General features: G+C 34.1%; 3 protein-coding genes across 5 annotated transcripts; 2 read left to right on the top strand and 1 right to left on the bottom strand.

Moving 5' to 3' along the window:
- The first annotated feature begins 3714 nt into the window (after positions 1 to 3714).
- LOC114306944 (uncharacterized) lies at positions 3715 to 13541 on the top strand. 2 transcript variants are annotated; one of them, XM_028252276.2, is made up of 23 exons: positions 3715 to 3948; positions 4073 to 4964; positions 5419 to 5484; positions 5613 to 5817; positions 5957 to 6065; positions 7257 to 7355; positions 7497 to 7589; positions 7710 to 7802; positions 7922 to 8014; positions 8100 to 8192; positions 8303 to 8384; positions 8461 to 8520; positions 8596 to 8648; positions 8735 to 8901; positions 9405 to 9618; positions 9807 to 9864; positions 10525 to 10581; positions 10707 to 10952; positions 12083 to 12147; positions 12318 to 12374; positions 12532 to 12625; positions 12937 to 13077; positions 13171 to 13541. In XM_028252276.2, exons 2-23 carry the CDS (start codon positions 4125 to 4127, stop codon positions 13297 to 13299), a joined length of 3114 nt encoding a protein of 1037 aa, XP_028108077.2. In that variant the 5' UTR covers positions 3715 to 3948; positions 4073 to 4124; the 3' UTR covers positions 13300 to 13541. The 2 variants fall into 2 exon arrangements, with proteins under 2 accessions (XP_028108077.2, XP_028108076.2); XM_028252275.2 differs by having other exon boundaries at positions 3718 to 3948; positions 5419 to 5567; positions 5660 to 5817.
- Positions 13542 to 23384: 9843 nt separating this feature from the next.
- LOC114306947 (putative pectinesterase 14) lies at positions 23385 to 30962 on the top strand. Of its 2 annotated transcripts, none has more exons than XM_028252280.2 (5): positions 23385 to 23894; positions 24458 to 24629; positions 25163 to 25369; positions 29504 to 29761; positions 30641 to 30962. In XM_028252280.2, the coding sequence occupies exons 1-5, from the start codon at positions 23464 to 23466 to the stop codon at positions 30728 to 30730; spliced, it is 1158 nt and encodes a 385-aa protein (XP_028108081.2). In that variant the 5' UTR covers positions 23385 to 23463; the 3' UTR covers positions 30731 to 30962. The 2 variants fall into 2 exon arrangements, with proteins under 2 accessions (XP_028108081.2, XP_028108080.2); XM_028252279.2 differs by having other exon boundaries at positions 23394 to 23894; positions 29504 to 29754.
- Positions 30839 to 36686, bottom strand: LOC114306946 (UDP-glycosyltransferase 73D1). The gene is made up of 3 exons (XM_028252278.2): positions 36010 to 36686; positions 35475 to 35662; positions 30839 to 31955 (listed from the first exon to the last, which is right to left on the bottom strand). Exons 1-3 carry the CDS (start codon positions 36542 to 36544, stop codon positions 31209 to 31211), a joined length of 1470 nt encoding a protein of 489 aa, XP_028108079.1. The 5' UTR covers positions 36545 to 36686; the 3' UTR covers positions 30839 to 31208.
- Positions 36687 to 60948: the final 24262 nt, after the last annotated feature.

The following is a 60948-nucleotide window of genomic DNA, read 5'->3' as shown; positions in this document are numbered from 1 at the left end:
CGGTGAGCTACCTGGCGGTGCATTGCCGAAAAATCCCTCCGACGGTCAAGTTAGCACACACTTCAAAGAGAGTGGGAGAGAGAGGAGTAGAGTGTAAGGGTTTCTCTCACCAAATGATGTTCCATCCCCAGCATGGGAGGCGTAGTCATGCTTATATATTTTCTGCACTCAGCTCTGCGCCCATTAGTCTGTCGACACGTGGAGCTGCTCTCCTATCTGTCAGCACGAATCTAGCTAACACCACCTAATCAAACCGCCAGACAACATTAGCGAGAACATGGCAGTCCGGCGACATCACCTCGACCTCCTCCGACCGTGTTACATAACGAGTCTGAGGGCGCTGCTCGTCGAGCTCCATCACACCAGAGCTCGATAGCATTCCGGTAAGACCGAGTTCCAGACCGGTTAAGCCGGTCTTCAGAAGACCTTCTCGCCGAGCTAAATGTGCGAACCACGATACCTGGGGTTAGCAGACGATCATCTCGACCAAATTAGCTCGGCCGAAACACAGGGCTTGGGCCTCGACTGAGCAGGACCAACTCTTAGAGAAGCCCAAGTTAGCTCGGCCTAAGCATGTGACCTGGGCCTCGACCGAGCAAAACCGACTCTGGATAGGCCTAAGTTAGCTCAGCCCTCTTTTTGTCCGGCATCTACCACGGCCCAAAAGCCAGATTATAAATCTCCCTCTCAATATAATATCTATAATTGAGGGAGAAAAAAACTTGCATCCAACCACCACCATGTTGCCATATGAGTAATTGTTTCTATCAACATTTATTTAATTTATCAAATCCAATTAAAGCAAGAAAATTTGACGACACAATGATATTGCTCATGGTAATTCCACTCCAACTACTAATTTTAATGTGGCAGCCTCAATGGTAATAAAAGATAAGTTATGAAGTTTTACTTGAATTGCTAATTTTAATACGACAACCTCAATGGTATTGGAAAGCTTCGCTTGAACTGCTAATTTCATCATGGTAGCCTTTTGACAGTAACAAATGACAAGTCTAACGTAATAAATGGTAAGTTAGAAAGTTCCACTTGAATTACTAATTTCAATGTGGCAGCTTCAATGGTAATAAATGGTAAGTTGGAAAGTTTCACTCGAAGCTTTACATATGATGAGGCAATTAGCATACGACAGATGTAAGTTGAGACAATTAGCACATGACTTTATATATGAAGGCTATAAAATTTTCAATAAAAAATTTAATTGAACATTAGGGTATTATTTCAAAGAATTATTATTGCAGTGTTTGTTGTCAAGCAAATAAAGTTGCTCATTTGTTGGCCCATCGAGTTAGTCGAGAGGTGTTCATGTTTGGATGGAAGATGTAAGTTAAGACATATTTTTTAGTAGTCACTTCAAATACTTATACTTTTGTGATTTCCTGATATAATATCTACAATTAAATGGAAAAAAAAACTTGTATCCACCCACCAGAGTGTTGCCATATGAGTAATTTTTTCTACCAACATTTATTTAATGTATCAAATCCAATAAAAGCATCAAACTTGGCAACACAATGATATTACTTCCACTCCAACTACTAATTTCAATGTGGGAACCTCAATGGTAATAAAAGGCAAGTTAGAAAGTTCTACTTGAACTGCTAATTTTAACATGACAATTCAATTGTAACAAATGATAAGTAGGAAAGCTCCGCTTGAATTGCTAATTTCAATATTACAGTCTCTCAACTGTAAAAAATTACAAGTTTAACTGTAATAAATATCAAGTTAGAAAGCTCTACTCGAATTGCTAATTTCAACATAGTAGCTTCAACGGTAACAAATAGCAATTTAGAAAGCTCCACTCGAAACTTTATATGTGATGTGGTAATTGGCATGTGGCAACCTCAACAGTAACAAATGGCAAGTTTGAAAGCTTCACTCGAAGCTTTATATATAATGTGGCAATTAGCACACAACAACCTCAACGATGACAAATGACAAGTTAGAAAGCTCCACTCAAAGCTTTATATATATGATGTAGCAATTTGGTTAACACGTGGTACAATTTTTTTTAATCATTTTATTATCAAATTAGTTGTTTGAGTTTACAAGAGTAACAAATTTAGTACACAAAATTTATTTTTTTTAATAATTTTTTCTTCATTTTATTATCTATAAATTTGGAATTGGATAGTATAGAAAACCATGTTAAAGTAGAAATTAATAAAAACTTGGAATTTTGTTTAACAAGTTAATTGAATAGCATATTTTGTAAGAAATAAGATACGATTCAAATGGACCAAACTTCTCTTAAAAAGAAATTTATTTAAAAATGAAGAAAATATACTTATACTTTTGTAATTTCTAGGTATAATGTCTAGAATAAAAAGTTGTATCGAACCACCACAATATTTTGGTATGAGTAATTGTTTCTATCAATATTTATTCAATGCATCAAATACAATTGAAGCAACAAAATTTGGCAACATATAACATAACTCATAATAGCTTCATTTGAACTATCAATTTCAATGTGACAATCTCAACGATAACAAGTGGCCTCGTTTGGAAACTCTCATTTTTAGTCGAAAAGTCAAAAAATTATTAAATTAGTCAAAAAATCAACAATCTATACCAAAAAGTCAAAGATTCTCTTTTCTCTCTACTTCTTGCATATCTTTTTGTAAAAAGTCAAAAAGTCATCCTAAACATACTAATTTTTTTTAGCTCATATTTTAGCCAAATAATTAAAAAGTTACTAAATTAACCTATTCCTAAACGAAACCTTAATATATGATGTGGCAGTAAACATACTGTTTCATACTGATGAAAGATTGGCATGACTTACACGTGGTGCCATTTTTTTTTTATTATTTTATTATCAAATTAGTTGTTTGAGTTTACAAGAGTAACAAAATCAGTGCACAAAATTGATTTTTTATTTTTATTTATTTTTACTATTACTTATTTTTTTCCCAACAATTTTGCCTTCTTCATTTTATTATCTATAAATCTGGAGCTGAATAGTGTAAAAAACCATGTTTAAGAAATAATTAATAAAAACTAGGAATTTTGTTTAAGAAATTGATTGACTAGCATTTGTTTTATAAAAAAATATTATTTAAATGGGCACAAATCTCTTTTAAAACGAATTTTTTTTAATTAATCAAATAAAATAGTTTAAGAAATATTAAAATAAAAAATTTGACAAAACGACAGTGTGCTATTTTTAAATATGTTAAATTTAAAAATACTAATTTGCCCCTCAAAAAAGTTTTTATATACAAAAGTTTGAAAATTTGAATGAAGATTCTCTCAATTTAAAATAAATAAATTTTATTTTATACTTAGGTCTCGTTTGGGAACAAGTTAATTTAGTAACTTTTTAACTATTTGATTAAAATATGAGCAAAAAAAATTAATGTGTTTGAAATGACTTTTTGACTTTTTATGAAAATATGTGTAAAAAGTAGAGAGAAAAGAAAATTTTTGACTTTTTTGTATGAGTTGTTGACTTTTTGATTTTTTTAATGACTTTTTGATTAAAAAAGTCACTTACCCCTTAATCAATAAAAGAAAAATAAATTATTTGTTGAGTAGAAGATGATTTAAAAGTTGAAAGGGTTGTCTTAAAATAAGGAAATAATAGTATATGAGAGACCAATAGCATATGTTTTATTTGCACCCAATTAATTTATAATAAAAATAAAATTATTATTTATTTATAAAATATTATATATATATATATTATTTACAAAATCCCTTCGCCATACAGCTATTCCCTCCTCTCTTCACAGCTGCCAGTCGAGTTGGCCTTCGTCTTCTCTTTCCTTTTTCCGTTTCAATTCTCTCCCAAAACCCTAATCTCTCTCTCTCTCTCTCTCTCTCTCGATCGAATCGTTCACAGACATGCTTCAACCTTTCCACACCAATTCAAACTCATCGAATCCTCTTTCGAACGATCCATTTCTCAACATCTAACCACAGGTCTCTCTCTCTCTCTCTCTATATATATATATATATGTATGTATGTATAAAGACGTGAAATTTAGGGATTTAATAATAATCTAGTACAGTTCTTGAATCGATAGAGTTTTCTTTGTTGTTACAGGTATATAGCTCGATTTGTGTATGTCTTGTGGTTTGGATTCTGCATATAGAACATGAAGCGCGAGTTAGCTTTCGTATTACAGACACAGTGTGAGCTCGCTGGTTCGCTGGGTCGAACCCGAGCGTCGAAGGTTCACACTTGGAGTGTGGATTTGAATGGAGTGAGTGAGGATAGAAGCAGCAAAAGATTTAAGGGTTCTGTAGTAAAAGATTCGGATTCGAGTGGTGAGATTGATGGATCTCAATCTCGAGATCAGATTCAAGAGACGGTAAGGGTATATAGGAGAACCAGAAGGTTTAAGAATGCTGATTCAGGGGTTGAACAGAAGGTGAGTCTGGTTGAAAGACTCGAAACTGTAATTGAGGACAAAACTAAGTGCAATTTGGTAATGTGTGAAGACGAGAACAAGGGTGAGTTCGCTGAGGCTTTAAGTAAGGAAGAGTTAAGGGTTGGTAGTGAAAATCCTACTGTCAATGAAGGAGGCTCTGAGGCTGTTCCCATGGCGGTTCATGAGAATGTTGAGGCAAGGAATGATGAGAACAATGGGTCAAGTAATGATGCAACTAATGAAGTGAGGAATGACTTGAATAATGAGGTAATATGTGATGTGTTGGTTGAAGGATTTACAGAGACAGCATTGAACTCAAAATCAGAGGTGGAGGTGGTGAAGTGTTCGGGATTGGTGGCTGCTGATGGTGGTGAGAACGAAACAGTTACGAATGTTGGGGTGAATGAAAGTGGCAGTGTTAATGCTTTGGGGACTCCAACAAAGAAGTTGGAACTGAAAATGTCGAAGAAGATTGCATTGGGGAGGACGCCTAAAACGGTGAAGGAGCTTTTTGCTACTGGTTTGCTTGAGGGGTATTCTGTTTTTTACAATGGTGGTGACAAGGTAGACTTGCTAATTTATTTCTTTACTTTTCAGGGCATTTCTGGGCATCCCAGCAGAGTTGATTGTTATATTTGAATTGCATATAGAATCATATATATGTACATGTCTGTATATGTGTGTAATCATGTGTGCATTTTGTTTGGTACACCCATTTTCATCAGTGATAGTGGATGAATAGAACCAGGACATTCACTGGAACTTAAATTTACACTTCATGCTTGATTTTGTACTTCTTAAGGGGGAAAGGAGGTCTTTCTTGAAATGTAGAACTCACAATCAGTTATTATGATTCTTCCGATTTTGTTTGGAGTTTCACCTCACTTCCAAATTCTATACAAATTATGATCGGCCCATTCAGTTTCAATTTCATTCACAAACATACCCTTCTTGTTATTATTAGCAGTCAAAATTTCCAATTCCAACTTCAGACAAAAAAATTGTATTTTAATCGCAGGGATTTCGAGGAATGATTAAGGATGTTGGGATCTTGTGCTTTTGTCGTTTGTGCAATGGATCCAGAGTGAGTATTGTTATTTTGATTATTTCGATGCCACTTTACCAGTTTGCCAACTTTTGCAGTTTGCTAACCAGTTTCTCTCACGAGTATGTATTAAAAATTTTGAATCTTTATTGCTTTCCTACATGTAGGTTGTTAATCCCTGTCAATTTGAGATACATGCTTGTAAATCATACAGACGTGCGGCACAGTATATATGCCTTGAGAATGGGAAAAGCCTCCTCCAGGTATTGAAGGCTTGCAGGAACTCTCCTGTGGATACATTGGAGGAAACGATTCAGAGTTTCATTGGTCCATTGGCTGTAAAGGAATCTATCATTTGTCAAAATTGCAATGGTGAGTTTTGCTCTTTTTAACTCTTATCTCTTAACATGTTTGGAAGCAAGTGCTAATTTTTATTTTTATTTTTAAATATATATATATATATCTTTGGCTGTAAGTGAGTTTATTAGATGCCTTTCTTTGTTGATTTAAGGGTCCTTTCTTGCAACAATTGCTGAGAAGGTGGAGCAACTTTGCCAGTCATGTGTGGGTTTGAAGAGCTTGGAAGCCACCCCAAGTCATGCAACTGATACCAATGATAGGTATGCTTTGCTTAGCAGTTATTTCTCATGTTTCTATTACTTATGTCTCGATCTTGACTTCATTGTTTTCAATCACAGTACTTTGTACGTCTCCTTTGCTTTTTGCTAATTTAGATATTAAACAATTGATGGTTATTTGTTTCAATTTAAGATTTATATGATGGAGTATGTTAGTGAACTCTTTGAGGAATTGAAAAATACTTGATATGGTTTGAAAGCTTGTGATGCTACAAGGCATCAAATTTTGCTGTCAAAAGAAAGCATCTTCATAAATGAGATATCCATGCATATGTAGGGTGTCACAAACAAGTTTGAAAGCATTGAGAAAAATTTGAAGCATCTATTCCATTCTCTATTTGTCTTTAATTTTATTGGTAATTTGTACATGCTTGTGAATTTATAGCTTATGGGAGTTGGGCTTTTGAGGGCAGTGTGTGAAGTTTAGAGTATTTTTCAAATGAGACCTTCCAAAACCCTAAGCCTAATCCTTTTTACTCTTTTAGTCTAAATTTAAACCCTAATCCTAATTAATCCACTATTGTGGCCCTCAGAACTTTGATCTCCCCTTTGTGTCAAGCTGCTGCTTTCAGTTTCATGCTGTAAGTGCCTTAAACTGCCTTAAATCTGAAGCTATACAAGCCTAAGTCCTTCCTTAGATCAACAATTACGCTTTAATACCTACTGTCGCAGCTTTAGTAACCTTTATTTCGTATTTTGAACACAAAATTTCAGAATGTTGCTTCATTCAATTTCATACCCAAATCACCTTAAATCTCAAAAAATGCAAGCCCAAAACCTTCCTTGTATTCTATTTTTACCTTCTTGGGCATAAATCCTAAAGTTTAAAGTGCTGGCCTCCTGATTCAATGTTGGCATCGGTATTGTAGTATACCTAAAAACCAGTTAATCAACTCATCTGCTTCTAGGATGGATTTGGGAGATCATATTTGGGGAATTGTCGGATTAGGAAGGATGAAGCATACCTGACTCAAGTTTGGGTGGGTTTGGTATTATGAATCTCACCCTGCCATATTTTGCCCCAGTTATACTTTTAATATACTTAACCTTACTATCTTACGGATTGCTGAAGTTGCCCTTGATATATAAAGAGGTTAGGGTTGCAGTAATATTTTGTTTTCCCATAGTATGTGGTAAGAATTAAAGTGTATGCTTTCATTTGGGTTTTTTCAGATCTTTCAAATTAGCCTTGGCTTTAAGAAAGTCCACTAGAAGTGCTAAAGCAGGCATTTCATCACAAGATAGAAGTGAAGGGAGGGTAACAAAAAAGAGGTACCTCTTTTTGTTAATTTCATTTCTTTAAGCGAGATTCCCTTCACTGTGTGTGTGCAAGCTTAAATACTTGGAATTTATGACTGGATATTCTCTTTCCCTCTTTTCTCTCTTTTGATGCTTCCAGCTGGGTTATTTCAGGTCGTTAAAACCGGCTTTGGCTCCAAAGTCCTCTGGAAGTGCTTCTGTGCATATTTTTTCTGGAAAAAGGAGTCAAGGGAGGATAGCTCAAAAGTTGGTCTCTTTCCTAGTTCATTTTTCATGGACTAGGATTTTTTTATACTATAATATAGAATTATAGCGAGATATTATTATTTATATATTGATATGCTGCTTTTGTCTGGGTTATTTCAGTTCTTCAAGATCACCTTTGGTTTCAAAGTCCACTGCAAGTGCTTCTTTGCTTATTTCATCAAAAAGTAACAGTCAGAGGAAGAAAACAATAAAGTTGGTGTCTTTTGTGGTTTATTTTCTTTTCCTTTAAGTGAGATTCCCTTATATAATGGAATCTATTTATTGAAATTCAATAAATTTTTTCAAAGAGGCTTTTATGCGTGTCATTTCAGGTCTTCAAAACCAGTATCAGCTCGAAAGTCAAATGGAAGTGCTTCAGTGCGCATTTCATCACAAAATAAGAGTCTACCAAATAATACAAAAAAGTGGGTATTTGTTTTTATTTAATTTCATGTCCAGTGACTATGTACTCTCTCTCTGTCTTTAAATGATTTCATCTGGATGTACCAGGTCATCAAAAGCTGTTTTGATTGCAAGGCCCTCTAAAAGTGCTTCTCCTAGTATATCTTCACAAAAGAAGAGCAAATGGAAGATAACAAAAAAGTTCGTATATAATTATGTATGGTTGGGGTAGCATTCTTCTAGCTTAGCTTGTTCTTCAACGTATGATTCGAGAAATAATTTCTGTTGGTCTTGTGATGTCTTTTATCTAGAGATCTGCGGTTGCATAAGTTGGTTTTTGAGGATAATGGATTACCAGATGGAACTGAAGTAGCGTACTATTCTCAAGGGCAGGTTGTTGATGTAAAGTTTAGATGTTTTATCTGTTTAATAATTTTGATCATATGAAGTAATCACTTCTTATTAACAGAAATTGCTTGAGGGTTTTAAAAGGGGCCTGGGAATATTATGTCGTTGCTGCAACTCGGAGGTATTTTTCTTCCTACACTCAGACCTTCTAAAAATTCTATTAAGAGTTTTCATATTCATTACAATGAATGAGCAGGTCAGCCCCTCACAGTTTGAAGTTCATGCTGGTTGGGCCTCACGTAAAAAGCCGTGAGTCATTTCTTCCCTGTTGTAAAATCATAGTGGTTTGTCTATTTTTAAAAATTATTTTTAAATGCTGTCTATGTTACCCACAGCTATCAATACATTTACACTTCAAATGGGGTGTCTCTGCATGAATTTGCAATATCTCTATTGAAAGGTCGTAAACATTCTGCCAAGGACAACGATGACCTATGCACCATCTGTGCTGATGGTGGGAATCTATTGCTTTGTGATGTATGCCCAAGGGCGTTCCATATAGGTGAAATTCAAATTCCTACAAAGAATGATACTTGTTACTAGCTTTTTCATCAGCTTTGTTGCTCTTATTGTGTATCTTACATGAATATCATTTTGAATTTCTATATTGGTGTGTAAGCTAAAAGCAAGACACTGAAGTACATAACTAGCGGAGCAAACTGAGCCTTTTTTTAAAACATTAAATTTAAATTTCGTTCATTAATTGATATCTGTGAACCCTCTAGTTAGAATTAAGAGGAGCAAATAAACTAACTTCTGAAATCACAAATCAGAGTAGTGGGATTCATGTAAACGGTAACACTCTAAAGGTACTATGTAGAAAATGCCAGACTTCTGACATCTTGTGCCTGAATTTAAGAATTGTGCAATAAAATGCCATTCCTGTTTGCTTCTTTTGCTTGATTTTTAGACTGCTTTCCTGTACTGTACTAGTTGCCTTTCTGAATTGGTTCGGTGGTGGTCAACGTGAGTGATTTTGATGTACATTCTCACTGACCTATGCAGAATGTGCATCACTGTCGAGCATTCCTCGTGGTAAATGGTATTGTAAATATTGCCAGAACATGTTCCAAAGGGAGAAGTTTGTGGAGCATAATGCTAATGCTGTAGCAGCCGGAAGAGTTTCAGGAGTTGATCTTATTGAACAGATAACCAAGCGCTGCATTCGAATTGTCAAAAATCCAGAAGATGCTGAGGTCATTGCATGTGTTTTGTGCAGGTACTGGTTACGCTATGCAAAATTAATTATCAATCCTTAGATTTTCTTCATGATTTTTATTGCTGTTCATTCTGAGTCTGACATTGTGCTTATATTAAACTTTACCTTTAGTTAATATCATCCTTTTTTTTTGTCCTTCATTTGTTCGTTTATCTAGAGGTTGATGTTTTTCAATCTGCTTTATGCAGAGGTTATCAGTTTAGAAAATCTGGATTTGGTCCACACACAGTAATAGTTTGTGATCAGGTACTCTCTGTTCTTTATGTTGGTTCCTTATTTTTTATTTTTTATTTTTTTTAAACTCATCCGAGTTACAAAGTGATTTGAATCATAGTTGTCAAATTGTGAATTGAAATTTCCTTTTTGTTGAATTGTGAATCAATTTGGGTTGCAAACCGTAAAGATTCTGTTTTAATTTTTGATACACAAAAATATATCTAAACAAATAGATATTAAAGATATACTATAAATACGATATAAATAAACAAATTGCTTCTTTTAAATGATGCACGTGGGTGTAATAGGGAAGATGCTTGTGTCTATGGCAAGATATGTGTGTACAATCCCTGATATGATCTATGATCCAATATTACATTATTAATTATGCCACAGTTTTTAATAATCTAAGAAGCACAAACACTTCAATGGAGGAGGCGTGTCATGTTGGACATAACACTCTGTGAACAGTCCTAAAAGCGTGTCCGACATTCTGATGCAATTCCTGCATTCATCGATTCACTCCTTAGATATGCTTCAATTGCTTGGTGTATCAAACTGAATCGTGCAATATGTATTGTGAATCGTACAATTCTGATAATAGAGATTTGAACGTAGAATGCCTTTCTATGAATCTTCTTGTGCTTATACTGACTAACTAGTACATGCTATTATTCATTTGCTTCCCAGTGTGAGAAGGAATATCATGTTGGCTGCTTGAAGAAACATAAAATGGATGATCTAAAGGTGTGCACATACGTTGTTTTTCATTGTTTGCACCTACTTTACTTTGTATGAGAAATTCCATTTGTTTGCACAGAACACCTGCTACTTCATTTCTAGATCAAAATTTGAAGCCACTTATGCAACAGGAATTGCCAGAAGGGAAGTGGTTCTGCTGCATGGTTTGTAGGAGGATCTATTCTGCTTTGCAGAATTTGCTCGTTCGTGGAGAAGAGAAGATCCCGGATTCTCTTTTGGATGTCATAAAGAAGAAGCATGAGGAAAAAGTTTCTGATACTGTCACTGATTTTGATGTGAGATGGAGGATTCTCAGTGGTACAATTGCTTCTCCTGAAACTAGATTGTTGCTCTCGAAAGCTGTTGCCATCTTCCATGTAAGTACTGTTCGTGCTGTACTTTGATACCGAATTTGTCCAGTGATTTAGTGCTTGCTTGCAATTGGTGTGAACATAATTTGGTAGTATTTTGGTTGTGATTGAAAAACTATATCTTATAATTCTGTCTCTTTTAATTAATTTTAATAGACATGGATGCATGTTTTTATGGATTGACATGTCTCTGTGATTATGTGAGACCATTTCAATTTTAAAATGTTTTTTTTTATATTATTATTTCTATAGTTTGTCACAGAATGTAAATTTTTTATTTTTTTTGGGTGTAGCTTTTGTGCTTCATATAAAATTGGAACTTACGAAGGTTTGATTTGTTGTATAGGGATATGGTTTTGGTTTCAGTTTTTGTGTAAATGGTGGTGTTCCCTCAGCACCATTTTACCCCTTTTTTATTTTTTTTTTAACCTGTCAAAGAATTAAAGATGCATAGTCATTGTCTGTCATTCAAGGAATATTACAGATAGAAACATAAGTTACTGTGACTTAATAATGCCTCCTAAAAGTTGTATTGCGAACATCTAGTTGTTTGCCCTCTGTGTGGTGCTCATGCTTTCTTAATTGATAGGCAGGCTAATTTGATTGACATAGAGCTTATTCATTTTGATGCCCTGAGTCTACTCTAAGCATATTTCTAGAAGTTCAGCCCTGAGTCTACTCTAAGCATATTCATTTTGATGCACTGGCTCCAACTTGACTGATTTGTACAAAGAAATCCCTGGTCTATTCTCTTTGCATTCATAGGGATTATAACAATGAGTTAATGAAGTATTGTTTGGAACAACGACTTCACGTGTCTTGTAAGAAACATTTAATTCATATAAAGATATGTATAATTAAGTTGTGTAAAAAAAAAAAGGATTAATTATTGAAAAATGGAAAATATAGAAAGTGGTTTTCAGTTTGCTTAGAAAAATAAAAAATAAAAAGGCTTCAGCAAATCTTTACTTAATTTTTACGAGTTCAAGTGACGTGCTTGCTATGTGCATTTGGTAATCTGTTAGTGTGGTTGTTGACTAGAGTTTAAGCTGAAAAACAATATAATGGTTGCTATACTGCTTTAAGGTATCTAATGTTGAAACAATTGTTAATACTTGCCCATGCTTATTTTTCAGGATTGCTTTGACCCTATAGTTGACTCAGCAACTGGCCGTGATTTTATCCCATCTATGGTTTATGGGTAACCATCGTATCTTTGGGCCTGTCATACCTTTTTACTTTTCTCCATTTTTTTCTTATTTTTTTTTGTCCTTTTTTTTTTCTTCCCTTTCTTGCTGATGTATTTCCATTCTTGTCTTCTCTCTGTCTCTCCTCTCTGTTTTTGTGTTTGTATGTATCTGTCTCTTGTAGAAGGAACATAAGGGGCCAAGATTTTGCAGGAATGTATTGTGCAGTATTAACCATAAAGTAAGAATTTTTCCAACAAAAATGTGCTTTTTTTTGGTGATTCCATTCCAGGTTACCTCACCTAAGAAAGGAATTAAAAGAAGTATTTTTATTTTGATGAATCCATGCATTTTTGCTCCGAGGTTGTCAGTAACAGGATTCTTTCCTTATCATGCAGTTCATCAGTTGTGTCAGCTGGAATCTTCAGAGTTTTTGGACAGGAAATTGCAGAGCTCCCTTTAGTTGCAACAAGTAATGGTAACCAAGGCAAGGTGAGGTTAATATGTGCTTTCTCTTGCATGCATGTGTATGCCATTTTCTTAACTCCTGCCACTGAACTCTGTTAATGCCAAAATTCAGCAGGGCAAAAGGGATTGATTTGAGGGGATATCAGTGTTTTTTCTACTTAATTCAAATATAAACCACCACGCATATATTGTGAATCAGCAGAAACCTAATGAATCATTTGGGTTAAAGATTTTCAGGGAAAAAAAAAAAACTCAAACATTCATCTTTCACCATAGTTTGTATTTCTTCTTTATTGGATTCCAATATATTTTCTGAAAATCCGATATTTGAACAGGGCTACTTCCAGATATTGTTTTCGTGCATTGAGAAACTCCTTGCGTTCTTGAACGTGAAGAGCTTGGTGCTCCCTGCTGCTGAAGAAGCAGAATCTATATGGACACAGAAATTCAGTTTTGAAAAAATGTCCCCAGAACAAGTATGAATGTGTTATAATCTGCTTGTTTTTACTACCACAAATTTGAACCTTTCTTGACATTAATATTCTCGAATGTCCCTTGTTGATCTGCAGCTTAGTGACCACAGAAAAACCTGTTGGCAAATGTTGACCTTCCAAGGAACGGCTATGCTACAAAAAAGGGTTCCCCAGTGTCGAATTATTCAGCAAGATGGTGTTGATGTACCTATGGAGTCCAGTTGAGTGCTGCGAAGCAGTTTTGTTGTTGGCTTTGTCTTCTTTTTGTACATTGGATGTGTATTTTGGTGGAATATTAGTTATTTTCAGTATTAGTTGTTTCCTTTATAAACAAAACATTGGAATTAAGATGTCAATAGTAGATGAAATAGAGTTACAATAGAGTTTACTAAAGATACAACAAAACCATAGAGGGCTTGTGATTTTGTAAAGATAGTGATATTAAATGCATTTTATTTGTTTTTTAATTTTTACGGAGAACAAGCAAATCTCAGTTCAGTAGTATGGATTGGTTTTGAATGATGTCTTGTTTGCCAAATTCCTTTTATCATGCAATATAATTTCTTTTCAAAACCCTTTAAAATGAGCCAATTTTTCTATTTTCCGTTTTGGGGACGTTGTTTTGCATAATAGTCCTTTTAATTTATTTTTGAGAAATTCCACTATACAACTTTTGAAAGGGGTATAATGCATGCACTCCTAATTATACAATTTTCTTTTTTAGTAATAATTAATTTTGTTCTTTAATTATGACAATCTTTTAGTTATAATTTATCAGATCTTTAATTATGTTTCATATGGTGTTTGGTTATATATATATATATACATATATAGTTAGAATTTAGAAAATATAAAATTATATTATTATTATTTTTTTTTAGTTATAAGGTGTATAGGTGTGTACCATGGTCTCTCTTTATTTTTTTTTGTATTTTTTGCAAGGGTCATTTTTTTGATAAATCCTCTTTCTAATTATTTTATTCCATCTAACTCATATTTTTTTTAGTATTCTATTAAGTCGTGTTTAATGTAATATGACCAAATCATCATTTCTAATTTTTTGCACATGTTTCTATTTGAAATTAATAGTACATAATAATAGTCTCTCATTTTATGGAGAAAATATCTCCATCATTTTAAAGAGAAAATCTTTACCTTATTCTATGGAGAAAATTTCTCCTTTATTCTAAAGAGAAAATCTCTCCTCATTCCATAGAGAAAATCTCAAATTATGAATTTTGAACCTTTTTATAATTTGAAAATTTGAAAAACAATGCTACAAAAAATCTAAATGAAAATCAAAATATAATGTGAATGTTTACAATAAACAATAAACATACAACTAACTTTTGAAAAAATAAAACACATTAAAATATAATGTGAATGTTCACAATAAACAACAAACATACAACTAGCATTCGAAAAAACGAAATTCATACTAAAATACAATGTGAATGTTCACAAGTTATAATTAATATATAACTAGCCTTAAAAAAAAAAAAAAACTCATACTAATGTAAACATTTACACTGCAACATGAAAATATAAAACAAAATTGAAAAAGCAAAAATTGACTATTTCGATTGTTCAATGATAACAAAAATAATTGTTCATCTAACAAGCGTAGTAAAAAAAATAACAAAATAAAATTACCTTTTGAAAAAACTTCAAAAAAAAAAAAAAAAAAACTAATATCAAAATACAATATGAATGTTCATAATTTACAATTAACATACAATTAAGCTTAGAAAAACTAAATTCATACCAATGTAAACATTCACACTGTAACATTAAACAAAATTGAAAGTGAAAAAAAATGACTATTTCAATTGTTTAATGGTAACAAAAAATGATTGTTCAAACAATAAGTATAACAACAAATAACTAATAATATGTGAACATTCATATCTTGCAAAATATATAACTATGTTCATATCTATATTCCAATACTTATTTCTCAGATTTTCAAATAACGTGAAATGTAAACATTCATATTGATTGACAAAAAAATAGAAACAATGGTAATAATAGAATTAGAAATCCAAAAAAAACGCGATCACTTTAAAAAAAAAAAAAAAAAATCACCCGCATCCTCATCCTCATCCTCAACTTCATCATCATCTTTATATTATCACTATTATTAACAATCTATGCAATTTCACCATTTCACCAATCCAAATAAAATCAAACCCACATTTGAAGAATATGTTTGTAATAAAATTGACTGGACATAAATAGAGCTTCGACTTACAACAATGGAGGAACATAGAGTTTCGAACATAGAGCAATAATGGACTAACACAGAATTTCGAACACAAAGTGACAATGAAGGAACACAAAGTTTCACTGCAACAATAGAGGAATATAATATTATTTCACCATCATGTATAAATTAGAATTTCTAAATCCTACCAAATAGAGAGTTTCGAAACTCTAGCACAATGAAATAATACTATAAATTTGAATGAAACTAATCAAAAAGAAAACGTGAATAATGGTAACTACCAAAATAGAGATAGCAACAAAAAGAAAATGTGTATATCATTTTTCTATATAATGTATATCAATAATAGACATAAGAATATAATAATCTAACAAACAATATAAATTAGAAAAAAAAAGACCTCATAAAATAAAATTATAAATATATGGGACTAAGTTATAATTTTATTTGATAAATTTATTTAATTATAACCCTTCTAAATAAGATTTATCAATAAAAACTCTTTTTATTTACAAATATAACGCTGTTATCACCCATCTTATGTCTCTGGTGATCTCATACAATAAAGACATAGGTAAGGTTCTTCTTAGATTGCATGTAGAGGGATCTCGCCCCGTCCTGTATGAATTTTTTTCCGCCCCAGTTAAGAAGTGGGACGTGGGCGGATTTTACTTTTCCCATCCCGTTTCATTAGAATCCTGTCCTAATTACATTTATTAAATATATTTATATATACATAATATATATATATATATATATAATATTTATTTTTTATTATAATAAAATTAAAATATCAAAATATTATACTTAATATTGATTTTTATTCATTTATTTTCTATCTTATATGATATAATTTTCATTAAGTATAAATTATTATTCATACTATATTATTTATAATTTTTGTTAATATTTTTATTTTTTAACTTACAAAATTAACTCGACTCCTGCTCTGCACCCATCCCGCTTTCGTCATCCTCCGATTTGTCAAACCCCCGATATGATATGGGGGAATAGATTTCTATAAACCCACCCAAACCCAACCCGTGACATCCTTCAATTTAAATATATGAATTTCAATACAATATTTAAAATTTAGAATTCAATTATAAATTTGGGAGATTTGAATTGATAGATTTGAAATAACTTGCTGACTATAATTATTTGTAATAAATGATTTTAATTGCATAACTTTTGAACAAAATACACCTTTATTTATATTGAATTCTTTAGTTTTAACTTGCACAAATGACTCAATAGTTATAGTTAAGGGATTAAATATGAGACCAATACTATGAGATAACATATGCTTGACTTTACCTTAGCAATGTTCTCCCAAACCTTTTATATTATAATCGAATTGGGTTAAATACAATCATATCTTTAGTGTAGAGTAATGTCATATTCAACTCTCATAGAGTGTAAATAGACTCGAACCACTTATTTAAAATTTAGTTATAAGGTCTTTATTAGATTTATTTTTTTAACAAATAGGTCAATTTACCGTAAATTATCAACTTTATCATTAATAATCAACCACCCTACAATTTTATGAAATTGATGTTGAAATCTCTTCATTGCAAGTACTTCATTCCGAAATGAGCCCTCAATTCAACATCATCATTTCTCAATGCCATAATCCCACTTGTTAATATAATATTGTTAATTTGTCAATGATATAGCTGTCTAACTTTCTTGATTGATAATTGTATAGCTGGCTTTCTGCTTTCGGTCGTAATGGATTGGTATCCAATGTACATTGCTTCTCTCTATAAAGAGAGAGTTCCTTTCTCTTGTAATAATATAACACATAATACAGAAACACTCTTTGCTCTCTAGCTTCTTTTTCAAATTAATCTTTCATGGTATCAGAGCGCATAAACCTGTTCGAAATTTTCTCCTGAGTCCAACGGCACCAAGCCCGTTCTCAGAAAAGCCAACACGCGCCCACACGCGCCGCCCTTAGCCTCGGCGCGTCAACACGACCGCCACCACTCTCACACGCGCTCACACGCGCCAACTCCTGTCGCTCACTTCCGCCACGCGCTCACACGCGCCCACACGTCCGCGGCTCCCATACGCCGCGCCTGCTACCGTACGCGTACCGTGCGCCGCTTTGCTATTGTGCACCCGCGTGCGCCAAACCAGCTCCCGTGCGCCGCGCCTGCGCTGTCTGCTAACGTGCGCCGTTGCCTTCCTGCTAACGTGCTCCTCCCTGCACTCTGCTAACGTGCGCCGCTGACATCATTGCTGACATCATCTCTGTCCAGCATACCTTTCCTTGCTATTTTCGACCTTCCGGACTCACTGGTACACTCTGTTTTACCAAATTTTGCACCTACGGATCTATTTCTATTACTTTAACCCTACTCAACTAGTATTATGGATCGTCATGATGCCTCCCATCCCATTTCCGTCATTTTAAATGGTTCAAACTATGTTCTGTGGGCCCAAGCTATGTCCTCTTTCCTCAAAGGCAAGAAGCTCTGGCGAATTGTCACCGGGGATGTAGCTAAACCAGTAAAAGACAGTGCCAGTGCCACTACTGAAACTCCTGTTCATACTGCTACTTATGAAGACCAACTTGAGGAATGGGACAGTAAGAATTACCAAATCATTACCTGGTTTCGTAATACCTCTATTACCTCTATCAGTCTTCAATTTGGCCGCTTTCAGCTTGACTCTGTAACTACTCCTGCGAAAGACATCTGGGATTTTTTGAAAGAACGATACCAGACTACTGGTCTTGCTCATCAATATCAACTTCAGAACCAACTTCACCGCATGCGCCAAGAATCCACTCAGTCCATTAATGACTTCCTTTCGCAAATATACTCTGTTTGGGATCAGCTTGCTCTTTCCGAACCAGCATGGCATGACCCCGAAGATGCCGTTTTATTTACTATCCATCGCAACCAGCAAAGGTTGGTGCAATTTCTCATGGCTCTTACCTCATCTTTTGAGCCCGTACGTGCCTCTCTGCTTCATCGCCATCCATTGCCCACTCTTGAACAAGCAATTTCTGAGTTGCTCTCCGAGGAGACTCGTCTCGGTACTCTTCAAACTCATCATGTGGACTCTGTTCTTGCCACTCCTCCGTCCCGGCCATCCTTTCCCCAGCGGACTACTGCTTGCCTCTACTGTCAGAATCGGGGCCTGCCTTCAACCCATCTCCTGGTCCATTGCCCAGTCAGATCCTGCCGCTACTGCAACAAACTTGGTCCTGGCCATCTGCAACAGGATTGTTTTCGCAATCCCTCTCGCTCATCCTCCAATAGCCACTCCTCTCGCGGTGGCTCTTCCCGGGGAAACTTTCACCGTTCCGGCAATCAGTCTCATCACACTGCTGCTGCTGCTTCCGGGAATCAGTCTCATCACACTGACACTGCCACCTCTGCCGGGTTCTCTGAGTCACCTACTCCATCTACCCCTCGCTTTTCTCCAACAGATGTAGAGGCCATGCTCAAACAGCTTCTCTCCCCATCTGGTACACCTCCTCCTACTGCTTTGTCTGTCATTTCAGGTAACTCTTCTTGGTATTTTGACTCTGCCTGTTGTAATCATATGACCTCCAGTTCTACTATTTTTTCTTCCTTATCTTCCTCTCCCCCTATTCCCTCAATACATACTGCTGATGGTTCTCTCATGTCTGTTCGTCATGTTGGTACTGTTTCCACCTCTTCTTTATCCATACCTCACGTTTATCATATCCCTGCTCTTACCTTAAACCTTATTTCCATTGGTCAATTATGTGAACTTGGTCTAACTGTCACATTTTCTGCTACTGATTGTTTGGTACAGGACCCTCAGACAGGGCAGACTATTGGGATCGGCCGTAAGCATGGACGTCTCTATGAACTCATTCACCTTCATGTTCCTGCCTCTCCTCAAATTGCTGCTCCTACATCTACTTCATCATTATCTCCCTTTCATCTTTGGCATTGTCGCTTAGGGCATATTTCTGTTAATCGCTTAAGGTCTTTGGTTTCTAGTGGACAGTTGGGTCATGTAATTCCCGATAATTTCGATTGTATACCCTGTCAACTGGCCAAACAACCTGCTTTATCATTTAATAAAAGTACTTCTGTTTCTCTTGCACCTTTTGATCTTATACATTCGGACATTTGGGGACCCTCACCTACTACTACTATGGGGGGATCCCGCTATTTTGTTGTTTTTATTGATGATTTTTCCCGGTTTACTTGGCTTTTTCTCATGAAACATAGGTCTGAATTGAAACACATTTATTATCGTTTTGCACAAATGGTCCACACCCAATTCTCCAAAACCATCAAAATTTTTCGCTCTGACAATGCTATGGAATATCGGGATTCAGATTTCCTTTCCTTTCTTCAGCATCATGGTACATTGCCTCATCGTTCCTGTGCTGGCACATCCCAGCAAAATGGCCGCGCTGAACGGAAACATAGGCACATTCTTGACACTACTCGCGCTCTCCTTCTCTCTTCTTCCTGCCCTGAAAACTTTTGGGGCGAAGCTGCCCTCACTGCTGTTTACACTATCAACTGTTCTCCTACACCTGTCATCCATAATCAAACTCCCTTTGAACGTCTGCATGGCACTCCCCCTCCATACGCCAATCTCCGGGTTTTTGGTTCTGCCTGCTTTGTTCTACTTCAATCCCATGAACACACCAAACTTGAACCTCGCTCTCGTCTTTGTTGCTTTCTTGGGTATGGCATTGAACATAAAGGCTTCCGCTGTTGGGATCCTCTCTCTAAACGTCTTCGTATCTCCCGCCATGTCGTTTTCTGGGAACACCAAATGTTTTCCTCGTTATCCTCTTTTCACTTACCCGGCCTTTCCACTACTGCACTATTTACTGATCCTTCCATCGATCTTTTCTCTGCTGATTTTGATACAGGTTCCTCCTCCATCGAGACGCCCGTGCTCACCTCTGATCCTGTCCAGTCTGCTCTCCCTGAAGGTCTACCTCTTGCAACCACACCTCCTTCTCCACCGGCTCTTCCTCCCACCGATCCTCCTCCGGGTCGACCACGCCGGGTAACTCAACCTCCTATCCATCTTCGTGATTATATTGTTGGATCTGCTGCCTTCTCTACTTATGAACCTACCTCCTATCGTGAGGCTTGTACTAATCCTCTTTGGCAGCAAGCTATGACTGATGAACTTCATGCCTTGGATAAAGCTCATACTTGGGATCTTGTTGATCTTCCTCCTGGCAAGACTGCAATTGGCTGCAAATGGGTTTACAAAATCAAAACACATTCTGATGGCTCTATTGAACGCTACAAAGCTCGTCTTGTTGCCAAGGGCTTCAACCAAGAATATGGCATTGATTATGAGGAGACATTCTCTCCTGTTGCTCGGCTTACATCTGTTCGCAGTTTACTTGCTGTTGCTACTGCTCGCCACTGGGGGCTCTTTCAGATGGATGTCAAAAATGCTTTCCTCAATGGTCATCTCCTTGAGGAGGTCTACATGCAACCTCCACCAGGGTCCACTTTTCAACCTCATCAGGTTTGCAAACTACAGCGTGCTCTCTATGGTCTCAAGCAAGCACCTCGTGCTTGGTTTGCTACGTTCAGTTCTACCATTCTTGACTTCGGATTCACCTCTAGTTCCTATGACTCTGCTCTCTTTATACGGACTACTGCTCATGGTACTACTCTTCTTCTTCTGTATGTGGATGATATGATTATCACTGGTAATGATACAGCTGGTATTCTCCACCTCAAACAATTTCTCCACCAACAATTTGAGATGAAGGACCTTGGTACTCTTAACTACTTCTTAGGCCTTGAAGTCTCTCATGATTCTACTGGTTCCTATTTGTCCCAGGCCAAATATGCATCCGATCTTCTGGCTCGTGCTGGTATTACTGATTGCAAAACTGCCTCTACTCCGATTGATCCTCAGATTCGTCTCACTCCTCTCGATGGCACTCTTCTCTCTGATGCTACTCTTTATCGCCAGCTCGTCGGCAGTCTTGTCTATCTCACAGTCACTCGTCCTGACATTGCCTATGCTGTTCACATTGTCAGTCAGTACATGTCGGCTCCTCGCACTCCCCACTATACTGCTCTACTCCGTATCCTTCGCTACCTCAAAGGCACTCTGTTCCATGGTCTTCACTTCTCGGCTTCTTCCTCTCTTGACCTACGTGCCTTTTCCGATGCTGATTGGGCTGGGGATCCTACGGATCGACGCTCCACCACGGGATTCTGCTTCTTCTTAGGGGATTCTCTTCTTGCTTGGCGTAGCAAAAAACAATCTCTCACTGCCCGCTCTAGCACCGAAGCTGAATACCGAGCTCTTGCTGATACTACTCAGGAACTTCTCTGGCTTCGCTGGCTCCTTGCTGATATGGGAGTTTCTTCATCTACTCCTACTCCTCTCTACTGTGACAATCGGAGTGCTATTCAGATTGCTCACAATGATGTTTTTCATGATCGCACCAAACATATTGAGATTGATTGTCATTTCATTCGCCAGCATGTTACTTGTGGAACTGTTCATCTTCTTCCTATTGCTTCAGTCGATCAACCCGCTGATATCTTCACTAAGGCTCATCCTCCTGGCCGCTTTACTGATCTTGTTTCCAAACTCAACTTGGTAGATGCTTTCCCTCCTTGAGTTTGCGGGGGGCTGTTAATATAATATTGTTAATTTGTCAATGATATAGCTGTCTAACTTTCTTGATTGATAATTGTATAGCTGGCTTTCTGCTTTCGGTCGTAATGGATTGGTATCCAATGTACATTGCTTCTCTCTATAAAGAGAGAGTTCCTTTCTCTTGTAATAATATAACACATAATACAGAAACACTCTTTGCTCTCTAGCTTCTTTTTCAAATTAATCTTTCACCACTTACCCGTCCCACACCGCCCCATCCTCCCTTACAAAAGTCAAAGTTCCATCGTTAGGAATATAAAAAAAATTAATTTATTAATTTATTGATTTATTTGAGTTATATATATATATATATATTTTTAATTTTTTTATGCTTTTTTAAAAAAAATCAATAAACTAGTTTTGTTCTTACTTTTCAAAATGAGCCTTAAAAATATTATATGCATTGTTATTTATCTGATGAACTCAATTAAAATCTAGCGAAAAAATTTATAAAATGTTAATTTTTTCTATTAAGTGATCTTTTTTCTATTAAGTGATTGAAAGATCGGAAATAACCAACGTAATATGTTTGTTATTTTATATTTTCTTAATAATATCATGTAAATAATGAGATATAGTATTTCAAAATTAACTAATAATATTGTATTTTTTTTTTAAAATTTTTAATGATAAAGTCAAGACCAAAATCTCTCAAACTTAGCGTGTGTGTCTTCCAATCTCCTCCCAAACTCAAAGTGGAAACAGTAATCATCTTAGCACGCAGACACATCATCGATCACTCTTTTGAGTCCCCATGCTTTTCTTACCTCCTACGCCAATCATCACTCTTCACCATTAAAAAACCTCTCTCACTCCAATATATATATGTTTTTTTTTTTTTTATAATTTTTTATTTTTATAAATAAAACATTAAAATACATATTTATATCGATAGTAAAAATCTAAAATCTCCATATATTTGATATTTAAATGAAAAATGGCCGGTCTCTAAAATATTACAACCAAATTGACTTAAATGAGAACGATTGTATGGAGATGTTTGTTACAACTAAAATGACATGTTTATATAACTAATATTAGTTTAGAAATTTGTATCAGATTATTTGCTATAATTTTTATTTTTTTAACTTATTAGTCATAAATAGTTTAAATAAGTTTAAAAAAAAATGATTATCTAGATTCTAGAAGCTGGGAGAGAGGTGTTTTTAACATTTGTTTTCTAATTATCAACTTTTAATTTATAATATGCTTTTAACATTTTTTTTTGATTATCAACTTTTAATTTATAATAAACTGCACTAAACATGGCCTATATGCTAGTTATTGATTTATTTAAGAATCAATCAGCTACGACTCAATTTTTGACACATCAATAAATTTAAAAGTGATATTTTAAAAGTGTTTGATATTAATTTATTTAAATATATTTAAAACATATCTATGAAATTCCTATATATTTAACCAGATCGTCCTACCCCTCAACTTATTTTAACCCATGACAACACTATAACACTAAAGCAATCACACCAGTAGTGTGTGTGCCTTAAACCATGAATATAAACAAAACGCTTTTCATTTGGCTCTCTGCCATTGCCATTGCTATTCTTTCCATCATCTTACTCTTACCTTCTTCCCCAACCACCACCACCACCACCACCAACACCACCATTGCCAACTTTCCTCAAACCTACCTTGAACTTGATTTTCTGAGAAGTGTTGTTGAGCAAAGTGGCATAGACAACATTCTCTCCGTCGTAGACAGGCTTGGCCGCCGAGCGCACCGCCATCGGAGGAGGCGAAAGGTCACATGTGATGACTCCAAATGGAAGTCTAGTCTTGTTTCAAATTACAATGTGTGGCTTGTTTTGACTGTTGATTTGAAGGGTTGCGGGAATTTCAACAGTGTGCAGAAGGCAGTGGATGCTGCTCCTGATTTAAGACCTTCTCGGACACTCATCTTGATCGATTCTGGCATTTACAGGTCATTACTATGCCATAGCTAGAGAAGTTTTTGACACACTCTCATTTCATTGTGAATCTTACAATGGTCTGTGTTTTGTTTATATATTTATTTTTGAAAAATTTCGTACTAATTGGATTGGAGGTCCACCTTCATGAGTTGTGGGCTCGTTTCTGATCTAGCTTGATCATTTAAATTGCTTATTTTTTAATAAAAAACCACTATATAGATTATTCGTATAAAAAATAGAATTGATTGGATGTCAATAACCATTTAATTAGCTCACAGTTATTTAAAAATTATTTATTATCTCATATGCTGTATTGATTTAATGAATTCTACCTCTTAGTTATCAGTACTGTGATGACAAATAAGTTTTGATACATGGTCACTAAAGTCACTCGACCAAATTGAAGTCACTTCTAGAAGTGTTAGACAATTACATGATCGATAAGCTCCTCTGAAGTGTACAAAATTTAATCACATAACTCTCTCGATCCTGTTCTAGTTCTATGATCGGATTCTATGCATTATCAGAGTTTGTCCGACATGATAAATGAGGTTACAATTCATGGTGAGTGCAGGGAGAAAGTAACAGTGCCAGCTAACAAGGCCAATTTGATATTTCAAGGACTGGGTTATCTCAACACTGCCATTTCCTGGAATGACACTGCAAATTCCACTGGAGGAACTGTATACAGTGCCACAGTTTCCATCTTTGCTCCCAACTTCATTGCTTACAACATCAGCTTTCAGGTAACACTTTCTTTCTCTTTTTTTTTTTTTTGGGTAAATTACACTTCACTCTTTTACTAAAATTTTACTTGGTCATTTTACTTTCAATTGTAACAGTCACTTTAAATCAAATTTCAATCTCATACTTCCTTCTATCTACTGTTTATAAACCTAACGGAAATTGAAAATGGAGGGACTAAAGTAAGAGTTTCGTAAAAATGTGGGATTAAAGCGAGATTTTAAGTGTAACATTGTTAATGAGACAATAAAAATGTCACACATTTTAAATGACAAGTGTCGTTAACCTGGTTAATGATTAGACGGATAAAAATGTGATATTATAACTTGACTTAAAGTGTATGAATTAAAAATGTTACAATTAAAAAAGAATGGATTAAACTGAGATTTGATAAGTACACAGGTACTTGAGTGTAATTAACTCTTGTTTTTGTAAATGTTTCATTTCAAATTGAAGTTCTGTGCTGATCAATACTTGTAAACTGATACATTAATAATGAGGATGTTTTTGTGAATTTTGTTTTGAAAAATAAAAGAATACAGCGCCGCCGCCATACCCAGGAGCGATAGGAGCTCAGGCAGTGGCACTGAGGATAGCAAGTGATGAAGCTGCTTTTTATGGGTGTGGGTTTTATGGAGCACAAGACACCCTCAATGATGATCGTGGAAGACATTATTTCAAGGAGTGTTTCATCCAAGGTTCTATTGATTTCATCTTTGGAAATGGTAGATCACTTTATGAGGTATTTACACAATCATCCCCATCAAATATGCTTTGTATTCTGTTTGTGATAAAATAAAAAATAAAAAAAAGAAGGGCACATTGATAAGAAAACAATGTTTCATAAGTTATTTCCAAAAATTATTTTTCAAAAGAAAGCACTTTTATATTGGTTTTTGGATTTTGGAAAGTGGGTTTTACATAAAAGGGAAAATGATGATTTATTTCAAATTTTACATTGTTTTTGTTTTAAAAAATATAAAAATAAACAAAAAAATAAATTTTGAAAACAATATCAAACATGATTACATGCATTCACGTTTTGTGATGACGAAGCATCATATTTGTTCAAATCATTACAATATATCTGAGAAATGACATTTCGGTACTATTGACATAAGATATTCAGTGCAATTTGTTAGGACCAGCTCCACGCATACAATAAATCATAGTTCACAAATGATACCGACCTCCTTCTTCTTCTTCTTCTTCCTTTTTTTTTTTTTTTTTTTTTTACTCTTACAATTTTATAGACACATGTCAATCAGAGATAAAAAGAAAAAAAATATATAAAATAAAAAATTAATCAATAACAATATACTGGGGGTGATAGAAGTTCCCAAAAAGAGTTCCATCCTTTTTTTCCATCATAGTTAAAGCTTTCAAATTAATATGTCAGCATAGTAGGACTATCTCTGGTAAAAATAATGAAGATATTGACATATAACATCTCGGTTGGACTTGGTCATCACGATTTTTTTAAGAGCTTAGTTTTTAAGAAGTCATTGGTTGAATTCTCCTTATAGGTAAGGCTGTGAATTAACAGAGCGGTTCGTAAACAAATTCAAGTTTAACTCAGTAAAAGCTCGTTTGAATTTGATTCGTTAATTTTTATTTTTTTTTGCATTCGAGCTCAAGCTCCTTAAATTTTTAATAAACAAGTTTAAATTTTTTAAAGTTCGGTTCATTAGATGACTCGTTTAATATTTATTATTTATGTATTAAATAATGTAAAAATATGTATAAAAAAATAAGATAAATATGTTATTCATATATTTAAAAAATATAAATGTATATAATAGTTAACTATAGATAATATATTTATATAATAGTGGTGGTAGATATTATTATTTTGGTAAAATATTAACCTTTTTTTTTAATAGTATGTTTATATATATATATATATATATATTATATAATCAAAATTTTAATTGTAACTTTAGTCTCATAGAGTGAAGTACTAATAAATCTCAAAATATGATCTTGCAAACCATTTAGTCATTTTTTTTTTCTTCTTATGAACCCAAAGGTCCCATTAAAGTAAAAATTACATAAAAGGATAGTCATTTACATGTTTGAGTTTAATTTTTTAGGGATAAAAGTGGGTTTATCAAAATATAAAATTACACATTTAGGCAATTCGCACTATAGAAGTTTTGGATTTTTCCTCATTCTGGAACAAATCTCACATTATGAACAAAAACGTAACACTCTATAGTATACTTTTCCTAAATGTAATAATGTAATACTAAAAAAAAAATTCCTTAACGTATTTTTTCCAAACGTAACGCTTCAATGTAACATAAAAAAAAAACTCTTTAGTATATTTTTTTCAAATGTAACACTCCAATCCGTGTAATTCCAAATGTAACATTCCAATGTAACACACACAAAAATACAAAAACACTCATTACTATATATATTTTTTTTCAAACGTAACACTCACAGATTGAAATTATACATTTGCCCAAAAGTTATTGAGGAATATTTAAACTCCTTTTGGAATGGTTTGAAGAATCTTACATCTTTTTTTTTAGTGTTACATCAAAGTGTTACATTTAGGAAAAATACACTAAGAATTTTTGTGTGTTTTATTAAAGTGTTACATTAAGGAGTTTTATTATAGGGTTGCACTAAGGAGTTTTTTTGGAGTAATATATTAGATAGTGTAACGTTTGAAAAAAGTAACACTAATATTTTTTTTTTTTTTTTGGTGTTACATTAGAGTGTTGCACTATTTTTTTTTATTTTTTTTTTTATTTTTTTTTTTTTTGTGTTACATTAGAATGTTGGAGTTTTTATGGAGTGTTACATTTGGAAAAAAAATACATTAAAGAGTTTTTTTTTTTTTGGTTACATTAGGGTCTTACACTAATTTTTTTTTTTTGAATGGTACATTTGAGTGTTACATTAGAGTATTACAGTTTAAAAGCATACATTTAGACAAAACTTACTAAATAGTTGGACGAATTACAGTAACAGTTCTTATAGTTTGGGGCTCGTATCATTCGGTTCCTGATTTTTCAATTGGACACATTTAACCCTGAATTTTGAATCTTATTTCAAATAAGGACAATTGAAGATATCATTACTTAATTTTAAGGGCAAAATCGTCAATTTGGTAAAATATAAACTAATTTGACAAAAATAAATTCAAAATTTTTTTTAAAATTTTTAAAGAATTATTTCTACCCACCAAGAATAAAATTATGTAAAATTGATAAATATTTTAGACATTTATTTATTTATTTATTTTCACCAAATTAATTTTTATTATGTGTTTGGATGATAATCATGTAATGAGTGATTGTTAAGATTTTAATGTGTAATCGGTATATTTAATATATGAAATATTTTTATTTTGGATTTTTTTGATTTAATGAATTGGTTAAATGATATCAAAGTTGTCGTCATCTTTGACTTTCGAAAAAATAGAAACTAATTTAATGAAAATAAAAATAACCACCCATTACATGATCATCATCCAAATACAAAATAAAAATTAATTTGGTAAAAATAAATAAATAAATAAATGTCTAAAAGATTATCAATTTTACATAATTTTATCTTTAGTAGGTAGAAATAATTTTTAAAAATTCAAAAATATTTTTTTGACATTTAATTTTCAAATTAATTTATTTTATCAAATTGATGATTTTGCCTTTGAAATTAAGTAATGGTTTCTTCAATTGTCCTTATTTGGAACAAGATTCAAAATTCAGGATTAAATGTGTCACAATTAAAAAGTCAGAGACCAAAGTGACACAACTCTCAAACTATAGAGACCATTAGAGCAATTTGCTCTAAATAGTTTTTATACTGCTTTGAAAATGTTTGAAAAATCTCACATTCTTTGGAATGTTTGAAGACTCTCATATTTCAAGTCATTGTTGTGCTTATTTTGAAATGTTTTCAAAATAAAAAAGATTTTCATATAAAAATTAATCCAAATTTGATTCTCATTGTGTACTTTACCTTTGTAGCACAAAAGAAAAAAAAAAAAAAAACATAATAGAAATAAGGATATAACTGTAAATCTAATTTTTAAATAATATATTAAATCTTCATTTTCAAAATCAATGGGACTAATTGGTCTATAAGAAAATCCTTAGGACCAAATAGATTACAATTCCTCAAGATGAGATTTATATGTAAATTTTTCTTATGTTTACGGAGTTTTTTTTTATTTTTTTTGTGGTTAAAAAGAAATATGTGGTAATTTTACTCAACATCTTAAAAGGCTAAGTTGAAAATCAATGCTTATTTCCTTCAATTTTTTTAAAAAATTATTAAGACTTTTTGTCTACGTGATGCTAAGATTTCTTATTTTCAACTCCCTAATAAAGATAATTACTTATTCCATTCCAAAATATTAGTCTCTTATTTCATTTTTTATTATTTCAAAATATTAGTTCAAAATATTAGTCTATTTTAAAAAATTAAGGACCAAAACAATATAAATTTTTTATTTTGTCATTCTTTTAAATTCATTAACAATACAAAAAGTACAATTATAACAATTGATATTCTCCAAAAATGTACTATCAAAGGGTAATTTTGAAAAATTAATTTTTTTAAAGTGTAATAATTATATTACCTAAAAAAATTAAATTCCCTAAAAGGAACTATTATTTTGAAACGAAGAGAGTATTATTGCCATACCCACGAATTTTTTTGCGACATTATTATTGATTAAAGCTATCATATGAATAATGTCACGTAATATTCCAAAATAACTGCATAATTACCTGACATTTCTTGTGATTTACGTCTCAAAACTTAATTGATGACCAACAAACTTTAACATCACTCATCGTCAAAACTTATAATTGACTATTGATTATTATATTAACAAGTTTAATGTTGTTGTGGGCAGGATTGCACAATAAGTTCCATAGCAATAGAAGTGTCAGTAGGGATAAGTGGAGCAATCACAGCACAAGGGAGGAACTCAATGAATGAGAACACGGGCTTCTCCTTTGTGAATTGTAGCATTGGTGGAAGTGGGAGGATTTGGCTTGGGAGAGCTTGGGGTGCATATGCCTCTGTAGTCTTCTCTAAAACCTACATGTCAGAGGTTGTTGCTTTGGATGGATGGAATGATTGGAGAGACCCCTCTAGAGACCAGTCTGTGGTTGATCCTAATTGCTATTTCTTCCTCTTCTCTGTTTCATGGATCTTTCTCAACATGCATCCAATAATAAATATTTGTGTATATAGAATTTATTTATATTTAAAAAAGAAAATGATTGTCATATCAAAACTTAAGATGAAGGGTCGGATATTAGAGTATTTTTTGATAAGACTTAACTAATAAAGAATTGTCCCATTAGTCGGTTTTGGACCTACTTTATGGCCCAAAACATTAGTGCTCATTTAGGGATGGGATCCTTCATGCCCAAAAAATATTAGTCCCTTGTTTCTTGTGTTTTGAGTCGCATGATATGATTTTATTTAAATTAAAATTACTTAAATGCAAGATTGTGTAGATGTAAGTGCATGAAATGGGGATAAGAACATTTCAGAGACAGAGGATCCCAATCCAAAAAATAACTGTAGGTACAAATACATGATAGATGTGGTGGACAATTACGAAGGAGCTAAAAAAATCAATAAGAGGGGAACAATAGGGGAAAAGAAAGCGTGATATACTCGATAGGAGGAGAATAATATGAAAAAAGAAAGTTGCATCATGTAATAGTGAGACTTGAATCTCGACATGACATCTAGTATCATCCACTAAACCAATGCTTAGTTTTAAATTAGTGAAATTTAATCAGTGATAAATATCATTTTTTTTTAATAATAAGAGATGCATGAAACTAATGAAATATCTCTGAGAGCCCAAGTGAGATTAGCTATTTTCCATTTCAAGGACACATTATATCTAGAAATGAATCAAATTATGAGATGGATGTGAAATATAGACCTTTATACATTTTCATCCCAACTTTATTACTAGTTTTATTTTGATTATTAAAGTTTTGTTTGTTAAAATGATTTTGTTTTGCAGGACTGTGTACTTTGGGGAGTATGGGTGTTTGGGACCTGGAGCAAACTACACAGGCAGAGTCTCATATGGAAGGCAACTGAATCAATCTGAAGCAGCACCTTTCATGGATGTTTCTTACATTGATGGACAAGATTGGCTTCTTCCTCATTGAAGCTATATTCACAACTGATATGTATAACCATTGACAGAGAGACTTCATTCAAACTTAATTAGTTTTGCTAGCATATGTGTAACAATATCTATAATAGTGTTGTGAGAAATGGGAATGTCATTATTCTTACAATAAAAGCATTAATAAAGAACACATATTTTTTTTTATCAACTCGAAAGAAGAAAAAAAAAAAAAAATTTATTAACTTGAAAGAAGAGACTAGGAAAGATATGTGTAAAGAAACTGGAGCCAGTTTATATAGATAGGACCCGTCCATTCTAAATAAAAATTGGATTCAGTTCCAAAAAGAAAGAAGATTCTCTCCATTCTTTTTCCAACCATCATCCAACACTTTACAGCAAAAAATCTTACCCATAATGCAAACATGTAGTTGAGATTACTGTTGTTTTCTGTTTTCTAAGTCCAAACCTTTTTCTTTATATCCTCAATTAAGAGTGATATGTTCAAGTGAGCAGAACCTCCATTTTCCATGGCACTCTTTGCTTTCTCTCCCAGCTCTATTGCCCTCTTTCTTCTCTCATCTCCTTCTTCACCCCCTTCCATTACTCTCTCTATAGCCTTCTCAACCTCTTCTCTCTTCACCACCACACCAACTCTCTCTTCATCACCCCACCTCACTGGGACTTCGACGCCAACTCGAACCCCAATCCTCAAGATTTCCACAACCAACTTCTCATTCAAGAACTGCTCAGCAAACATAGGCCAAGTCGCCATTGGCAAACCAAAGCAAACCGCTTCTATGGTTGAGTTCCAACCACAGTGAGTTAAGAACCCTTTGATTGAAGGGTGGGACAGGATAAGAAGCTGAGGTGCCCAACCCTTGATCACAAGTCCCCTCCCTTTAACTCTCTCCTCAAAATTCTCATCAATCAACCATTTTTCTAGCTCTTGGAATCTCTCTCCTCCTGTTTTGATCACCCAAATGAAGGGGTGTTTTGAGGATTCTAATCCGAGGCCGAGCTCGATTAACTGTGGTGGAACTAGGCGGCATTGGCTGCCGAGGCAGGCGTAGAGGACTGAGTTTGGTTTCATGGAGTTGAGCCATTGTATGCACTCTTTCTCATCAATGGAGGCTTTGTTGCCTCTCTCAAACTTGTCCAAAACCTCCTTGTTACAGAGCGAAACCGGTCCGATGGACCAAACCTGCCATAAACATTATTATCACAGAAAATCAATAAACATAATTCAAATAAGTAAATTAAAATGAAATAGTAAATATGGCGAAAGGCATGTTGTCGCTTTGCTAAAAATGTTTGGAAATTTTAAATTAAGAGCTTTAATAGATGGGGTTTACCTATTGATGTTATGCTTTGACAATTTTTTTTTTTTTACCTATCACCACTGTATTGCCTTATTACTTGCAGGTAGTAGACAATGAACATCTTCAAGATAGAGTTGAAGAGGAAATATCATTTTTGCTGAATTCATGTTCTTTTAATAATATTATTACTGAAAAATCAATTTAATTCATGTTATTTTAATAATATCAATTTTACATTTAAATTATTTGATTTTAAATCAATTTTACTCAATCAAACAGAAGTTCTTGACATGGCACCGAAATTTCGTTTAAAATTTTATTTTGCCACCCGAACTATCTCTAAAATATCAAATAGAACCCTAAACTTCATTTTGTTTAGGGGTCTAATTGATATTTTGGGGATAGTTTGGAGCGTAAAATGAAATTTCAAATGAAGGTTGGATGCCAATTTCTATTTGATTATAGAGGACAATTGACGGTGGGGGTAAATTGATGCAAAATCGGACAATTTAGGTATAAAATTAATATTATTAAAAGAACATGGGTTAAATTGATTTTTGAGTGATAATTTGGAGGGCAAAATGATAATTTAGAGTAATGCTAGATTTCATAAAAGAAATATGAAAAATTTCATGAAACTTTTAGAAATAATCTAGTGTGATAGGTAAAAGAACATGTGTTAAATTGATTTTTGAGTGATAACTTGGAGGACAAAATGATAATTCGAGTAATTATAGGTTTCATAAAAAAGTATGAAAAATTTAATGAAATTTTTAGAAATAATCTAGTGTGATAAAAATCAAAATAAGATAATCGGCTTACTTTAGTGTAAATATGTTTTAATTTTAAAGTCTTAGTTTACAAATAGTATAAATTTAGTTTTGTTTTATAATGCTCTATGATTGATAAATTGTAACTTAATAAATATAATTGTATAACATACAAAAAATACGAGTAATGCTACGTTTTATGAAAAAAAATATTATTAAAAAACTATATGAAGATTCTCTACCCTTGGGTTAAATTATTTTTTGAGTGATAATTTGAAGGGCAAACTGATAATTTGGAGTCATGTTCGGTTTCATATAAGAAATATGAAAATTTTCATGAAACTTTTAGAAATAATCTAGTGTGATAGGTAACAAAATAAGAAAATTGGATGACCTTAGTGTAAATATGTTTAAATTTTGAAGTCTTGATTTGTAAATAGTATAAACTTGGTTTTGTCTTGTAGGATTGATAAATTGTAACTTATAGTATATGTGACTGAATAACATACAATAAAATACGAGTAATGCTACGTTTTATGAAAGAAATATTATGAAATTTTTTTATGAAGATTCTCCACTTTTGGATTAGTTTGTGGTATTTTATTATATATTATGTAATTACATACACCAAGTTATAACCTATCAATCACAGAGCATTATAAGACAAAATTAAGGCATTATCTTATTTGGGTCACAATCATTTTATTTTGGTCACATAACTTCTTATTTGGGTTACATCACCTCTGTATCACACCACTTCAACCCCAACATATATTTTACATTTTTCGTAAAAAATCAAAAAGTATGCTAATCTAACACTTCCCAAACAACCCCTAAGTTTGTACTATTTGTAACCTAAGATTTCAAAATTAAAATATACTTACATTAAGGGTTCGTTTGGGATGTCGGTTAATTTTTTGGCTTTTGACCTTTTTAGCTTAGGCTAAAAAATCTCATTTGAGATGAGTTTTTTGGCTTTCTTTGACTTTTGTGAGAGAAAAAAATGAAATGATTATGATTTGGATGTGACATTTTGTCTTACTGACTTTTTAACTTATTTTTTCTTTTGTGACTATTTTAACCTCAAACCACCCCAAACCATTATTGCAAACGAGTGCTAAGATAAGTCACTTTTATTTTTATTTTTAAACACCTACCACACTTGATTATTTCTTAAAACTTCATGTAATTTTTTATAACATTTATTTCATAAAATCGAACATTACTCAAAAAATAGCACAAACTAATTAAAAAATTAAAAATCTTCATATTTTTTTTTATAAGTATTTCTTTCATCAACCATAGCATTACTCAAATTACTAACCGTCCACAAACTTTTGATGTTTTTAATATGTTCTAAAATGAAAATGGTCTAAGTACCCATTCACTAAAGACATGTCTCGTGATCGAAACGGAATTAGAAGAAGATTATGAGGTCATGGACTCTTATTTTTGTGAAAAATATTGTTTATGATAGTATTTTAAAAATATATGTAGCTTTTTATATATAAAATGGCCCCCAAAATAAATAAAAAAATACATATCTTATTTTTCTCCTATCATACATTCTCTTTGTATTTTGCACTGAAAAAACTTCTTCATCCTATTAGAGATTGCTTCTATCATTTTTAAATTTTTTCTATGTATATATATAATTTATATATATCATATTAGAGATTGCTTCATTCTATCAGCTTGTTTGGTTTCATAACTTAGTAATAGCTTTTTAAAAAATTAAAATTTTTTGTTTTCCGTTTTTTTTACTGAATTTTTTTTAATATTTTAAGTATTTTTTTAAAAAAAAATTTAGATACTCCTAACATAAATATATTTAAAAAGTATAATATTTGTGAATTTTGTTTAAAAAAAAATTCACTAAATATCAAAAATTCAAAATAAATAAAAATAAAAATTCAGTACAGTTTTGTATTTTTATGTATTTATTGGTTTTTTAAAATATTATTTTACAAATATTTGTTTTTTAGATACATCTAAGTAAGATTCATCTAAAAAAGTAAAAAAATTACTTAAAATTTTAAAAATGTTCACTAAAAACAAAAAAAAAAAAAAAACTCAATTTTCAAAAAATTGAGTTTTTTTTTTTATTTTTTGTGTTTTTTTATTTTTATTTTTAAGGAATATTTTTAAAATTTTAAGCAATGTTTTTACGTTATACTTACCTTACTTAGATGAATCTAGAAAGTAAACAAATATTTTAAAAAATCAATAAATACACAATAATACAAAAAAATACTAAAATTTGGTATTTTTTTATATTTGTTATATTTTTGGTATTTAGTGATTTTTTTAAAGACTTTTTTTTACAAATAAATGTATTTATGTTAGGTAAATCTAAAAATTTTAAAAATTGTTTAAAATATTAAAAAAAAATCAGTGAAAACAAAAAAAAAATAAAAATAAAAAGTTTCAATTTTTTAAAAAGTGAATTCAAAAACTTAAATCAAACAAATATGTGATTTTTTTTTTTTGACCCCCTCCTCATAATGAAATTCTGATTCTGTCTTTGTTCATGACAAGTGTCTTTTAATTTATGTCTTTACGTTAAAAGACATGGTAATTATTAATTTAAAATGTTACAAGTGTTAAAAAAATGTTTCAGCAATACAATACCTTCTTGTCTAAGGCCTTTCCGTACTCTTCAACACAACCATGTTCTAATTCCGTGAAAGAATTCACCACAACCCCATAAGCAGTTGATTCAGCTTCTCTCATCTGGTCCCGGATATCGTTCAAGTCCGGTAGCGCAACAAACGATCCCGGAAGCTGGGTTCTGGTTATTTCAACTCTTTTCGGCATTCCTGGTGTTTGAAACGAGGGGTTAAAAATAGTCACTCTGTTTGATTTGGAGTTTTAAAAAATAATTTTTTTGAGTTTTTAATTCGTATTATTTTTTAAAAAGAAAAATTATTTGCAGAAAAGTGTAAATCACTCTCCTTAAAGTGCCTTGGTTTGATTAACTTAATTTTATAATAATTGAGAATTTCTTTTATTTTGAAATATGATAAAAGTATAGAAACACGTAAATTAATTACAAAATCAGGCACAACCCTTTCTTCCGAAGTAGTTAGTCTCACCTTTTTATGAGTGTACATCATATAAGAGGGTTGTGTCCAATTTTATTAAAATATTCACATTGTAACAGCACCTGGCACAACGAAAGGTTCCGAGTCGGAAGCCACAGAACGGTGAGCATTGTGTAGCATTATATTGTGAGAGCTCAGGAGGGAGAAGCAGCACATCCCATGGAAGACAATCCTCGGAACCTGGAACTTTTTTGCCGTCTTAGATGTCCAGAAGAGGCACTTGTCTGAAATTATGCAGCTGGGAGGAGTGTCCTGTTCTTGCAATTTCTGTTCCAATTGCAGTTGAAGACTGTCGAGGGCGGTGTAAAATTTTCTGATCAGGTCCGGTGAGGGAACACTGTCAAGGTTTTCGCAGTCCAGTGGGAGACCCACCTCTTGACATGGGAATGGGATTTCTAGGAGATGAATTGGAAGGTTTTGTGAGGCTTTGGCTCTGTCAATTGTTGATGAAAATCTTGAAGCATTGTGAGGGGTGGTGACAAGGGTGATCATTACATTTTGCTCTCCAAATAGCTTGGCCATGTCTATCATGGGGATCATGTGACCTTGAGCTAGTAATGGAATTAACACAAAGTGCAGCCGGTTTGATGATGCCATTGATGGAGAGGACTTGTTTGGGAAGATGGTGTGAAAATAATGGGTGGTTGATGGGTATGAGAGATTTAAGGTGCCATGGTGTGTTGATTGTTGGATGCACTAATCGGTCTTATAACGAGCACTGGTACGTGCACAAAACAATGACATTTGAGAGTTCTAATTTTAGAACTTTCATGGTGGTTTCACATTATGATGTGATATTTTAGATTTTTTTTTTTTTGACACTTTCACTAGAGCTTATGGTAGACAGTAATGGTTGAGGGCCACAATTTTTATAGCTCAAATGGTTCGAAATTGTTCAAAACGACGTCGTTTTGAGTCCAAAACAACTTCGAAATTGCCAAAATGACATCGTTTTGACAATTTCGAGCCATTTGAGCAACAAAAATTGTAACTCTCAAACATTTTTCTATGTTAGAGCTCTCTATTACTATCCGTACACAAAATTAGAATACTAAATGTATACATAAAATAGAATTTATTTTAAATAGGTTAAATTATACTTTGCCCTTTTATATTTGATCATATCCTACTTTGTACCTTATATGTATGTATATTATTTTTTTCACTTTGAGTTTTCATGGTTCAAGTTTTTTCTAATGTACTTCAAAAGTTGACTTATATCTAAAATTAAATAGAAAATGATACATTGATAGTTACGTAATATAAAAATATTTTATTATATATAATTTATATTTCTAATACAAGATTAAATCTCATCCAGTATAATATATTTTTATGTGATGTGACAATTAACGTCATATTTTTTATTTAATTTGAAAAAAAGTTAATTTTAAAAGTAAATTAAAAAAACTTAAAATATAAATGGTCAAATTAAAATTAAAAAAAGAAAGAAAAGAAGCTAACTTCAATAATCAAAGTATAAATGTAAAATGGATAAGGCATAATTACACTTCTAAATATTGTCCACATCACTCTCAAGATGAAGTTCAACTAACAAACAATTTTTTGTGTACAAGAAAATGTATGTCTAGAAAAATACAAATTGTTAACAAATAAGAACAGAATTTACATATCATCTAGTTTCGTGAAAGAATTGTATTTAATTTTATAATCGGATCTTGATTCAAAATCAACAGCTCAACCGAAATAAGTTGAGGGAAAATGATATATAAATATATTTTTTAGACTTATTTTTTAATTTAATAATGTATAAATAATATGATTAATTAATAATTAAAAAAATGAAAAAAGTTAATTAATTATTATATTATTGAATTTAAAAAATAAATCTAATTTTTAAAGTTGAATAATAATCGATAGTTGGGTGAGAGAGGAGGTAGAAAAGAAAAATACAAACTTTTCGACCCAAATGACGCGGTGCGTTGACTTCTAAGTCCATAGTCAAGTTCATAGTTCAAGTCATACACGATCTTCAAGTGAAATCAAAAAGAGAAAAACTAAGGATCATGAAAAAACTTTCATGAAAATAATCATGAAAGATTTATGACTCTTGGATTATCTTGATTAGTGTGTAGTGCTTTATTTTAAGTGTAATCTAAAGGTCATAAATCTTTCATGATCATTTTCATGAAAAATTTTTCATGATACCTAGCATTGCTCAATCAAAAAGGTTTTACGGCAGACAAACACGGTGCTGCCACATCACTAAACGTTCAAAGTGGGACACCCAATTTAGACGAGGGAAAAATTAGCTATTAGTGGAATATATTAGAAAATTTTTTTTTTTTTAAATTGTGTTTAATTATTAATGTATATAAAATTTATTATTTATTTTTAATTTTTTTTTCAAGACACTGAATTAAAATTTATCCTTTCGATAAATTTTAAGAGGTCGAATTTTTAGTACTACAGAATGGTGTGGTTTTATTTATTTATTTAAATGTTTGAAACCAACAGCCTCTACATTCGGGGCCTCTTCCTCCTCCATTTGCAGCACGACCACTACCCGCTAACTCACCTGCAACAAAATTGTAGGTTGCAGCGGCAATAGAGGTTGTAGGTTGCTGAAATTCACTCAGACAAGCCTGGGTCGTTGAACATAATCTGGCTTGTGGGTTTGCACTGTTTTGCCATGGGTGTCGCAATTCGGTGTGAGTCTTGTGACATTCAATCGTGGGTCTCGTTTCTAAGTAAGTCTGTTCTACCACGTGATTATGTGCCTACTTTATAATAAGAGAACACTTTTATCTAAAAAAAAAAGAAGAGAAAGTACAAAACACTACTTACATGATCCTATACAATTGTAAAGGCCCATCACGTAAGATATAAAGCAGACCTATTAAATAATTTATCATAAATTGCACCATTGGTTTTTTTAGTTTGAATGAAATTTGACTTTAATCTTTATAGTTTCAATTTTCTCAATTCAAATTCTTTATTGTCAATTATGTTTCAATATGGTCCCTTTATCATTTGTCATTAGCACTTTGGATCGACAAAGTCATGTGCATGTCACATTTGAGTTTTAGAAATTCTTGCACAAGAAAAAAATAAATAAGTTATGTACCGGTAGTCCCTATAACTTCATCAAAATTTCACTTTTGTTATTCTGATTTTGCATGTGTTATTTTTTCGTCTAAAATATTAACGGCACAAGAAGAAATGACAATATTGCAACAAAATTGAAAACATAAAACTCAAATAGTATAAAGTAATAATACAATTTGTTGAATTGATTTGCTTTTAATTTGCAGTGGGGAAGGTTATTCGAAGTTTTTTCTCAAAAATGTATCAGAGTAATTTGGTTGTATTTATGACTATATTTTACGAAGAAAGTTTTTTTGGTATTTTTTGAAATATTTTTCGACTAGAGGTGGCAAACAGTAATTTTGAATGTGTTAAAAAAAAAAAAATTAGTACAAAAAATAAAATAAGGGATTAAAATTGATTTTGCATCAAATAACCAAATCCAAATTCCAATTGGTCTATTTAATAAATAAGTTTAAGCGAATTAAATTGTAAACGTGTTGAACAGATCAATCCAATTTATACGTAAGTGTAGGCAATTTGGCTTATTATTATTATTATTATTATTATTGTTTGGATAAATTACACTTTATCCCTTTTAATTATCACCGTTTTTTTACGTTATCTCTTCAAACTAAAAATTGATACAATGTATTCCTTTCATCTTCTGAAAGTTTTCAATCTAACTCATATATTTGTCATAAATATGATATTTGTACATTTTCCATCTGTCTTGTTAACAGAATGAAGATATAAAAGTTAAATTAAAAACTTTCAGAAGATAAAAAGATACAGTATATTAATTTTTAATTTAAGAGATAAAAAAAAAATAGTGATGGTTAAAGGGAATAAAGTGTAATTTGCGTTTATTATTCTCAAGATTATCATTTACGTTATCTTGCTGTCTAGGAAGAATTTTGTAGTCAAGGTTAAGCGTGTTATTTTTTAAAAAAATTGGATGCATTCCGTCGGAGTTTTTAACCCCTGATTCACGATCAACTAGTCAATTGAGTTTGGTTACTTTTCTTATAATAATTTTCTTATATTTTTTATCATAGTAAAATACATTAACAAAATATAAAATTTAATTAATCCGGTTAAAATTGAAATAAAATAAGATTAAAACTACACACACTAAAATGATGTAGTTTTGTTTTAACTTTTAGTGGAAATTTAATTTTATCCTTAATCTATTATTCAAAAGTCAATTATATCTCGTTTTTTTAATAATATAAATTTTGCACTTAAACTATTTAATTTTGAATTAATTTTGCCAGTTGTCGTCTCTAATCAAATGGAAATCATTAACGTGACATTGGAAATTTATTTGAAACTTCATTTTACGCTCAAAACTATTCTTAAAAAATTAATCAGACCCCTGAATATATGAAAAAATTAAATTTAATTATTTGATAATAATTTTTATACTTCAATATCCTTTCTGAAATCTCACAAAAAAAAAAAAAAAATCCCGACCCCCACCACTCTCACTGTTTTTTGATTGGCTCAAAAAATTATTATTATTATTTTTTTTTTTGCTCTTGGTCTCACAACCCCCACGTGGAGGTGGGGTACTGGGGGGTCACCCCCCACTAGTGTCCCCAGCATGATTGTTGAAATTAATTCTTTAATATTAGCCAGCTACAAATGTTAAGAGAGAGACAGAGAGATTAAACTCAGAATTTTGTGTTCAATAGTTTCTCTATCGATGAGTCGAGATAATTTACAATTTTAAATAAAGTTTATATTTAAAATATTTTTTTGTAAAATTTATTATATAAAAACTATTTTTTTCATTTTTTTGATGAAAATTATTATTAGATATTTAATTTAATTTATTCAGGAGTTTAATTGATGGAGATAAAATTGATTCAAAATTAACTAATTTAAATATAAAATTAAAATTATTAAAAAATAAATAAAAGATTTAATTAAATTTTAAATAATAATTTGAGTGATAAAATGAAGGGTAGGCTAGTGGATTGGACGGTTCCGTAGAGACCATTAGGAGTCTTGTTTCGATAATTTGAACCGTTTAATGTGTAGAGCTCATTAAGTACTTTATCTTTGTAAAAAACTCACGTTAATCGGATAGCGATAGCTACTACATCAGATCAGATTTTTGTCAACAATTTATTTTGAAAACTATATTTACCATTGATAAAAATCTAATCTGATCAAGTAGCTATGGATATCCGATCAACGTGATTTTTTATAAAAATATAATATTAGACGAGTTTTACACATTAAATGATTCGAATAATTGAAATAAAAACTATGATGGACCCTCACAAACCCAATAATACACTCCAATTTAATCTCAGACGGGAGGAAAATCCGACCACTTCTTCTCATTATATATTGCAAGAAAACGCGTAAAATTGTTTGGCTGTTTCATGCGAGGTTCAAGCCCTTAATGGCTCTCTGCTGGGGCAAACCAACAAATGATTGGACCATGCCATTGGACTTCTAAAACATTTTAGTTGCGCACCACATTATTATACACGACATTTTAAATTGTCGTACAAAACACTTCAATCATTAATTGTTATGAGTCACATTAATATTGATATCTTGTTGAGTAATGTGACTCATTCCAATCAACGATTAAAATATTACAAGTGATAATATTCTTCATTGGTGTAATAACATTATGTTGAATTTTGAATGCCTCAATTTTTCAACGACAAAATATTATTTTGGAATTTCTCTAGCACCAAAAAATGCTTATGATTTACAACAAAAATGCATTTTATTGCATTCAATCTTTAATTATATCATACATAAAAATTTTAATTTTAATTTTCTTTCCTTGCATTCATCATAATGCCAAACATATATCCATCTTTACACCTTTCAAATCCTTAACTCTACGCTGCCCTAACCGCCACCTCCGGGCTCCATGTTAGAGGCCCCATTTGGAGAGGGTGACAAGGTTTTGGGGTGTTTTAGGAAGTTAGTAAAAAATTAATTTTTTAATTTTTTGACTTTTTGGTAGTTTTTTTTGACAAAAAAATTGATTTTTTTGGCTAAAAAAGTTAAAAAATAGGTTAAATAAGTTAATAAGATAAAATGTCACATCTAAACCATAATTATTTTACTTTTTCTCTCACAAAAGTTAAAAAAGTAAAAAAAAAATACAAACAAACGTTTTAGTCCCAAGCTAAAAAAAGTCTCAACTCAAAAAAGCCAATTAAAAAAATCATAGCCAAACGACAATTATTTTAGTTGACTATTTGACTATTTTAGCCTTGCTAAAAAAGTTGTGTTTAGGATGATAGGTTTTTTTTGTTTTGTTTTGTTTTTTTTTTTTTTTTTTGTAATTAATTTGATAGTTGTGAGATAAAAAAAATGATTATCGTTTGAAAATAACATTTTATCTTATTAACTATGTTAATCTTTTTTATCTTTATTAACTATTTTAAAAAAAAAAAGGCCGTCCCAAATAGGGCCAGAGTTTGTCCACTAAGACTATGTTTGTTTGGGCGGACTGAATTAGGTTAGATTAATATTCTCATGACTAATAGTTCTAGAACTACGAATCTTTTTGGATTGTGTATGTTATCCTATGTTTGGATTGAGTTAAGATTATAAGGAGAGACTAATAGTCTAGACTTTGGATTAGTCCTCCAATTTATGTCTCACCCCCTTTTGTGAGATTGAATAGTTCATCATATGTGGGATACCATATTTGGATGGATTATTAGTCCGTACTTTAATTGTTTAACCAAACATGAGATTAATAATTTTATTAGACTATTAGTCCAATCCTAAACTCATATCCACTCAACCAAACATGGTCTAAGAATGTTTTGGTATACATCATATCTCATGACACCTCTTCTTTTAATTTTTTAACGTCTAAGCATTCAATCTCTAAAATGTGAAAATCCTAATTTCTTTACCCTATGGCCTTCCATCTCAAGCTTCTTCCTTTTCTAGCCACTACCTCCGACCCTCCAATTTCTTTCTCCATCAACCCCATCCCCTTATTGCCGTCACCCCCCTTCCCTAACAACAACCCATGTCTCGCTATCATTACTCTCGAGAACGAAATTAGAATTTTATCACCAAATAGGCCAAAGACAAATAATTTTTTTTCCACTACATATACAAATACACATGTATATATAATAGTATGGTATGTAAACCATATATATAAACATAAAAAAATTCAAATATCATAGAAGTAATCTCTATTAGAATAAAAAAAAAAAATTTGGTACAAAAGAAAAAAATAACGTAAGATGATAGAAGAATGATATATATATATATATTTCATACTGAAAGATCATTTTATTTATAAAATAAGATATATATTTTAAATGTGCTATGGTAAACAGAATTTTTCACAAAAATAAAGAAGTTATAGCCCCCTATAGTCTTCTCATAATCCCATCCCTGACCACCCCATCTTCTCCTTGCGTACCCCTAAACCTAGTTTGACACACCCCATCCCTTTTCTTGACCCCATCCCGCAACACCTTCCACTCTCACATTGTCTTCAACACCTAGTCGCCAACTCCTTCCGCTATCTTCATAATCTAAAATACTTGAGCAAGGGAAAGAAATAAATAGAGCGGAGGTGAGGAGAGGAGAGGGAAAGAGAAGAAAAGAGAAGGTCTAAGACGGAAAGAGAGAGAAAAAAGAAATTGGATGTAATAAGATGTGAGAGGATGGTCTAATTTTAGGATATTGAGAAGTGTAAACAGATCAAAATGTAATTTTCAAATTTGTAAAAATGGGTGTAATGAGAATCTGGACAATTTTCTCTCTTTATTGGCAAATAAAATGTGACTTAAAAGGGTTCTCTTTCCCATCTTGAAATCCAGTGCTTTCAACAGTTTTGATAATCTTTTTATTTTAAATTTAATTTAGTTATTTATTTATTTTTGAGCACTCTATTTTTGAATGATTGTTGCAACTGACAAACAATTCTACGCAATGTTTTGCTTGCGATTGTAAAATGTCAGGAGCCCACATGTTTTTAGGGGACGGAAAATGAGATTCACAAAAGCTGAATCAAATCCTTGAATTTTTTCCACGAGTTGGGGGCGCATTTTTTTTTATCACTGCATTTATTGCATGAATCTTGTACAATATTCTCGAAAATTGAACAAAACTAAAATAATTGTCAAGAAACTCTACACGGTGATATAATATTTTTGAACCAATAAAAATAGTAATGACAGAATAGAAATAACCGATTTGATTAACTTTGATTGGATAAGTGGAAAACAAGATTTGTCTAATAATAATGTTATATATATTAATTAGTGTACTAGCTAATGTACTAATAGATGATGTGTCATAATTTTAAAAGTTTTGAGTATTTGTAATTTATATAATAGATAGGATCAATAATTATGATATAACACTAATTGATACACTAGTTAGTACACTAATTAATATAGGTATAACCATCGTTAATCTAATATCATGACTTCTTTGATTGTGAGTACTTGGCGATGAATTAAATGATTTTAATTTTTAAGTCTGTGTGGTATGGGTCGATTGATGACACAGTCTAATAATGTGGGCGTATAAGACGACCCATGATTTGGGTTGAAAAATAAAAAACTTTGGGCCGTTGATTTGAAGTCAATGGTTTGTGTCGGTGCCTCTGTTCGATTTCAAATGGCTGGACCAAAACTTGTGTTGATCCGAGTCAGTCAATATGCCTGTGTATCACGGCCGACTTGACTCGTTCTCTTATTATTTTAGTTTTTGTAATTTTAAATTGAATAATTTTGTCTTTATATTTTGAGTTCAGTTTTAATTTAATTTTTTTTATCTAAATTTTTATTAATTTTGTTTATGTTTGTACCTTAAAAAATTGAAAATTGTGTTTTAATTTAAAAATTAATTATACTAAGATCACTTCAACTAGTAGTATCACCCCCATCATTTATAAACTGGATTTCCTCTTTTATGAAAGTCATACAAATATATTCCATTTAGAGATGGTTTGGAGTAGAGATGTCAATGGGAGTTAATGGGTGGATATTAATCCCCTATCTCCATTCCCTCATAATAAATTTTCCCCATTTCCCATGGTACTACCCTCCCAATCTCCTAATGGGTTTGGATTTTTCATAACCTAACTTGACCTTTTCTTCTTCTTTTTTAATTTTTTTTTTATATAAAGGTTAACAGCCAATTTTTTTTTTTATCATTTATATATATATATATATATTTTTTTAAATGTTCATAACCAAAACTAAATAGACATTCAATCTTTTTTTTTTATTTTATTTGGTTTAACAACAAAATCAAATACACATTAATTAATTAATTAAAAAGTTTGTTTTAAAATAATCAAATATATAATTTTGAAACAATTAAATAAGTTTTAGTAATTGAAAAAAAAATGTAAAAGAACGTGAACGATTAAAAATAAATAAATAAATAAATTACAACCATCTCTCTCCTACAATATTATAAGAGTCTGTTTGAAGAAATAAAATAGGGAAGAAATGAATCTTAATCAAATAAAGTTTCACAATCAAGAAATGAATCTTATCAATAAAGTTTCACAATCACAGTTTCAGAATTGCAGGTGACATGGTGATGCCACTCTAGGACTAAGCTTACAAAGAAATGAATCTTAATCAAATAACAACCAAGCAATATATCAAATTGATAATTAGGATCAGAAGTTGTAAAACATGAGAGTAAATTTTTGGCTCACTCAATCTCTTCAGATCAAAACTTGAAAAAAAATAAAGAACAATAGAAAAGAGGGAAATTGTATAATATTATACAATTGACGAAAAATAAAAATAAAAAAAATGCTAAAACACAATGCTAATTTTAGGATCAGAAGTTGTATAATATTTTTTGTGGTATTTACATTTGCTAAAACACAATGCTAGACATAAACAAAAATAAAAAAATACTTTTAATTAATGTTGGGACATTTTTCACTAATTTTACAACTTTTTAAACTTCTAACAGATTGTCAGCATTTTGTAAACAATGAAAAACATCGGCCAACAAAAGAAACACAGGAGTGGGGGAGGGGATTTCCTCACCCCTTCTTTGTCATTGTTATCTACCCACAAGACAAAAAAAAGAAAAAAATGGAGTCTTTTCATCTTCCAAAAGTGAAGACACGATGAATGGGTCCAAATCAAAAATATATAATTTGAAACACATGAATCGAGATAAAGATATCAGTGCTCGACATCACAGAGAAAGTTCTTGAAATACAAACATTTTGTACAGAGAAACAGCCAAAACACCTGTTAAATATATATATAATGTATAGAATAGATTAATAGACATATAGATAGGTAGTTATACGGCTAGATAGGTAGTGAATACTTTTCCTTTTTGTTCTTAAAAATTTTCACACTGCCTACCAAAGTGCTTGGAATCTTTTTACGATTCCAACGCCACCAACGGCATTCTTAGATTCGCTCGCATGCGCCTTCACGCGTCGCGTTTGTCGCCGGCGCGTCACTCACTTCCGCCTCTGTTGTCTCACACGCCACACGCACCCCTCAGCCGCTTGAGCCGTTTCGCGCCGCTCGCACCACTCACGCCGTCTCGCGCAGCTCACCCAGCCGCCTCTCTCATGTTGCTGTTGACTTCGGCTCACGCTTCTACTGACTCAACTCCACCTGGTTCAGCCTCTTCAACAGGCCGGTTTAGTCCTATTTTTGGACTTTTTTGGCCGGTTCAGACCGATTCCCCACTAATTTCGACCCTTTGAATTCACTGGTACCCTCGGTTTTTTCGAATTCTGCATCTATATTGTTGTTTTTCCTTCATGAATCGCCCGAACTCGTCTCACCACCCTATTTCCATTGTTCTTGACGGAACCAATTATGTCTTATGGGCACAAGCCATGTCTGGCTTCCTCAAAGGCAAGAAACTTTGGCATATTATCACTAGGGATGTGCGCAAACCCATCCAAGAGACCGTTGAATCAACTGATAAATATGTTGACCGCTTGGAGGATTGGGACAATAAGAACTATCATATCATCACTTGGCTTCGGAATACATCTACTACATCTATCAGCCTTTGGTTTGGTCGGTTCCATCTTGACTCTGTTTCCACTCTTGCAAACGACATCTGGGATTTTTTGAAAGACCACTATTAGACTACTAATCTTTCTTATCAATATCAGCTTCAGAGTCATCTTCACCATATGCACCAACAGCCAACTCAGACTATTAATGATTTTCTTTCCCAAATTTGTTCTGTTTGGGATCAGCTCGCTCTCTTTGAACCTCCATGGCCCCATACTGAAGATGCTGCCTTGTTTACTACTTATCGTGACCAACAACGGTTGGTTCAGTTTCTTATGGCTCACTCCCCATTTTGAGCCAGTGCGCGCCTCTCTCCTTTATCACACTCTTTTACCCACTCTTGAGCAAGCTATTTTCGAACTACTATCAGAGGAAACTCGGCTTGGTACTCTCCATCCGCACCCTGTGGACTCTGTTTTTGTTACTTCCCAGACTCGGAGTTCTCCTTCACCACAATGGTCCACTGCCTACAACTACTATCAAAACCGAGGACTTCCGTCTACTCATCTTCTGGTTCATTGTCCAGTTCGCCTTTGTTGGTTTTGCAACAAGACTGGTCTTGGTTATCTCCAGCAAGATTGCTTCCGCAATCTAGCACGAGCCTCTCCTGGTTCATCCTCTCGCAATGGTCCTTCCCCCAAGAATTTTTCACGGGGCAACTCTTAACGTTCTGGGCATCAGTTTAAATCTCTACCTGTTCATCGCACTGCTGCTGTTGCCTCAGAGGATTTACCTTCTTCTGTGCCTATAGACCCTTCTACTCCGGTCTTTTCTCAAACCGATGTCGAAGCCATGTTTTAACAATTTCTCTTCACATCCGGTACTCTTCCCTTTACTGCTTTGTCTGTCACCTCAAGAAATACTTCCTAGTACTTTGACTAAGCTTGTTGCAATCACATGACCTTTGACCCTACTATTTTTACTTATCTCTCTTCTGATCCTCATGTTCCTTCTATTCATACTGCTGACGGGTCTCTTTTGTCTGTAAGTCATGTTGGTTTTGTTTCAACCTCTCACTTATCTTTATCCTATGTATATCTTATGCCTGCTTTTACTTTAAATCTTATCTCCATTGGTCAATTATGTGAGCATGGTCTAACTGTTACTTTTTCCCATACTGGTTGTTTGGTATAGGACCCTCGGACGGGACAGACTCTTAGGATCGACTGTAAGCATGGACATCTCTATAAACTCATTCATCTTCATGTTCCGGATTCTTCTCAGCTCGCAGCTCTTACCACTGCTCCTCTTTTATCTTCTTTTTAGCTTTGGCACTGCGTTTAGGCTATCTTTCTGTTGGTCGGTTAAAGTCTTTAATTTCTAGTAGTTAGTTTCAGTTCTAATACTTTAGATTGTTTATCATGTCAACTTGCCAAATAGCCTGCTTTATCGTTTAATAAAAGTGACTCTGTTTCTCTTATACCTTTTGATCTCATCCATTCTGATATTTGAGGCCCCTCCCCTACTCCTACTATGGGAGGCGCACACTATTTTGTTATTTTTATAAATGATTTTTCCTGTTTTACGTGGTTATTTCTTATGAAGAATCGCTCTAAACTCAAACAACTTTATTACAATTTTGTCACAATGGTACAAACCCAATTTTCTAAAACTATTAAGATTTTGCGCTCTGACAATGCCATGGAATATAAAGATTTTGAATTTCTTTCTTTTCTTCAGAGTCATGGTACTCAACCTCATTATTCCTGTCTAGGCACGTCTCAACAAAATGGATGTGCTGAACGGAAACATAGGCATATTCTCGACACTACTCGAGCTCTCATTCTCTCTTTTTCTTGTCAGGAACATTTTTTGAGCGAAGCCGCTCTCACTGCTGCTTACACTATAAATTGTATCCCTACGCTTGTCATTCATAATCACACTCCCTATGCGCATTTGCATGGCACTCATCCATCTTACACCAATCTTAGGGTCTTTGATCTGCATGTTTTGTTCTTCTCCAATCTCATGAACACAACAAACTTGAACCTCGTTCACGTCTTTGTTGCTTCTTGATGTATGGTATTGAACATAAAGGGTATCGTTGTTGGGATCCTATCTCCCAGTGCCTCCATATCTCTTGTCATGTGGTTTTTTGGCAACACAAAATGTTTTTCTCCATCTCTCAATTTCGTTTATCCACTCCCTTACCCTCTCTCTTATTTAATAACCCTTCTACAGATCTGTTTTCTAATGAGATTTCTCCACGGCCCCTGCCTGCACCTTTAGAGACCACCTTGCATACTAGTCTTTCCCGTGAGCCTGCTCGCTCTGATGGTCCTGCTCTTGCTCCCTCGGGATCCTTACCTCCTGTTGAGTCTCTCTCCATGCCCTCTGGCTCCTCCCCTCTCTGCTCGACCATACCGGGTAACCCAACCTTCTACTCGTTTTCGTGATTTTATTATTGGTTCTACTGTTTTTTCTACTCATGAACATATCTCCTATCGTGAGGCTAGCTCTAATCCTCTTTGGCAGCATGCTATGACTGATGAATTGTAGGTTTTAGACAAAACTTGGGACGTTGTTGATCTTTCCTCTGGCAAGATTGTCATTGGCTGCAAATGGGTATAAAAAATCAAGACCTGTTTTGATGGCTCTATTGAGTGATACAAAGCCCGCCTTATTGCCAAAGGCTTCAACCAGGAATATGATATTGATTATGAGGAGACCTTTGCTCCTGTTGCCTGTCTCACCTCTGTTCGCAGCTTGATTACTGTTGCTACCACCCGTCAATAGGCTTTTTACCAACTGGACGTGAAAAATGCCTTCCTTAATGGTGTTCTTCTCGAGGAGGTCTACATGCAACCTCCCATTGGGTCTACATATCCACCTTACAAGGTCTGCAAACTTCAACGTGCTTTATGTGGTCTTAAGCTAGCCCCGCAAGCTTGGTTTGCCAAGTTCAGCTCTACTATTCACGATTGTAGTTTCATCTCCAATTCTTATGATACTACTCTTTTTATGTGGAAAACTGCTTAAGGGACCACCCTGCTTCTGCTTTATGTGGATGACATGATTATCACCGGTGATGATGTAGCTGGTATTCTTCGTCTCAAACAGTTTCTTAGCCATCATGTCGAGATGAAAGACCTTTGTCCTCTCAGTTATTTCTTGGGTCTTGAAATCTTCCATGATTCCACGAGTTTGTTTCTCTCTCAAGCTAAGTATACCTCTGATCTTCTCGCCTGCGCTGGTCTTACCGATTGTAAGACTGCCTTAACTCCACTGGAGCCTCAGAGTCGTTTTACTCTTCTTGATGGCACTCTTCTCTCTGATGCTACCCTATATCGTCAGCTGGTTGGAAGCCTTGTCTATCTCACTGTTACTCGTCCTGATATTGCCTATGTAGTTTATATTGCTAGCCAGTATATGTCAGCTTCTCGTACCCCTCATTATGATGCTTTAGTTTGTATCCTTCGCTATCTCAAAAGGCACCATGTTTCGTGGTCTTCATTATTCCGCCCACTCCTCTCTTCAGCTTCATGCTTTTTTCGATGTTGATTGGGTTGGGGATCCTACTGACCGCTGTTCTACTATATGGTCCTGCTTTTCTTAGGCGATTCTCTTATTTCTTAGCGCAGCAAGAAACAATCTCTTACAGCTCGTTCCAGTACAGAGGCCGAATACTGTGCTCTTGCTGATACTACTCAAGAGCTTCTCTGGCTTCGTTGGTTTCTTGCTGACATGGATGTTACCCTCTCTGGAGCTACTACACTCTTTTGTGACAATCAAAGTGCTATTTAAATTACTCACAATGATGGTTTTCATGATCGCACCAAGCACATTGAGATTGACTGCCATTTTATTCGTGAACACGTCATTCGTGGTATTATTCATCTCCATCTGATCTCTTCTGCTGATCAACCTGCTGATATCTTCACCAAAGCTCATTCTTTTGGCCGCTTCGATGAACTTGTTTCCAAACTCCAGTTGGTTGATGTTTGTCCTCCTTGAGTTTGAGGGGGGCTATTAAATATATATATATATATATAATGTATAAAATAGATTAATATATATACAACTAGATAGGTAGTTATACAGCTAGATAAGTAGTGAATGATTTTCCTTTTGCTTTCGGCCATTTTCCCTTTAGGCCATGATTGTGTTTGTACCATAGATGTAATAGTTGTCACGACCTAAACCCGCCCCTATGGGTTTAGCACTGTAACCCGCCAGTAATCCGAGATTACCGAAGGCCTACTTAACAATAATACAGTAAAACAGAGTACAGGGGCCTGACGGAAGCCAATACAGTAAATAAACAATGTCTAATGAACTGTGACAGTCTGAATGCCAAAAAGACTTTTCATATATACATATACATAGTGCAGAACAGTATGTACAACATTTATAATCATCCAGATCAGGGACTTAATCCCTATATAACAGTACAGTAACAGTCTATACAGTCTACAAAACAGTTACAGAGACAGACAGGGGAAATTAAAACACCCCTAAGCCATAGCTTGACAGGCTCGAAACCTCGCAGTGAGGCGCAGTGGTTGGCTTGACAAAACTGGAGCTTAACTCCGACGCTTCTAGCCGCGGTCTGGTACCTGTACACCTACATATATATATGAGCAGTGAGCTAAAGCCCAGTGAATAACATAATGCGTAAAGGGGTTTAGAATGAATGTTCTTACAGTAATGAAAACAGTTCATTAAATCAGTATTTCAGTCGTTCAGTCAGTACAGTCATATGTGGTACATCCATTAGCATAACAGTACAGTAAACAGTAGGTCTTGAAAGACCGAACAGTCAATGATGGCCATCAATCAGTAAACAGTAGTGGTTCCAACAAGGGAACCGACAGAGATCTCTGTAACAGTAACAGTCAGTAATAGTAGTTGCTAAGGATGCCACAATACAGTTCAGAATAGAGGACATACATTCATTCTATTAACAGTATCAGTTCAGAAACAGTACAGTTCAATTGTTCAGAAGATAATCATTTTGAACATATCTTTACACAGTTGTTACTCACAGAGTTCTGGGCTACAGTTAGGCTAGAGCGTGTCCCCAGTCGCCAACCCTACACAGTTTACAGATTGAACACACACTAAGCTACACAGTTGGGAAAATAATAACTTAATCCCTAATTTGCCTCGGTGTGGTTCTATATCTATATCCTCATTAAGATGCCTTAAACTAGGCCTAAGAATGCCTAGGATGAAATGAGGATGCAAAGATGCACTTTAAAAGCATTTTCAGAATTTTCAGAAAACAGGGGTCCGCTTGAGCGTAGGTTAATCCGCTCGAGCGAACATGCAGACAAAGGTTTCTGCTTGAGCGCAGACTTAACCGCTCGAGTGTACTGCAAAACAGTCAAAAGTGCTGGATAGGTGAAATCCACGGTCGATTGGGGGCTCGACATCCTCGAGCGTAAGACACAAGGTCCCGCTCAAGCGTAAATTACCCCGCTCGAGCTGACTTAAAAACAGAACAAAATGCTGGGAGCACAATTTCCACGCTCGAGCGCCAGTCACCCCGCTCGAGCGTGAGTTCAAAATCTGGAATTCCCAGATTCGAACCTCAAGCTCAAAATCAAGTTTCAAACACCAAATTCGATCCTCTTGGGCTCATTTTCTGAAAAACACTTCAAAACTCGTAGTTTAACATGATTCAAAGCTCAATTTGTAAAATCAAAGCCCAAAGGAAGATCAATTCAACTAATTTTCAAACTAAATTTCAAGAACATAATCCAAGCATGACATGCATGAGTTTAGCTAGCTTCCAAGCTTCCAAAACATGCTCTAAGGAGCCAATTCTTTTCAAAACAAGATGAAATCATGGACTTAACATAATTATGAGCATGAATGTAACATTTTGCCATGAAAACAACTTAAAACTCAACAATCCAAACATGCATGCATGAATTAAGCTATAATTCAACATGTTAGAACTAAATTATGACTTAGCTCCTCAATTAGACATGAACCATGCATGAATCAACTTAAAGACACAATCAAGAGAATGAAATTCATACCTAGGTTCCTTAATTACTAGTCTTGAGGTTCAATCTAGCAAGAACTCCTTTCAATTTCTTTAATTTCCAAGCAATTCTAGATGAAATCACCCAATCTCCCTATTCTCACTCTCTAGTCGGCAATAACAATGAATAAGGCTGAGGAAAAGGTTTGCTCAATGTATTACAAGTCTCAATATGTGTAAAATAGTGGGCCACTACTATAGCAATGTGGTAAATAATGCAACTCTTGTAATTTAGCACTATTTAATCTAATTTAATCATACCAATTCAGTTTTTAGATAAATACACCATAAAATCACATTAATTCTAAGGATCATAGAACATCAATCAATTTCGGATTCGGCCGCCGATAAGGCCTTCAATTTGCAGTTTAAACATAGAAACATGAACAGATAATCAAACAGTCAAACAGATAGATAATGCATTTAAACGGATACAGTCAATCAATCAGTTTCAGATTTCAGTCAGTCAGTCCAGTATTTCAATCAGTTTAATTACCAATCATAATCAGTCTCAGTCTAGCAGTAATCAGTAATCGATCAGTGATCAGTGATGAGGGTTGTTACAATAGCTCCTATATAAAAGAGAACATATACATTGATTCGATATATAGAATTGCACTGAGACTTCTCTCTCTCTCAAATCCTATCCCTATCTCAACTTGTTTTACAACACCAATTTCTAAGAAATTAGAGAACAGATAGAGAATACCACTTACGGGGAAATGGGCGGGTATCCATCCCCAACCCATCTCCAGTGGAGATTTAAAAAATACCACTTACGCGACCCAACGGGTAAGAAAAAAGGAGAAAATCCATGTATTTGGATCGGGTCTCCATGAATACTCACATGGTAGGTTATCTATTGACATCCCTAGTTTGGAGGGGATCTGTAAGGGTGAAAATGATATGCTTTTATAGTTAAGGAGGTCAAAATGAATCGGCTCATAAATAAGAGGGGTAAAGTGATATTCTGTAAGAGTATAAGGGGTCTTGGTATAAATAACCCTTAATTTTAACTTTTAATTTGGACATAAGAACTAAATTAAAATTACACTCAAGTGTACAAATGAAATTGTTTAATTTAAATTATAGGGATTAAAATAAAATTTAAATTAAATTACATGAGTGAAAAGTATAATTAACCTCATTTGTTTTTTGTTATGATTTTTTTTTAAGTGGCAATTCCAAAAATAATATTGACATCTTTACAAGCTTAAACTAAAAGTTTATTTGTTAAGTTGGCAATTTAGTTGGACAGATTTAGATTATTAACCTCCTAGTGTCGAAGTTTTGGCCATAATGTCAATTTTATTTTATTTTACTTATTATGTAGATTCTATATTAAGTGTGTCTTGTAAAAAAAAATTAAAACATAAAATTAGGAAATAAATATTAAATTTAAGAATATAATAAAATAATAAATTTTACACAATGATTGGAGTGTTTAATTTTAGTGATTTCAAATTTAAATTTAACTCATTCAAGATTTTATTTGGTTTGAACATCAACTGCCGAAAAAAATTATACATGTTGAAAATCAACTTTAAATGAAAATTTATTATTTTATTATGGGTAATGTTAGGAATATCAAGTTTTCTACCAAATAATTGACCAAATATCTCACATGGTGTGCATGTGAGACATTTGGTCATTTATTTCGTAGAAAATTTGAGACCTATAACATATACCCATGGTTCAGAAGTTATGAACTATAAATTTTGAATCACATAGTTTTGTTTAGTAATTAATATATAAGCCAAAAAATAATGTGTGAACTGAAAAAAATAATGTGTAAAAATAGAATGATCCCCAAAAAAGAGTTAGTTATACATTTAGTGGTTTTTTAGTCCCAACTTTTCAATCGTGCCAATTTGTGAATGACTTCTATGTATATGATTTCATGAGGTGTAATTTTTTGTTCTGAAAATACCTTTAATTTTAACAATAAATACTAATACCCTCAGCTATGAGAACCACTTTAACACACAATTAATAAGGGATAAAATTGGCATAATTAAAATGATAGAACAAAAATAACACAAAGCCATACATTAGGGACCAAAATTATAATTATGCCTTTCTAGAAACTATATGAATACAAGTGTAATTGATGTCTTTTACTCGTCATATGTTTTCCCTTGCTAATATGTTACATAAATGTATTCACCTCTTAAACTCTCAATAAATCTAACCTTGGTTCGTGAGATGAGTACACAAGCTTGTTATTGAGCCAGGCTGTCGGCACCTGAAAATTGGGAGTGTTTTTATTTATGCTAAAGGGCCAGCATCGGGCTGGGCTAGGTACCAAAAATAGTACCCTCCATTGTTGGGTTCTAAGCCTCACGGGCTTTTTCCTGTTAAGTCAAAGCCTCAAAATCTTAGATCCAAACTTTATCCAACGAGATTGGCTCAAACGGGCTTGTAGGCGGGTTGACAGATTGACTCTTATGGGCCAGCAAGCATGCTCGGTGTGAGGGCAGTTGAGCTCGTCCCAACAAGCCGACATTAAATCCTATTGTTTTTTTAAAGTTTTTTTTCTCTTATTTTTCCATATTTTTTTGCATGGAGGCTGATTGACCATCTCTCACTAACCAATGGACTACACTCACAGGTTAGTCGGGCTTTCTTAGCTCTCCCCACTTGGGGTACGGACCTAAGCCTAGTAAAACCCCATCCAATGATGGATCTAGGGCATGCGGGTGAGCACAATCGCGCTCTTAAAAATTTGAAAAATATTATATATTATATTAGAAAATTTAAAATAATTTAAAATTGTAAGAATTTGCATTCCAAACATACTTTCGCACTTCCATAGTAATAATATAATCCTACATCCGTCTCTAACACCACGTAGACAAGATGGCCTGGGCCGGGTTGTAGACATTTGGCCCAAAGTCAGAATAACATTTTATTTATTTTAACAACAAAGACCTATCAATGTAACTTCTATTTTCAAAAAAGTCATTACTGTCATTCTAGTAAAAATTTCGTAGAAACTTTATGTTTCTAAATCATTTTCCATTATACTACATCTGCTGTCTCCGGATGCAAATGTAAAACAACTTAGGAATTTTTTTTTTTCCACAGAGAAAAGCAGAGTTATGCAGTATTATTGCATTATCAGAATGTGTTGCTGATAATACTGTTAGATAGCCAGTTCACAAGATTAAAATCCTCAAAGATTTTGCACAAGATTAAAGCTATAACTGACAACATCAAACTTACCATATCATAAAACTTATTTTAGGTACTAAAAAAATGCTTTTATTGTTTCATGACAAAATACTTGAAACAAGCTTGTGATTATGAATATTTATTCAATCATACATGGGGCAACATGCCAGTTTTTTGACCTCCGCTTATTGAAACACGCTGACATACTGACATACCGACCAAAAAAAGGAAAAAAAAAAAAAAAACACTTTACGTATCAGGCAATCCATGATACTCATGGATTCATAGTCAATTCATGACGATTATACTAAGAAGCGGCTTTGCTAGACTTGGACGTTTCTTGAAATGCTGCATTTGGACTGATCGGGCTACGAGGCCGTGGTGCATTCCATGTTCTTGAGTTGAACTCTTGTGAATGGTCACCTCTTTCAAAACATCTTGAATGAACAATTTCATGTTCAAATGAGAAGATCCCCCTTCTTTTGTCGCCCGTTTGGCCAATTTTGCGAGCTTCCTCGCTCTTTTCCTTCTCTCTCCCGCCTCTTCCCCTTCACTCATCAATCGGTCTGTTGCATTTTTCACATTGTCCTTCTGCACCAACACCCCAAGATTGTGTTCCTCAGCCCACCTAGTACCAACCTCAACCCCAATCCTATCCCCAATTTTCATCACATTGACAATATACCTTTTGTTAATATTATATTAGTACATTGTATATTATATTACATTGTAGCATAGCAATAGTTGTCATTAGTATATTGTACATAATAGCTATAAGTTGCACTCATGCTATTTTGTGCTTTCGATTTACTTTCGGCCAAAAGCCTCTTTGGTCACTCTCTCTTCCTCTATAAAAGAGAGCCTCTCTGAACATTGTAAATTACACATTCAATATAATCAATACACTCCATTTATTTCCTCTCTCTCTATCAATTAATCTTACATGGTATTAGAGCCCAGTTATACACTTCTGGCATTTTTCGTTTTTGGTGCTTAGTTCTGTACACAGTGACACTACACCAAACAGCTCGGAATCACCTCACGATTCCAACGGCACCAAGCCCGTCACACCAAACAGCTCGGAATCACCTCACAATTCCAACGGCACCAAGCCCGTCACCAAAAACGCCGTCACGCGCCTCCATGCGCCACCTTTGTGTTCGGCGCGTCTCAGCTTCTGCCGCTACTCGCACATGCGCCTTCACGCGCCCTCTGTTGCCTGCTCACGTCAACGTCTGACGTCAGCCCTGATCTTTCGTGCGTCGCGCCTGCTGCTATGCGCCTCTCGTGCACCGTTCCGCTATCGTGCACCCGCGTGTGCCAATCTGCTCCTGTGCACCGTGTGTGCGCCAGTCTGCTACGATGCGCCGCACGCCCTTACTGCTATCGTGTTCCTTACTACAACCTGCTATTGTGCACTGCTGACTTCACTTTAGCCTCTACTGACATTATCTCTGCACAACACATCTTTCCTAGCTATTTTCGACCTTCCAGACTCACTGGTACACTCTGTTTTACCTAATTTTGGTCCTACAGGTTTGTTCCTATTTATTTAGCCCTACTCAACTATTATTATGGATTGTCATGATGCCTCCCATCCAATTTTTGTTATTCTTAATAGTTCCAACTATGTTCTGTGGGCCCAAGCCATGTCTTTCTTTCTTAAAGGAAAGAAGCTCTGCCGCATTATCACCGGGGATGTGACCCAACCGGTGAAAGACACCAATGAAACTGCTACTACTACTGCTACATATAAAGACCGACTTGAAGAATGGGACAGTAAGAACTACCAGATCATTACCTGGTTTCGAAATACCTCTGTTCCCTCTATCAATCTTTAGTTTGGTTGTTTTCAACTTGACTCTGTAGCCACTCCTGCAAAAGACATCTGGGATTTTTTAAAAGAACGATACCAGACTACTGGTCTTGCCCATCAATATCAACTTCAGAGTCAGCTTCACCGCATGCGCCAAGAATCCAGTCAGTCTATTAATGACTTTCTGTCTCAAATGTATTCTATTTGGGACCAACTTGCTCTCTCAGAACCGGCTTGGCCTCACTGAGAAGATGCTGCTTTATTTACTATCTATCGTAATCAGCAGCGGTTGGTTCACTTTCTCATGGCTCTCACTCCCTCTTTTAAGTCCGTATGTGCCTCTCTTCTTCATCGCCTTCCGTTGCCCACTCTTGAACAAGCTATTTCTGAGCTGCTATCTGAGGAGACTCGTCTTGGTACTCTCCAAACTCATCATGTGGACTCTGTTCTTGCCACTCCTCAGTCACGGCCCTCATCGACCCAGTGGACCACTGTCTGCCTCTATTGTCAGAATTAGGGCCTTCATTCAACTTATCTCCTGGTTCATTGCCCTGTCAGATACTGCTGATACTGCAACAAACTTGGTCCTGGTCATCTGTAGCAGGATTGTTTTCGCAATCTATCTCGATCATCCTCCACTAGCCACTCCTTTCGCGGTGGTTCTTCCTGGGAGAGCTCTCATCGTCTCGGGAATCAGTTTTTCCTACTCATTGCACTGCTGCTACTGCCTCTAAGGCTTTCTCTGAGTCTCCTGCTCCATCTACCCCTTTGTTTTCTCAAACTGATGTAGAGGCCATGCTCAAACAGATTCTCTCCACCTCTGGTACACCTCATCCTAGTGCTTTGTCTGTGATCCTAGGTAACTCTTCTTGGTATTTTGACTCCGCCTGTTGTAATCATATGACTTCCAGTTCTACTATATTTTCTTCCATCTTTTCATCTACTCATATTCCCTCAATTCATATTGTTGATGGTTCTCTTATGTCTGTCCGTCATGTTGGTACTGTTTCCACATCTTCTTTATCTTTACCTCAAGTTTATCATATCCCTGCTCTCACCTTAAACCTTATTTCTATTGGTCAATTATGTGCGCTTGGTCTAACTGTCACATTTTTTGCTACTTATTGTTTGGTGTAGGACCCTCAGACGGGACAGACTATTGGGATTGGCCGTAAGCACAGACGTCTCTATGAACTCATTCACCTTCATGTTCCTGACTCCCCTCAGATCGCTGCTCCTGTATTTGCTTCCTCATTATCTCCTTTTCATCTTTGGCATTGTCGCTTAGGGCATATTTCTGTTAGTCGCTTAAAGTCCTTGGTTTCTAGTAGTAAATTGGGTGATGTAATTCCAGATACTTTCGATTGTATACCCTGTCAACTTACAAAACAACCTACTTTATCATTCAATAAAAATACTTCTGTTTCCCATGCACCTTTTGATCTTATACATTCGGATATTTGGGGCCCCTCCCCTACTACTACTATGGGGGGATCTCGTTATTTTGTTGTTTTTATTGATGATTTTTCTTGGTTTACTTGACTTTTTCTCATGAAAACTTGGTCTGAACTTAAACACTTTTATTATAGATTTGCCAAAATGGCCCACACCCAATTTTCAAAGACCATCAAACTTTTTTGCTCTAACAATGCTATGGAATATCGGGATTCCGATTTCCTTTCCTTTCTTCAAAGTCATGGTACACAACCTCATCGTTCCTGTGCTGGCACATCCCAACAAAATGGTTGTGCTGAAAGAAAATATCGGCATATTCTTGACACTACTCGTGCTCTCCTTCTCTCTTCTTCCTGCCCTGAAAACTTTTAGGGAGAAGTTGCCCTTACTGCTGCATGCACTATCAATTGTGCTCCTACCCCTGTCATCAATAATGAAACTCCCTTTGAACGTCTGCATGGAACTCCTCCTCCATATACCAATCTTCGGGTTTTTGGCTCTGTCTGCTTTGTTCTGCTTCAATCCCATGAACACACCAAGCTTGAACCGCGTTCTCGTCTTTGTTGCTTTCTTGGGTATGAAATTGAACATAACGTCTTTCGCTGTTGGGATCCTCTCTCTAAGTGTCTTCGTATCTCCCAGCATATCATTTTCTGGGAGCACAAAATGTTTTCCTTCCTATCCTCCTTTCACTTACCCGCACTTTCCACTAATGTCCTGTTTACTAATCCTTTCATAGATCTCTTCTCTGATGACTTTGATACAGGTTCCTCCTTTATCGAGACACCCTTGTTGACTCCTGATCCCGTCCAGACTGCTCTCCCTAAAGGTCCACCTCTCATTGCGCCACCTAGTTCTTTTCCTCCTTCTACACCGGCTCTTCCTTCTACCAATCCTCCTACGGGTCGGCCACACCAGGTAACTCAACCATCTATCCATCTTCATGATTATATTGTTGGGTCTGCTGCCTTTTCCACTCATGAACCTACCTCCTATCGTGAGGCTTGTACTAATCCTCTTTGGCAACAAGCTATGACTGATGAACTCCAAGCTTTGGACAAAACTCATACTCGGGATCTTGTTGATCTTCCTCCTGGCAAGACTGCAATTGGCTACAAATGGGTCTACAAAATCAAGACTCATTCTGATGGTTCTATTAAGTGCCACAAAGCTCGTCTTGTTGCAAAGGGTTTCAACTAGGAATATGGCATTAATTATGAGGAGACCGTTTCCCATGTTGCTTGACTTACCTCTGTTCGCAGTTTGCTTACAGTTGCTGTTTCTCGCCACTGGGAGCTCTTTCAGATGGATGTCAAGAATGCCTTCCTTAATGGTAATCTTTTTGAGGAGGTCTATATGCAACCCCCACTTGGGTCTACTTTTCTATCTCATCAGGTTTGCAAACTACAGCGTGCCCTCTATGGCCTCAAGCAAGCACCCCGCGCTTGGTTTGCTAAGTTCAGTTCTACCATTCATG

The sequence above is a fragment of the Camellia sinensis genome, chromosome 3 (genome assembly GCF_055761805.1).
Source record: "Camellia sinensis isolate YWXY chromosome 3, ASM5576180v1, whole genome shotgun sequence".
NCBI classification, from domain to species: domain Eukaryota; kingdom Viridiplantae; phylum Streptophyta; class Magnoliopsida; order Ericales; family Theaceae; genus Camellia; species Camellia sinensis.
This window is presented reverse-complemented; position numbering and strand designations above follow the sequence as displayed.

Excerpts from the sequence above, each read along its gene's own strand:
- LOC114306944 (XM_028252275.2), top strand. The coding sequence starts at position 4,125 with ATGAAGCGCGAGTTAGCTTTCGTATTACAGACACAGTGTGAGCTCGCT. Across the intron at positions 5,818-5,956 it reads CATTTGTCAAAATTGCAATG|GGTCCTTTCTTGCAACAATT; the intron begins GTGAGTTTTGCT and ends TGTTGATTTAAG. Across the intron at positions 7,590-7,709 it reads CAAGGGAGGATAGCTCAAAA|TTCTTCAAGATCACCTTTGG; the intron begins GTTGGTCTCTTT and ends GGGTTATTTCAG.
- LOC114306947 (XM_028252279.2), top strand. The coding sequence starts at position 23,464 with ATGAATATAAACAAAACGCTTTTCATTTGGCTCTCTGCCATTGCCATT. Across the intron at positions 24,630-25,162 it reads CTTACAACATCAGCTTTCAG|AATACAGCGCCGCCGCCATA; the intron begins GTAACACTTTCT and ends GAAAAATAAAAG. Across the intron at positions 29,755-30,640 it reads AGAGACCCCTCTAGAGACCA|GACTGTGTACTTTGGGGAGT; the intron begins GTCTGTGGTTGA and ends TTTGTTTTGCAG.
- LOC114306946 (XM_028252278.2), bottom strand. The coding sequence starts at position 36,544 with ATGGCATCATCAAACCGGCTGCACTTTGTGTTAATTCCATTACTAGCT. Across the intron at positions 35,663-36,009 it reads GGAACCTTTCGTTGTGCCAG|GAATGCCGAAAAGAGTTGAA; the intron begins GTGCTGTTACAA and ends TTCAAACACCAG. Across the intron at positions 31,956-35,474 it reads GAAAGGCCTTAGACAAGAAG|GTTTGGTCCATCGGACCGGT; the intron begins GTATTGTATTGC and ends TGTTTATGGCAG.